General features: G+C 38.2%; 1 protein-coding gene across 1 annotated transcript; it reads right to left on the bottom strand.

Moving 5' to 3' along the window:
• Positions 1–43,954: 43,954 nt before the first annotated feature.
• On the bottom strand, positions 43,955–65,929 carry RH36 (RNA helicase 36). Its single transcript, XM_090007404.1, has 6 exons — positions 65,327–65,929; positions 62,925–63,247; positions 61,729–61,932; positions 61,562–61,643; positions 44,830–44,928; positions 43,955–44,377 (listed from the first exon to the last, which is right to left on the bottom strand). Exons 1-6 carry the CDS (start codon positions 65,927–65,929, stop codon positions 44,228–44,230), a joined length of 1,461 nt encoding a protein of 486 aa, XP_089863530.1. The 3' UTR covers positions 43,955–44,227.
• Positions 65,930–72,089: the final 6,160 nt, after the last annotated feature.

Genomic DNA, 72,089 nt, shown 5'->3' with positions numbered 1-72,089 from the left:
TAGGGTGGTGGTGTTAGGCAAAACAAGAAAGAGGTAAAGGAGGGTGGTGGCGCTCTACCTACGTTCGATCGAGATAAGAAAAAGAAAAGAAAGCAAGGTGGCTTCTAGTGATAACATATTGTTACCTAGTTCAGGCAGGGGGGAAGCAGCACAGTGGTGCAGGGTGGCACCGAAAAAATGACAAAGGGAGAGAGTTGTTTAATGGGGAAGAGAGAAGAACTCAAAGGTGGTGGTTGGGCAGGGTGAAGGTGTGGGAAGCTCTCAGTATATAGTGAGAGGGGAGAGAGAGAGTTTAAGTTACGAAAAAGATGACTGAATGCATGAAACAAAGGGGGGGGGGGGGGCTAGCGCCTTTAATTAGGGAGAAGTTGGTTAGTGGGTTGCCACACATGGCAGCCCACCCCAGCCAATTTCCCTATAGACTAATTACCAACATACTCTTGGCATGTTGGTAATTAACGAAATACTGAAAGTATTCCCATAATGCCTTAACTAATCTAAAAAAAATCCCATGGTACCCCTTAGCCTATTTCACCCTTACTTTCTAATTTTCAATTTCAAGTAATTGTGTGAATATAAGGTCTTTGTTTTTATAGTATTCATTATATGGGTACTTATAGGACAAATTCGTCGAGTCAGACTAAATCCATACGAGGGTTTATTATACTATGTATTTTAGTATCTTGTATGACTAGTTGAAACAGATCCAAAGAAGATGATATAATGATTGGAAAAAAACACTTCAGAGGTTGAAATAGTGAGGATGCGTCTTAAACTTACTATAGAAGTATGATCTATCACCTACGATAATCATTGGTAGCCATGTCTCCTAACTTTGATGACTAGGGGTTTCAAGCTATTGTCACTCAAAAAAGATAGTAATTAACAACAATGTCCATTAGAGCTTATATCACCTACCACCTCGCTAGGTAAGAACCAAAATATGAATGAGTTATTAGGTCTTCTTTATTAAGGGGGTTTAACATATATGCCTCATATCATTAAGTATCATCAACCCATTCTGGTTAGGTTTTCTTTATTTTTTTGTATTGACATAACTTATTCAATATGCTTTAGTGTTTTTAAACTGATTAAGCATCTTGCATGTGAAGGCGATCCAAAAAATTAATTGCATTTTCACACCTCATGAGTTGTCATAAACCCCCAGTTCATTCAAGAGTAATCAAGTATACATTTATGCCTCACATGTATTTCAGTACGAAAATTATAATTCACAAGTCACTTATGCAATTTAATCAATAATGCACCATATTGGTTCCCTTGAACCACATGTTCCATTATGAGCAATTAAGTACGTTTATGCATGTGTGCATTTCATGTCTAATAACACTACACAATATCATGTAATATCATGCCAATATCATGCTTCATATGAATATAAATATATTTTCACATCGTGACAACATATAAGATTCATGCTTCACATCAAGATTACAATTTTCATAACATGATAATAAGTTACAATTCATGTATTCGTAGCATTTTAACATATTATAAAAATATTTTAGAACAAGCATTAGCCCTATGATGTAGCCACATGTAACACCATGTTTCCACATACAAGCATGACAATAATCCTATGGCACAAAAATGCCTTAGCCTAAGTGTATCATTGTAGCATGTCCACTTATAAGATTTTCAAGTGCGCATAGCACATCCACTTACCAAGTATCTGTACATGATTCATATCCAAATATCAAATCAGTACATGTATACAGTCCATAGATTTTGATACTATACAAAAATTTTGGTTTTTCAAAAATTCATACATTTATTTTTGAAAATCCAACATGGACATATCAGAAAATCAATAAGGTCAAATATGAAATTTGATATAAACCGCATCCAAATCTCAACATGATCGAATCAGGACAACCCAGATTTTTCTGAATGCATATCGAAAGAACTTGATATATATGAAATCAAGGATTCACATATTCGAGGTTCTGCAATTCCAGAGTTAAAATATACCAATTGTGTATTTTAGAAATTTCATATGTGACACAAGCCCATTTGCCAAAGACTTGAAATGTCTTGCATCATTCAACATTTCATATCATTTAAAATTTATGCATTCATAATTCAAAACTCAAAAACGTGTATTTAATATCTTAAACATGTAAAGTCATGCACATATTTTAAAACATGTAACATATGTAGTCAACATCTCGAAGTATTTAATATTCAAGTATACATAATTTAAACATGAAACATGTATATATATATATTATTTACTAGGTACACTAACATACATATATAATACGTGAGTTAGTGTATTTTTTCCTACCTCATAAATCATGTAGTTACGAAAAAAGCAAAAAAAAAATCAAAATACCAAGAGAATATTTCCTCAAAAAAATGTAGAGTATATGGCAAAGTGAATACTATTCACCAACGAATCCAAATACGGCAAGGGCTTTCTTGTGCCTCGTACTTCATATCAAAAGTGTGGAGAGAGTGCACAGTCCATCCTGGCCTTCGCCACCAATCAGTCGAAACTCGCAGTCAACGGGCAGCGCACGGGCATGGTCTTGCACCACCGCACAGGTCCGGCAACAACACGTGGAGAAGGGAGGCAGCTAGGGCGATTGTGGTCTTTACCACCAGATAGTGACCGTAAACAGTTGCATCTGGTAGAGGAAGTTGCTGCTCAGCTCACCGGCAACAGTTGGTGGTGGTGGTGGTCGTCACCACCACTACCTCTGTAGTGTCGAGCAGCGAGAAGGGGCGATAGTGGCCTATGGCGGTCTGCACTGCTTGATGGTGCGGCAGCAGGTGGTTGCACTACCAAAAGAAGCAAGGGTTGTGGCGACGTCCAGCAAGGGTGGCCTACACCACCACAGGCATTGCAGCTACAGTAGGGAGGGAAATGGAGCGATAGTGGTCTGCAGTGGGCTACACCGCCAGACGAGTGTAGTAGGCAGAAGGGTACTCGATTGGGCTGAGCCGAGCCCTTTCGTGCAGTAGAGGTGGTTCTGCACCACCTCTTGCAGTAACGCAATGAGAGAGAGTGGAGCTCAGGCCGAGCTCGACTCTTCCTCCTCCTCAGGTGGGGGCGGTTGTTAGGTGGTCTACCTCCCGTTCGGCAGCACCACAGGAAGAGCAGAAAGGAGGCCAAAGAAGATGAGGTTGGAGGCAGCGGCGGTGGTCGTCCTCTGACCATCCGACTGAGCAAACAAAGAGGAAGAAAAAAGAGGAAGGTGGCCCTTCCTGACTGTTCCCGCATAACGAGGGAGTGAGGGCTCGTGGTGGTCCTCCAACCGAATCAGGTGACCATGGTGGTCGCTCGACAGAACCAGGTGACAATGGTAGTCTCCCTGGGTTGCTCGGTTGAACCAGAAAGAAAACGATGGTCTCCTTGGGTTGCTCAGCAGAACCAGGAAGAAAACGGTGTCCTCTCTAGGTTGCTCGATAGAACTAGGAAGAAAACGGTGGTCTCCCTGGGTTGCTCGGCAAAACCAAGAAGACAATGGTGAGATGGTGGTAGCTATCATGCAGGGAAACAAGAGGGAGGAAGAAGGTGAGCAGTGGCTCCGGTGGTGGTGTCGGCTTTTGCTCATGAGCACAGGGACTGTTGAGATAACAAGAAGCAATAGAAAGAGATAGACAGAGTCACACAGCATGTACGTGGTTCAGCCAATGTGGCCTACATCCACAGAGAAACCCCAAATCACTCTTTATTTTGTTATGTTTTCTGGTTACACAGTATATTGGTTAAATAGCCAACGAAGGGCTATGCGATAACCACAATACAGAAGGTAACAACCTCCCAAAATAGAAGGAGCCCAGGATAGAGAAGACTTGCTAAAAATAAGGGGTGTGACCCTTATCCACAACAATGCCAACAAACTCCCCTCAAGTTGGTAGGCAGATATCAATCTGTCTCAACTTGCTTATGATATCCAGATGTCTTCCTTTTCCTAAAGCTTTAGTAAAAACATCGGCCAATTGGTCACGACTTCTGACATAAGGAGTTTTGATAACTTGAGCATGAATTTTTTCACGAACAAAATGACAATCGAGCTCAATGTGTTTTGTTCGCTCGTGAAAAACTGGGTTAGCTCCAATATGGATGGCAGCTTGATTATCGCATCTTAATTCCATAGATTCATTGACATTAATTCCCATGTCTGATAGCAGAGATTTGATCCAGATGATTTTGCATGCTCCGAGGGCTATAGACCGATATTCGGCTTCAGCACTTGATCTAGCTACAACACTATGTTTTTTGCTACGCCACGTTACTAGGTTACCTCCAACAAACACACAATATCCAGATGTAGAACGTCTATCATTTGGGTCACCAGCCCAATCAGCATATGTATAACCAACAACATTCAAATCTGCATTTCTTTTCATCAAAATTCCTTTTCCCATTGTTCCTTTTAGGTATTTGAGAATTCTGTAAGCAGCATCAAGATGTGGTTCTTTAGGGTTATGCATGAATTGACTTATCAAGTTGACAGCAAATGTAATATCTGACCGAGTAACCGTGAGATAAATGAGACGCCCAACCAATCTTTAAATTCACCAATGTCGGCTACTGGTTTTCCATCATCTGTCCCCAACTTGCTGCTGGAATCTACAAGGGTGTCTACATGTTTGGCGCCAAGCATCCCTGTATCCTGAAAAAGGTCAAAAATATACTTTCTTTGGCAGATAAAGATTCCTTTACTTGAGTGAGCAACCTCTAAACCGAGGAAGTACCTGAGAGTTCCTAGGTCTTTTATCTCGAATTTATGATGAAGTCTCCTTTTAACTTGTTCAATCAAGGCTTCATCATTTCCTGTCATGATTAAATCATCAACATATATGAGAATAATGGCAATTTTAGATCCCTGAATAGACACAAACATGGAATAATCAGTTGAACTTCTTTTAAAACTCATCTCACATAGAGCTCTGCTTAACTTAGCGAACCATGCTCGAGGAGATTGCTTCAGCCCATAAAGCGCCTTTTTTAATTTGCACGCTACCTTTTCCTGGTCTTGGACCTGATATCCTGGAGGCAATTCCATATATATTTCCTCCTCAAGATCTCCGTGAAGAAAGGCATTTTTAACATCGGATTGGAACATTCTCCAGTTCTTATTTGCAGCTACTGATAAAAGAATTCTTATAGAATTCATTTTAGCTACGGGAGCAAACGTTTCATTCTAGTCTATTCCTTCTATTTGAGTGTAACCTTTTGCAACCAATCTGGCTTTATACCTTTCAATGGTACCATCACTATTGTACTTGATCTTATAGATCCAACGACATCCGACAAGTTTTTTTCCTTCAGGGCGATTGACGATTTCCCAAGTACCATTTTTTTTCAGAGCCTGAATTTCTTCTTCCATAGCTTTTCTCCACTCTGGGTCGAGATTGGCTTCTTGAAACGTGTTGGGTTCACGGTGAGCATAAACACTTAAGGCATAGGCGATATAAGAGGATGAAAGGCCTTTAAGAGAGAGATAATTTTGGATGGGGTGTGTTGTAGGGTGAGTGGTTGAAGATGAAGCCAAATAGGTATAAAAGTCATTCAATCGCTCAGGAAGTCTGGAAATGTGACTCGATCTTCTAGTGGGAGCCACAGTATCAGTTGAGGTTGATTCATGAGAAATTGGTTCATCAGCAATGCTTAAGTCTGACTCGATTTGGGTGTTGGGAGTCAAATTAGGTAAGGTTTGTAATTCGATAGACTCATAGTTTTGGACATTTGGAAGGGTCAATTCGCATCTCTTTCCCTTCTCATCCTCCCCCTGCGGATGAACCACATTGTCAAGGGTAACCGGCTCATGAAAAAAACATTCATTTTCAAAAAAATGAACATCTTTGGAGATATACATTTTGTTTTGATGCGGATCAAAACATCGGTAACCTTTTTTAACTATAGAGTAACCCAAGAAAACACATTTGACTGACCTGGGTTCCAGTTTGTCTCTGTCTTTAGCTTGAAGGTGAACAAAAACTTTGCATCTGAAAACCCGCAAATGAGAAATAGATGTGGGCTTATTGTAGACTACTTCCAGTGGCACACGTCCTTCAATAGCAGAGCTGGGCAAACGATTTGAAATGTAGCATGTTGTTCCAATAGCCTCAGACCAGTATTCTTTTGGTATATTTTTTTCAAACATAATTGCTCTGGAAATATTCAGTAACTGACGGTTTTTTCGTTCTGTGACTCCATTTTGTTGTGGGGTCCCGGCACAAGAGTTTTGAGGTAAGATCCCATGTTTTAAAAAAAAATCTCTCATGTTAGTATTGACAAACTCACCCCCATTATCAGATCGCACAATCTTGATTTTCTTATCAAATTGGGTGAAAACAAGCTGATAAAAATCTGAGAAAACTCTTGAAACTTCACTTTTATTTTTAAGAAAATAAATCCACGTTGCCTGTGAGTGATCATCAATAAATGTAACAAAATAGTTGTACCTCAGATGTGAAGGCACTGGGGCAGGTCCCCAGACATCAGAATGTATCAAATGAAACATAAAATCAGACCTACTATGAGACTTAGAGAACGGCAGTCGAGTTGCTTTGGCATACTCGCATGCGTCACATGCATTTGAAATAACAGGTAAATGTGGTAATAACTGATTTTGAACTTTGTATGAAGGATGGCCTAATCTAGTGTGCCACAACCTGCTCAACTCTTTGGCGTTGTATGCAACAAGAGCTTGAGCATCACTATCCAAAAAATATAAGCCATCGTGTTGCCGCCCTTTACCAATCACTTTCTGCGTCCTTTGATCCTGAAAACCCACATTATCAGCAGAAAATGCAGCAACACAATCATGACTCCTGAGGATACGACTAACAGATAATAGACTAGCTGGAAATGTTGGAATATAAAGCACTTTTGACTTAGCATAGTTATCAAAAAAATAGGTCGAACTGATTCCTTCTACCGGGACTGTGCTTCCATCGGCAATGCATACGGTTTTCTTAGTAGTGTACCGAATGTCATGAAGTCGTGATCCTTGTCCTATCATGTGGTCGGACGCTCCAGTGTCCACAATCCATTTTCCAGGTAACATGTTTGAGGTAAAGCAGTGAGAGATACCTGACGTGTTTTCACATGTTGATTCTGGCATTTCCACCTGATGTCCCTTGTTTAGTTGTTGCAGAATGTTGGTAAGATCGGCAATGGATACAACGTTGGCAGCATAGGGGCTTCTTGGATTAGTGAGTCCAGGGGCTTTAGGTGGCCTGTCGTGAAGCTCCCAGCACCTGTCTTTAGTATGGTCAGACTTCTTACAATAAGTGCACCAAAACTTGGGCTTTTTTGAACTATCTTTCAGGTTAATACCAGTTGTGGTAGATGATGGCTGAAAAACTTTGAATGCCATTTTTTCAGTTGCGACTTCAATGACTTGTGATGAAGAATTCATTATTTTTCGTCTGTTCTCCTCACATTGAATGATAGAACACACTGTGTTAAAAGTAGGCAATGGTGTTGATATGAGCATTTGACTTCTCAGGGATTCATATTCTGGCTTGAGACCTGCCAACAACTTGAAGATTTGGTCTTCCTCTATATGTTTTTTAATGACCTCTAGATCAGTGGTGATTGGACGATATTGGGCAAGCTCGTCCCATAAGCCTCTGAGAGTCCCTAAATAAGTGTGGAAGGGTTTCTCTTGCTGTGTGAGAAGGGAAATTTCTTGTTGAATTTGAAAAATGTGTGCAAGATTATTTTGTTCACCGTATACATCACGTATATTTTCCCACATTTCTTGGACAGTTTCTACGAAAAGGAATCCTTCAGCAATGCTAGGATCCATAGAATTAAGAAGCCATGACATAACCAAATGATTAGTCGACTCCCATTCGTCATATCCAACGTTATCTTGTGTTGGACGAGGTATTTTTCCTGTTATGTGTCCTAACTTTCCTTTGCCACTAAGAAATAGGCTAGCAGCTTTGGACCAACTAAGATAATTTGTTCCATTTAATGGAACAGTAGTAATTTTGAGGGAGGGGTTCTGATCGTGGATTGTCAGTTTCATATTTCCAAGGCTTTGAGATGATGCATCCATGATGTCACACTCAGAAAGACTAATAAAACAAAAATCAAGGGCTGGGCAGGATGAGAAAGAACAGGGATACCTTGTGAAACATGTGCTGATGGCAGTCCACCGTAAGGCTGAAGCAGTTAGTTGTGCAGGCATACACAGGATCAAAGAAGGGGCTCTGATACAATGTTGAGATAACAAGAAGCAATAGAAAGAGATAGACAGAGTCACACAGCATGTACGTGGTTCAGCCAATGTGGCCTACATCCACAGAGACCAAATCACTCTTTATTTTGTTATGTTTTTTGGTTACACAGTATATTGGTTAAATAGCCAACGAAGGGCTATGCGATAACCACAATACAGAAGGTAACAACCTCCCAAAACAGAAGGAGCCCAGGATAGAGAAGACTTGCTAAAAATAAGGGGCGTGACCCTTATCCACAACGATGCCAACAGGGACTAGCGTGGTCGTCAGCCTCACCTGTGCAGGTGAGGCTATGCAGGAAGGTGGTGTCGTCAGGTGGCAGTGGTGAGGGTTGCAATGTTCTCGTTTGAGTCGAGCTCAGGCGAGGAGAACTATGGCGAAGGTGGTTCTGCACCACCTCCCATAGAAACAAAATGGGGAGAGAGGGTGCCGGTGGCCCTCTCAGCTGAATCGCAGGACAGAGAGATGAAAAATAAAGGTGGTGGCGGTGGTGGTCCTTCGACCACCTATGCTTAACAGAAGAAGAAGAAGGTGATGGTAGTGGTGGTTCACCACATGTGGCAAATGAGAGAAGATAGGGGTGGCTAACACCACCTCTCATGGCAGAGAGGGTGAGTCGAGAATACACACAAGGGAAAAGAGAAGAGGGGATGTGTGAAAAGGGAGGGTTTAGAGGAGCTTTTTATAGGTTGAAGGGGAGATGCATGGAAATGGCCGATGGCTGGGGTTTTGGGGAAGTGTGAAGAAATGAGTGCCCTAATTAGTGGGCCCCAATCTCCTACTCAAATCCCCAAGAGAATCCCATATGTGCATACCGCTCTTGGGGATATTTTTCAAATAGATCCAACCCAAAGTCGACTCTCTTAGGTTCCCACCAACGTCTAAACTCAATTTTATTTTCAATTCAGATTGTGGCCATCCAAATAGATCCAACCCAAACCATGTGGATCGACCCTCTTGGGTCCTCACCAAGGTTCATACTCGAAATTATTTTCAATTTGGATTGGGTCCACTATGTACTTTGGATCTCATTTTGATTTTATTTTCTAAATGGGTGTCATCCTAACCCAAATTCCAATTGGGTTGATCCAAAACCCATTAACTCACACAAATGGGTATTTTATACCCTAAATTAAAAATTTTAAGAATAATTTAATTTAGTGATTATTTTAAATGTCACTAAAATAAAACACCAATAAATCCAAAAAAAAATCATTTTCTTTCTTTAAATTTCTTGAAAAATTTTTAACATTACATCAGGCTAGGCAGATCTATCTAACAGTTGAGAGTCTTGTGAGAAGGAAAAACTCCCTCTGCGCAGTCCCAACTGGGGGGAGGCTCCAATTGGTCGGGTCCTACCTGAGGCTCATCTGGTTGGTGGGATCTGAAGCAGAAAAGGGTTTGCAATAGGTTACGGGGTTTATTGTGGGTTATTGATTTTCTGAGTGGTTGTTGTTAAATAAATGATATATTGTATAGTTTGTGTAAGCAGTTATGATGGCTTCTAAAAGGGTATGGCTATTTTATTATAGCATTGATCAACCTATTTAGAGATCTATATTGGTTTCTAAAAATAACACCTATAATAAATTTATAGCATTGATATCTCGTAAAACCAGATATGTGAAAGAGTCAATAATCTTCTAATATAAGTGTTCTTTAAAATTAGATGGCCAACATATATGGATACATGTCTTGGATGATAATAATGTAGAATCAATATTATATAGAGCTGATGTTTACTTAGTAAAGTTATAGGTGCCAGTAAAAGTAATCTAGAAGCTATTATTTACACATGTGCTGATGGCAGTCCACCGTAAGGCTGAAGCAGTTAGTTGTGCAGGCATACACAGGATCAAAGAAGGGGCTCTGATACAATGTTGAGATAACAAGAAGCAATAGAAAGAGATAGACAGAGTCACACAGCATGTACGTGGTTCAGCCAATGTGGCCTACATCCACAGAGAAACCCCAAATCACTCTTTATTTTGTTATGTTTTTTGGTTACACAGTATATTGGTTAAATAGCCAACGAAGGGCTATGCGATAACCACAATACAGAAGGTAACAACCTCCCAAAACAGAAGGAGCCCAGAATAGAGAAGACTTGCTAAAAATAAGGGGCGTGACCCTTATCCACAACGATGCCAACAGGGACTAGCGTGGTCGTCAGCCTCACCTGTGCAGGTGAGGCTATGCAGGAAGGTGGTGTCGTCAGGTGGCAGTGGTGAGGGTTGCAATGTTCTCGTTTGAGTCGAGCTCAGGCGAGGAGAACTATGGCGAAGGTGGTTCTGCACCACCTCCCATAGAAACAAAATGGGGAGAAAGGGTGTCGGTGGCCCTCTCAGCTGAATCGCAGGACAGGGAGATGAAAAATAAAGGTGGTGGCGGTGGTGGTCCTTCGACCACCTATGCTTAACAGAAGAAGAAGAAGGTGATGGTAGTGGTGGTTCACCACATGTGGCAAATGAGAGAAGATAGGGGTGGCTAACACCACCTCTCATGGCAGAGAGGGTGAGTCGAGAATACACACAAGGGAAAAGAGAAGAGGGGATGTGTGAAAAGGGAGGGTTTAGAGGAGCTTTTTATAGGTTGAAGGGGAGATGCATGGAAATGGCCGATGGCTGGGGTTTTGGGGAAGTGTGAAGAAATGAGTGCCCTAATTAGTGGGCCCCAATCTCCTACTCAAATCCCCAAGAGAATCCCATATGTGCATACCGCTCTTGGGGATATTTTTCAAATAGATCCAACCCAAAGTCGACTCTCTTAGGTTCCCACCAACGTCTAAACTCAATTTTATTTTCAATTCAGATTGTGGCCATCCAAATAGATCCAACCCAAACCATGTGGATCGACCCTCTTGGGTCCTCACCAAGGTTCATACTCGAAATTATTTTCAATTTGGATTGGGTCCACTATGTACTTTGGATCTCATTTTGATTTTATTTTCTAAATGGGTGTCATCCTAACCCAAATTCCAATTGGGTTGATCCAAAACCCATTAACTCACACAAATGGGTATTTTATACCCTAAATTAAAAATTTTAAGAATAATTTAATTTAGTGATTATTTTAAATGTCACTAAAATAAAACACCAATAAATCCAAAAAAAAATCATTTTCTTTCTTTAAATTTCTTGAAAAATTTTTAACATTACATCAGGCTAGGCAGATCTATCTAACAGTTGAGAGTCTTGTGAGAAGGAAAAACTCCCTCTGCGCAGTCCCAACTGGGGGGAGGCTCCAATTGGTCGGGTCCTACCTGAGGCTCATCTGGTTGGTGGGATCTGAAGCAGAAAAGGGTTTGCAATAGGTTACGGGGTTTATTGTGGGTTATTGATTTTCTGAGTGGTTGTTGTTAAATAAATGATATATTGTATAGTTTGTGTAAGCAGTTATGATGGCTTCTAAAAGGGTATGGCTATTTTATTATAGCATTGATCAACCTATTTAGAGATCTATATTGGTTTCTAAAAATAACACCTATAATAAATTTATAGCATTGATATCTCGTAAAACCAGATATGTGAAAGAGTCAATAATCTTCTAATATAAGTGTTCTTTAAAATTAGATGGCCAACATATATGGATACATGTCTTGGATGATAATAATGTAGAATCAATATTATATAGAGCTGATGTTTACTTAGTAAAGTTATAGGTGCCAGTAAAAGTAATCTAGAAGCTATTATTTACACATGTGCTGATGGCAGTCCACCGTAAGGCTGAAGCAGTTAGTTGTGCAGGCATACACAGGATCAAAGAAGGGGCTCTGATACAATGTTGAGATAACAAGAAGCAATAGAAAGAGATAGACAGAGTCACACAGCATGTACGTGGTTCAGCCAATGTGGCCTACATCCACAGAGAAACCCCAAATCACTCTTTATTTTGTTATGTTTTTTGGTTACACAGTATATTGGTTAAATAGCCAACGAAGGGCTATGCGATAACCACAATACAGAAGGTAACAACCTCCCAAAACAGAAGGAGCCCAGAATAGAGAAGACTTGCTAAAAATAAGGGGCGTGACCCTTATCCACAACGATGCCAACAGGGACTAGCGTGGTCGTCAGCCTCACCTGTGCAGGTGAGGCTATGCAGGAAGGTGGTGTCGTCAGGTGGCAGTGGTGAGGGTTGCAATGTTCTCGTTTGAGTCGAGCTCAGGCGAGGAGAACTATGGCGAAGGTGGTTCTGCACCACCTCCCATAGAAACAAAATGGGGAGAAAGGGTGTCGGTGGCCCTCTCAGCTGAATCGCAGGACAGGGAGATGAAAAATAAAGGTGGTGGCGGTGGTGGTCCTTCGACCACCTATGCTTAACAGAAGAAGAAGAAGGTGATGGTAGTGGTGGTTCACCACATGTGGCAAATGAGAGAAGATAGGGGTGGCTAACACCACCTCTCATGGCAGAGAGGGTGAGTCGAGAATACACACAAGGGAAAAGAGAAGAGGGGATGTGTGAAAAGGGAGGGTTTAGAGGAGCTTTTTATAGGTTGAAGGGGAGATGCATGGAAATGGCCGATGGCTGGGGTTTTGGGGAAGTGTGAAGAAATGAGTGCCCTAATTAGTGGGCCCCAATCTCCTACTCAAATCCCCAAGAGAATCCCATATGTGCATACCGCTCTTGGGGATATTTTTCAAATAGATCCAACCCAAAGTCGACTCTCTTAGGTTCCCACCAACGTCTAAACTCAATTTTATTTTCAATTCAGATTGTGGCCATCCAAATAGATCCAACCCAAACCATGTGGATCGACCCTCTTGGGTCCTCACCAAGGTTCATACTCGAAATTATTTTCAATTTGGATTGGGTCCACTATGTACTTTGGATCTCATTTTGATTTTATTTTCTAAATGGGTGTCATCCTAACCCAAATTCCAATTGGGTTGATCCAAAACCCATTAACTCACACAAATGGGTATTTTATACCCTAAATTAAAAATTTTAAGAATAATTTAATTTAGTGATTATTTTAAATGTCACTAAAATAAAACACCAATAAATCCAAAAAAAAATCATTTTCTTTCTTTAAATTTCTTGAAAAATTTTTAACATTACATCAGGCTAGGCAGATCTATCTAACAGTTGAGAGTCTTGTGAGAAGGAAAAACTCCCTCTGCGCAGTCCCAACTGGGGGGAGGCTCCAATTGGTCGGGTCCTACCTGAGGCTCATCTGGTTGGTGGGATCTGAAGCAGAAAAGGGTTTGCAATAGGTTACGGGGTTTATTGTGGGTTATTGATTTTCTGAGTGGTTGTTGTTAAATAAATGATATATTGTATAGTTTGTGTAAGCAGTTATGATGGCTTCTAAAAGGGTATGGCTATTTTATTATAGCATTGATCAACCTATTTAGAGATCTATATTGGTTTCTAAAAATAACACCTATAATAAATTTATAGCATTGATATCTCGTAAAACCAGATATGTGAAAGAGTCAATAATCTTCTAATATAAGTGTTCTTTAAAATTAGATGGCCAACATATATGGATACATGTCTTGGATGATAATAATGTATAATCAATATTATATAGAGCTGATGTTTACTTAGTAAAGTTATAGGTGCCAGTAAAAGTAATCTAGAAGCTATTATTTACACATGTGCTGATGGCAGTCCACCGTAAGGCTGAAGCAGTTAGTTGTGCAGGCATACACAGGATCAAAGAAGGGGCTCTGATACAATGTTGAGATAACAAGAAGCAATAGAAAGAGATAGACAGAGTCACACAGCATGTACGTGGTTCAGCCAATGTGGCCTACATCCACAGAGAAACCCCAAATCACTCTTTATTTTGTTATGTTTTCTAGTTACACAGTATATTGGTTAAATAGCCAACGAAGGGCTATGCGATAACCACAATACAGAAGGTAACAACCTCCCAAAACAGAAGGAGCCCAGGATAGAGAAGACTTGCTAAAAATAAGGGGCGTGACCCTTATCCACAACGATGCCAACAGGGACTAGCGTGGTCGTCAGCCTCACCTGTGCAGGTGAGGCTATGCAGGAAGGTGGTGTCGTCAGGTGGCAGTGGTGAGGGTTGCAATGTTCTCGTTTGAGTCGAGCTCAGGCGAGGAGAACTATGGCGAAGGTGGTTCTGCACCACCTCCCATAGAAACAAAATGGGGAGAGAGGGTGTCGGTGGCCCTCTCAGCTGAATCGCAGGACAGGGAGATGAAAAATAAAGGTGGTGGCGGTGGTGGTCCTTCGACCACCTATGCTTAACAGAAGAAGAAGAAGGTGATGGTAGTGGTGGTTCACCACATGTGGCAAATGAGAGAAGATAGGGGTGGCTAACACCACCTCTCATGGCAGAGAGGGTGAGTCGAGAATACACACAAGGGAAAAGAGAAGAGGGGATGTGTGAAAAGGGAGGGTTTAGAGGAGCTTTTTATAGGTTGAAGGGGAGATGCATGGAAATGGCCGATGGCTAGGGTTTTGGGGAAGTGTGAAGAAATGAGTGCCCTAATTAGTGGGCCCCAATCTCCTACTCAAATCCCCAAGAGAATCCCATATGTGCATACCGCGCTTGGGGATATTTTTCAAATAGATCCAACCCAAAGTCGACTCTCTTAGGTTCCCACCAACGTCTAAACTCAATTTTATTTTCAATTCAGATTGTGGCCATCCAAATAGATCCAACCCAAACCATGTGGATCGACCCTCTTGGGTCCTCACCAAGGTTCATACTCGAAATTATTTTCAATTTGGATTGGGTCCACTATGTACTTTGGATCTCATTTTGATTTTATTTTCTAAATGGGGGTCATCCTAACCCAAATTCCAATTGGGTTGATCCAAAACCCATTAACTCACACAAATGGGTATTTTATACCCTAAATTAAAAATTTTAAGCATAATTTAATTTAGTGATTATTTTAAATGTCACTAAAATAAAACACCAATAAAGCCAAAAAAAATCATTTTCTTTCTTTAAATTTCTTGAAAAATTTTGAACATTACATCAGGCTAGGCAGATCTATCTAACAGTTGAGAGTCTTGTGAGAAGAAAAAACTCCCTCTGCGCAGTCCCAACTGGGGGGAGGCTCCAATTGGTCGGGTCCTACCTGAGGCTCATCTGGTTGGTGGGATCTGAAGCAGAAAAGGGTTTGCAATAGGTTACGGGGTTTATTGTGGGTTATTGATTTTCTGAGTGGTTGTTGTTAAATAAATGATATATTGTATAGTTTCTGTAAGCAGTTATGATGGCTTCTAAAAGGGTATGGCTATTTTATTATAGCACTGATCAACCTATTTAGAGATCTATATTGGTTTCTAAAAATAACACCTATAATAAATTTATAGCATTGATATCTCGTAAAACCAGATATGTGAAAGAGTCAATAATCTTCTAATATAAGTGTTCTTTAAAATTAGATGGCCAACATATATGGATACATGTCTTGGATGATAATAATGTAGAATCAATATTATATAGAGCTGATGTTTACTTAGTAAAGTTATAGGTGCCAGTAAAAGTAATCGAGAAGCTATTATTTACGAAGTTAAACAAGAAGTTATTGGTTGCAAAGTTACACAAAAAACAGTCGAAAGTGATATACAAGAAGCAGTCAAAAGTGATGTACAATAAGCAATTGATGAATAAAATGATGAGAATCTTGTGAATAATGTGCATCTATCTCAGACACATCTATGTATTAAGCTCATCCCTTTGAATAACATCTCTCTCTCAAATAGTTAACGATAAGAGGATTACTCCAGAAGATATGAAACCACGTGGGCAAACCAGTGTTGGTAATCTTGATCGCAGTACATTGGATGACACCTAGCCTTCCAATGCAGATGACAAATCTAGGTAAAGTTTGTTGGACTTTCTAATTTATGCTTGAGTTGAAGGTGTTATGTTTATTGTTAATCATGAAAGTTGAAAATGCATGAATGTTGCATGAATGAAAGCAAAGGGTATGATATATATGACAAATTTTGATTTAATTTGTGCAATCAATTAGTTTATTTAGGGTAGTAGTGATTACGATTGCAATAGAGAATCAAATGATAGTGTTGATAATGATATACCATGTCGACTAAGCAGGAATCAGAAATGATAGGAGAGGACCAAGATAGTAATGATATGGGATAAATAATGGCAGGTGAGAATGATGAATGAATGGCATTTGAGAAGTCAAACCCTTGGTTCTCATTTAATAAAGAGCAATTGAAAATCATTGAAGTGATGCATCTGAGCTGTATGATGAATTGCGCAATGAAAAACTCAACTATTGTAAACAGATTCAGTGGCTAACAACATACTCAAACAATACAGAAATTGCATGTGGTAAAAAGTTTAATGATCTTGAGCATTGTCATAATTTTTTGGGAGATCATGTAATCAGGAATAACTATAAAGCAAAATTCGTGAAGAGTTGCAATAATAGAATCATTGTCGTATTGCGAAAAAGAACTCACAAACTATGGTTAATTGCCCCGAGAAAATCCACTACACAAAGATGCGTGGAGCATCATTCTTTCTAGTGAAGAGGTATGAAAGGGAGCATACATGTTGTGGAGTAGTGAACAATCTCGTAATAAAAAAGTATCTTCCAAGTGGATTTCATGAGTTATTCACGGATGCTTACATGGTAACCCAAAAATGACTCCAAGAAAAATCATGAATGATATAAGTCATGAGTAAGATGTTTAGGTTAGTTACAAATAAGCATGACATGAACAAAAATTAATCAAGGAGGTGATATATGGTTCATTCAATGAGTCATTCAGGATGTTTCTCGCCTATTGTGATCATTTAATAATCGCTAACTAAGGATTGCTAGGCCTCATTAAACCAATCAAAAAACTCAATTTCAGTACTTGTTCTTATCCTTTCGTCCATGCATCGATGGGTTTTTGAAAGAATGCCCTCTAGTTCTTATGGTAGGCGACACACTCTTAAAAAGAAAATACAGGGTATATTGTTGTCGGGCTATGGTATTGATCATATAAGTGAGATGTTTTCTGTAGTATTTGCAGTTGTAGATAAGGAGTCAAACAAATCATGGGCATGGTTTTGTAGGCTTTTGAAGACAAAATTCTCATAATTTGACGACGATAAATACAAAGGTAAAGTAGAGTTTATAGTTGTCTCAAATAAAGACATAGAGCTTTAGTATATTATCACTCACACATAGCCTAGATGTCATGTTGGGTTTTGCATAAAGAACCAGACATAGAACTTTTCTAAAAAAATAGGTTCACCACTCAATGCACTCTGATGAAACGCAACCATGAGACAAGTGCAATTATTTTATAGAAAAGATTTGAGAGCAAGATGAAGCCCCATACATGTATGTGACTGAGTTAGTGACACTAAAACATTGTGCTGACAGTCACTTTCCAGCAAGAAGGTATGGGTGCTTAACCTCTGATATAACGGAGAGCTTTAATTCGCGGATTCTTCTCATACATGTCAAGTACCTAGTGCCCTTTATTGAAACGTTTTGTATCATTGTTATCATCGCAAAATTTTTCCCCTCCCTTGCAAGAGAGAAACGAATTTTGCGAGTCAAACTCGACCAAAGTTTGAAAATGGTTTTGAAAATTACTCGCCTCCGTTTTGAAAATTTGCGGGAAAATTCCATGGAATGGGATCCGCCTGTCGGTACGAGGTTCAACCGTTCCTGGCGCCTTCACCAGGGGTAATTGAACCAAGGACCAATTATGTGCTTTAACTTGACTCAAATATCTAAATTCTGTTCTATTTTTCCTAGAATGCACAAAGAATCAGGCTTGTGCTATGGAATTTTGAAAAATGCAAGTTTGAGAAAATATGATGTTTGCTTTGGAAAATTGAAATGCATTTAGAAAAGGACTGGAAAATGCTTGAAAATGGAATTCCTGGGAAAATCATTGAAGTTCATTGGAAATCAGAAATTTGCATTGGAAAGTGATTTCTCAAGAAAAATTGAACTTTAGAAAATTGATTTTGAAATTTGGAATTGCTTTTCTGAGGAAATGGATTTAAAATTTTGAGAAAATTGGGAAGTTCATTGGAAAAGGATTTTTGAAATGGAAAATGGATTCTCAGGAAAACTGGAAAATATGAGAAAATTGATTTCTGAAAACTTGGGATTTTGAAATTTGAGAATTTGAAAACGTAGGAAAATCTGGATTTGAACCTGGGAAATGCTTTGAAATGTCATTTGAAAACTTAGGATTTTGAGAAAATCAGATCCTGAGAAAGACTTGGAAATTCTTGAGAAAACTGATTTTTTTTTTTTAAATTGAAATTGGAAAATGAATTTGAAAATAATGCAATTTGAATGATATGAATAAATGAATATGAATTTGAAAAGGGAATTTCATTGAGGAATTGAGAAATTCTTTTGAAACTTTGAGAAATGCAGTGCATTTTTTAAGTTAGCCTAAGAGTGTAGGCTGAATGTGGCTGATATAAAGATCATAAATCTTGGTTTTCTTTGTATTCTAACTATGGCCATAAATACGAATCCCACCGAGTTTATAAACTCCATAAAAGCTTGTGCACGTGTCATTCGTGTAAACCATAGTGAATTTGAAATAACTATGCATGAATCATACATCACATATTGAAATTTGCAGAAATTAAACTATATGCAATGCAGTCCTATTCTAAGCAGAAAATGTAACTCTTATTCCAAATATTACATTGCTTTTTACATTGAATTGAATAAGATAAATAAATGAAATAACTAAGTCTTCTTCTTGAATGTTCCTGCAAAACTAGAAAACAAGGTTAGCACAAAAATGTAGGTTTTTCTGAATTTATCCGAAAATATGGGAAATTATCGGATATTATTCAGATATAAACCCAAATTCATACCCCCTTTGATATAAACATGATAAATAATGATAAAATTTCGAAAATAAACTTGAAAATTCGAAATTGGGGTCAAAATGACAAAAATACCCCTGATGACCTTGAAATCAGGGTTTTCTGAAAGAATTATTGTAAATTTTGGAATTTTGAAAATCAAATGAAATAAATCAAACATAATATAATAAAATATGATGATATGCATGAAATTTTGGATAATTAGAAATTGAAATTTTGAAATTTAGGTCAAAATGACCAAAATACCCCCGATAACAAGACTATGGCCTTGAAACCAGGGTTTTCTGAAATAAATTTTGCAAAAATGAAAAATGTGAAATGCCAATGACATTGAAATCAACCCTAATATGATTCTACATGCTTATGTACATGATAAAACCCTAAAATGACAAAAATATCATAAAAAATCAAATTTAACCTGATTTTCGCTTCTGAATTTAAACATAAACTAACACATGGAGCAAATGAACTTGAAATTAAACCAAATTTGGCATGGACCCCTAAAAGAACCCTAGAAACATAATGGATCTCGAAAATCTAATTTTTTTTGTATTTTTAAATATGCAAATTCAAATAAAAACCCTAAATTTTGTGATTTTTGCCTAAAATGTTGATTCTAAAGGGAATTTAGGATATCAAATTTCTATAAAAAATTCCCAAATTTTATAGGGTGATAACGGACAATAAGTCAAGGATTTTTTCCTTTTACGCTTTCTGGTTTTGACCTATGGTCGGAGCTGTGCCACTCCGGCAAGTCGGATCGGAATCCGGCGACTCTAGGATTTAGGGGAAACAGACAGGTTTCGGTAGAAAACATGGGAAAAATAGAATACAGATGGGAAAAAAGCTGAAATTGTGGAAAAATGTCTCTGACAATAAGAGGAAGATTTGAGCTTTCGACACCATTGGGATTTGGGCTATGGTTTGGAAAAGGGCACACTGTTATCAGACACCTAAATCTCTAGAATTTCAAGATATTGAAATCTGTTAGACAGAAAGATAAAATCTGGAAAAAATAATGAAACAGATTCAAAAATTCCTAAATTTTGGGAAATGACAGGAAATTATGTTAGGAACAACTTTCATGTTGAAAGTTTTTGCAGACGGGTTACATATTGGATAAACTCAGTTCATTAGGGTCTGTCTATACCCTGACGAAAGAAAATCGATATTTTCCCAGAGGTCTGAGAAATCTGATTTTTTATAGAGATCAAAACTAATTGGAAAAACCTCAAAATTTCCAGATCACTAGTATATTCAATGATGAATCCACTATGATTTTTTGAGGGAAAATTGAATCATCCATGGAGGCAATCTTGGGTCGACAACCCTGCTAAATCGGAATCTGGAATTTCCAGAGGGTTAAAAACCTGATCTGGACTTTGGATTTATTAGATAGAGTTATTAAACTCAAATCGATCCGAATTTTTGTAGAGAAATGAATGATTAACCCATACATCTATCATAAAATTTTTGAAATTTATAGATGAACAATTAAACATGAAACGAAGGCTGGACTGACGCTTAAAATCAAAACCTATAAACTAATAAGCAAATATTAAAGAAACTAATCAAAATACCTATAAAGCATTAAAATAATCTAAATATGAGGCCTATAATACGAAATTTACATGAATTCAATGATAAAACAAAAATAATCAGGGGGGTATAATCTAAACTCAATTTTGGCTATGGTGATAGGAGATCCGATTCATCCATCGGAGGGATCCCATACTCCATGTAGCCTTAAGCAAGAAAGTAAGGAAAATAAAAAAGTAAAAAGATGAAGCTCTTACCTTGGGTTTGCTGGGATTGGATGAAGGAAAGCGGATGTGGTGGAGATGATCCAAGGTTGAGGAAGTTGGGGCGTCAAAGGCACCAAGGTGAGGATGGCTGGAAGTCAAGAAGGAGGTGCTGGCTGGAACGTGTGATGAAGGTAGTGGCTGCACTTGAAGTTGGTTGTGGCTGGTAGCAAGGGTGTGAAGGAGGCTTGCTGGAGATGGCTATGCTGCTGTGGAGGTGTCCCTGTGGTGCTGCCAAGGATGAAGGTGTGGCTGTGGCTGCAAAGAGCTCCCCTTTGGTGGCTGTTGCCTTTGAGAAGTTTGAAGATGGCTGCAATGAAGGGCTGTTGTTGGAGGCCCAGCTGCTGTTGTGGAAGGTGGCCCAACTGCGGTTGTGGAAGGTGGCTGTGATGGAGGCCCAACTGCTGCTGTGGAAGGTGGCTGTAATGGAGGTGAAGACGTTGATGGTGCTTCAAAGTGGAGGCCGGCTGTTGGCTGGAGAAAGGAGCTCTGGAGGTGGCTTCAATGGCTGGGAGTTGCAGCCAAGGATAGCTTGGGGTCTTGCTGCAGCAAATGGAGAAGGCTGCAGATGCTGTGATCGATGGTTGTAATGGTGCTGTGCGTGGAGGCTTCTAGTTGGTGCTGCTGAGGGCTGCAAGGGTGTTGTTTCAATGGCTGGAAGCTGCAGCCAAGGGGTGAGAAAGAGAGAGTTCAAGGGAGAGAGAGAGAGAGAGAGAGACGTGAATTGAGCTTGGGAGGCCAGCCGTTCTTTTTTTTCCTTTTGTTTTTGATTGGTAACTTAGGAAAGATGATATCTTTCCCTAAGTTACCATTGATTAATGAAGAAGGCTGTGTAATGCCCAAGGCTACAGCCGTATGGCTTTGGAGGAAGAAAGGAGTAAGGAAGGGAAGAAGGAAAAGGAAAGAAGAGGGGAGAAAGAAAAGGAAAGAAAGGGAGGAAAAGGAGAGGGAAAGAGGAAGAGAAGGGGCTGGATAGGGTATACGTGAGTGGCTGGGAGAGGAAAGAAAGGAGGAAAGAAAGAAAGAAAGAAAAAGAAAGAAGAAAGAAAGAAAAGAAAGAAAAGAAAGAAAAAAAAGAAAAAAAGGAAAGTAAAAAAATAAAAATAAAAATAAAAAAGAAAATGGAGGAAGAAAGAAAGGAAATGGGCTGGAGGTTTGGGTGACCCCCTTGTGGGTCCCTCCTTAGGAAGAATAAAATAATAAAAAATAATAATAATAATAAAATAAAACAAACAAAAAAATAAAGAAAAAGATATTTTTTTTCTCATAAATTGAAACAAGAAAATGCAAATGGATGGGCCATCTCAGAGCGGGTCCAAATTCCACTTTTGAAATTCATTTTGACGATTAAAGGGGTAAAATAGTCTTTTCAGAAACTTTCCAGATGAAACGAGCTATTTTTGGCAGTTTTTGAAACGAGCTCGGATTTTGAAGTTCAATACCTCGTTGCGAAGCAAATCCAATGTAGAATTTAAAAATGTAATTTTGAAAGAAATCCAAATTGTTTTTGTTGAGAAAATGCTTCCAAATCTATTTTCAGACAAAATGAGCTATTTTTGGCAGTTTTTGAAACGAGCTCAGATTTTGAAGTTCAATAGCTCATTGCGAAGCAAATCCAGTGTAAAACTTGAAAATTTGATTTTGAAAGAAATCCAGATTATTTTTCTTGAGAAAATATTTCCAAATTTAGACTCCCGGGGTGAAAATGTCAATTTTGGAAACCCGAGGTTTGAAATTGATTTTTGAAAACTTTTAAAACTCAATCTGGATTGAAATTTATAAAGCTGGAGTTCTGGACTTCGAAAATGAAATGAAATGTTATGAAATGCTGAGAAATGATATGAAATGATGAGAAATGACATGAAATGCTATGCGAAATACTAACCCTGAATGAAGAATTTTGGATGTTAGACCCCGATTGACACTTGTACCAGTTCAAAAAGTGTTAAAATTGACAAAATTTGCAAAAATGGTTGTAGAAATGATTTTCAAGCTCTGCCAAGCTAGAGTGACACTGGAAATTAGGGTTTGAACTGGATTAAACTGAAATGAACTTGATTGAGCTGGGTTTTATAGTTTTAGAACTCAAATGAACTGACCAGACACTGACTCAACTGACCTTTCCAACTGAATTTCAAGAAAAGCTGCCATTTTTAGAGAAATGGTATGGAATGGTCATTGGAATGAAGTGAATTACGAACCTGAACTGGGTTTGAGCTAAAACAAAGGTCAGTAATACTGAGATGAACTAAAATCAAGTCTCAAACACTAACTTAACTGACTGAACTCGGCTCAATTTCAGCTGAAAGAGCTTAAATGGACTAAAATGGGCTCCTGAACACTTAGAAATGGTTTTGAACTGAAATTGGAGCACTTGAACTCCTGGTGAGCTCAAGTTAGACTCTGAGGAATATGACTGACTATGAATGACTGACTCAGAGGCAATTTGCTTGGATTTGAGTGAGAAATAAGCTCATTCCCGAAGAAATGATCCCATTTTGGCAAGAATGGTTAGAAATGAAAATGGTCTTCTCACTGTGAGCTCAGATGAGCTTGGAATGATTGATATTCTAAATGTTCTGAACTGACCAGTGAGCTTGGTTGACTCCGACTGACTAGGGTTCGGGATGACCTAAGGGTAAAATGGTAATTTTCCTAATGAAAGTTGGTAAAATGGTGATTTTCTGAAACTGACTCGGGGTTTGACTCCTACACTGACCTAACAGAATTGGCACTGCATGAGGAGGGTTGTTTGAGAATGGATATGGAAAATTTGGGGTGTTTACAGATGCCCCTCTTTGCTACTAAGTCGTCTTGAGGACGAGCTTAGTGGCAAAGAAAAACACACCAAATTTTGGCTATAAAAATGCCCCAGTTTGAAGGATCTGACTGGATATGAAAATATTAAGCCTGATGAAAATGGTAGATATGAAATGGAGAATAGAGAGGAAAAATTTACTTCAAAAGAAGTGAGATTCAGGTTTTTGCCCTTAACCTGAATGGTACGGGAAATACCTCGTGTAAAAACGAAGCTCAGGTTTAACCCTTAACCTGACCAGGAAATGAGATACCTCATCAAAATGAGGCTCAGGTTTGTACCCTTATCCTGATTGGGCGGGAAATGAAATACTTCATCAAAGGAGGCTCAGGTTTGTACCCTTATCCTGATTGGGCGGAAAATGAAATACCTCATCAAAGGAGGCTCAGGTTTGTACCCTTATCCTGATTGGGCAGAAAATGAAATACCTCATCAAAGGAGGCTCAGGTTTATACCCTTATCCTGATTGGGCGGAAAATGAAATACCTCATCAAAGGAGGCTCAGGTTTATACCCTTATCTTGATTGGGCGGAAAATGAAATACCTCATCAAAGGAGGCTCAGGTTTGTACCCTTATCCTGATTGGGCGGAAAATGAAATACCTCATCAAAGGAGGCTCAGGTTTGTACCCTTATCCTGATTGGGCAGAAAATGAAATACCTCATCAAAGGAGGCTCAGGTTTATACCCTTATCCTGATTGGGCAGAAAATGAAATACCTCATCAAAGGAGGCTCAGGTTTGTACCCTTATCCTGATTGAGAAGGAAAATGAAATACCTCATCAAAGGAGGCTCAGGTTTGTACCATTATCCTGATTGGGCGAAAAATGAAATACCTCATCAAAGGAGGCTCAGGTTTGTACCCTTATCCTGATTGGGCAGAAAATGAAATACCTCATCAAAGGAGGCTCAGGTTTATACCCTTATCCTGATTGGGCAGAAAATGAAATACCTTATCAAAGGAGGCTCAGGTTTATACCCTTATCCTGATTGGGCAGAAAATGAATGGAATCCTCGAAGGAAGAAACCATGATGGAACCTTCGGATCTCCGCACAATGAGTCCGATAGGGGTTTTGCAAAAGGATGAAATTGGGGTCCCTAAAGCTTGAAAAGGGGTTTGATTTTGGGTGCCTCATTGCTGAGACTAAATAACTTTTGAAATTGATGACCTTTTGCGAGAAAATTATTGGTGGCTTAACCTCAAGCTGAAATTGGACTGTCTATGGTGGGACAGCGGGGACACAAGGAAGTGTGCGAATCTGAGAGCCCATGCGCTCAGATTATACCAACAGAAGGGAATGAATCTTGAAAACTCCCGTTATCAAGTCCTTAAAAGGGATAACAACTGATGTCAGGGTGCGCCAAAGATGAACCTCAAACTCGCGCTTCACGTCAGGATGGCTAGAAAATATTGTCAGAATGTTTGAAAATTATTGTTGATTCAAAATAATTTAAAATGATGCACATTGTTTTGAAAATAATCCCTCTTTTCTACCTGAAGTATTACCTTCGACTGGGCTTAACTTCGTAGAATCAAGATTCGAATTCAGATTTCTTGCAATTGACTTTCTTTCAAGGAAGCTATCAATTTCCTTGATATGAGCAGAAAAGAGAGTATTCTTGACATTGTGAAAGCAATTGGTGAAAGAATATTGATAATAGAATTTCACAAAATTAAAGAAGATTCTTTGGCAAATTTGGCAGTCTGATATCCTGGGATTCTTTCCTCATGATGATCTTTCTGCCCACTTTTTTTTCTTTTTTGGCAGAATTAGAGCTCTCTTAGGTTTTTGGGGATTTTATTACATCATCCTTCATTTTGGAGATGTCCTGACTTTTCTCTCTTTTTTTTTTGGAAGGGTACGTCACAAACTCCTTCATCTTGGAGATGTTCCGATCCTTCTTTTTCTCTCAGGGATTATATCGACGGTTATTGGCTCATTGGTTGGAAATCTCTTGATGATAGCGGAAATTAAATATCCTTTAGGGTTTGTCGGGAGGCTCATCACAATCGCCTTCATCTTGACGGTGCTCTGAACTTTCCCTGGAAGGATCCGTCACAAACTCCGTCATCTTGGAGATGATTCAAATCTTCTTTGGCCCCGGGGGTCTACTCGCATAATTCGTCTTCATCTTGACGACAGTTGAGAGATCCCTTTTGCAGATATTTAATTGCAGCTTTAGGTGATTGAGGAGATATAGGGATTGAATGGATTTTTCTTTATCACCCAGGATATTTCGACTGCTTTATTTTCCAAGAATGATCTTTAAAAATGTGTCATTGACTGCGATCAATACCGATCACTTATGGCTTTGCAACAACATTGAATTTCCTTTTGCTGGCCATATCGAGGATTTATTCTTCATCCTTTTGGTTGGCCAATAGAAAGAATTTGAATTTTGAATCCTTTTTCACGAAAGCTTTGACCTTTCGGAAATAATACTGAAGGTATTCTGAGGTATTGTTTTTGTGTAATAAAAAATTTGAAATCAACAAATATGTAATGACAAATTTGCAAGATTTTCTTGAAATCCTTTGTGGAAGCGAGTATTTGAAGCACAACGCAACGCATCCATGACAGAAATTTTCTTCTCCTTTCCCCAAAGGAGAAGATTCAGAAATGGGAAATAGAAATTACTCCTCTCTTCCCTGAAGAGGAGGTGTTTGCAAAATGAACTTTCGAAGAGAAATTAAGCTTTCGTCAAAACTTCCTAAGATTAGGCTTCTCTTATGGAAAGGGGGTCGGTAATGGTGAGGTCAGTGAATCGGTCATGAAGGAACGAGTCCATCACACTCTCCCTGAAAAGAGGGTCCTTCACGATGAAATGGCCTAGTACGAAATTATGGTCACAAGGAAAGCGAACTTCCGTCGAAGCTCTCCCTGAACTAAGGGTTCCTTGTATGAAATTGGAATTTTGTTTTGCAAACGGTTCACAAAGACACGAGTCCCTTCAAACTTTCCCTGAAAAGGGGTAAGTGAACGAATTGGATAGCATGCGAAAAGAACGAGCTCCCTCGAACTCTCCCTGTAAAAAGGGTCTCTCGCAAGAGAAATTTATTGGAATTGGTATTGGATGACCAAAAGGGTCAAATTTTGGAAATTGGAAATTGGAATTTTGAAATTTGATATTTGAAATTGGAAATTGGAAATTGGAAATTGATAATTGGAAATTGGAAATTGGAAATTGGAAATTGGAAATTGGAAATTGGAAATTGGAAATTGATTGGCTAAAAAGGTCAAAATTGTGAATTGGTTTACTGAGAATGACATGGGTTCTATAGGGATTCCTCCTAAGAACGACATTGGTTCTATTGAGAACGGCATTGGTTTCGCAGGGGTTCGACCTGGGTTCAATAGGGATTCAGCCTAAGAACGACATTGGTTCAATTGAGAACGACATTGGTTCACTAGGAACGACATGGGTTCGATAGGGATTCAGCCTACGAACAACATTGGTTCAATTGAGAACGGCATTGGTTCACTAGGAACAACATGGGTTCGATAGGTATTCAGCCTACGAACAACATTGGTTCAATTGAGAATTACATTGGTTCACTAGGAACGACATGGGTTCGATAGGTATTCAGCCTACGAACGACATTGGTTCAATTGAGAACGACATTGGTTCACTAGGAACAACATGGGTTTGATAGGTATTCAGCCTACGAACAACATTTGTTCAATTGAGAACGACATTGGTTCACTAGGAACAACATGGGTTCGATAGGTATTCAGCCTACGAACGACATTGGTTCAATTAAGAACGACATTGGTTCACTAGGAACGACATGGGTTCGATAGGTATTCAGCCTACGAACGACATTGGTTCATTTGGAACACTATCAGTTCAATGAAGAACGACTATCAGTTCACTTGGAACACTATCCGTTTAATGAAGAACGACTATCAGTTTGCTTGGAATATTATCAGTTCAATGAAGAACGACTATCAGTTCGCTTGGAACACTATCAGTTCGATGAAGAACGACTATCAGTTCGCTTGGAACACTATCAGTTCGATGAAGAACGACTATCAGTTCACTCGGAACACTATCAGTTCAATGAAGAACGAGGACTATTATATAGACTTGGATTGCTTCTATGAACGGTTTCAGGATTATCCCCTTATCCTGAACGGGGATAGAAATTGGATGACTTGAAGGTCGAAATTGACATAATTAATATTGAACTTGAATTCTGATGAAAGGTCAGCGTGAAGACTGCACCTAAGAGATTGAATAACGCGACCAATGGGCAAGACACCAACACGAGTGTTAGATTTTTAAAGGGTACCAGTACGAGCACTGGATTTTGAAAACGTACCAGTACAAGCATTATGTTTTGAAAGATTACCAGTACGAATACTGGGTTTTGGAAGATTACCAGTACGAGCGCTGGATTTTGGGAGATTACCAATACAAGCACTGGATTTAGAAGAATTTACCAGCACGAACCTTGGATTTTGAAAATCTTACCAGCACGAACACTGGATTTTTGAAAATTTACCAGCACGAACACTGGATTTAGAAAATTTTTACCAGCACGAACCTTGGATTTTGAAAATCTTACCAACATGAACACTGGATTTTTGAAATTTTACCAGCACGAACACTGGATTTAGAAAAGTTTTACCAGCACGAACCCTGGATTTTGAAAATCTTTCCAGCACGAACACTGGATTTTTGAGAATTTACTAATTGATTTTGATAGAAGATTTTCAGTCTTCACCCTCACGACGACTTGGACAACTGTCGGGGTCTCAGAATTTATCCCTTAACCTGAAGGGGAAGTTCAGGTTTATCCCTTAACCTGAAGGGGAAATGAATTTGATGCAAATGAATGTAAATGGATGCAAATGAATGCATGTAAATGTAAATGAATGCAAATGTATGCAAAATGATGTAAATGAATGCACATGTATGCAAAATGAGAGATTTGTTTGATCCTGCCTGCATACATAATGTTTTAAAGACAAATTTTAAAATAATGCCCCAGTGTAACTGGGAAAGAAGGATTTGACCATTATTGAGGAAAATATATTGAGGAATTACAAAGGATGGAATAGAGGATTTAAGTATAGGAAATTTTCAAATGTTAATCATTGATGGGGTCTAATAATTTCACACCATCGGCATTGATGAGCAGATATGAATTGCAGAGTAATGCTTTCTCAACAACATAGGGACCTTCCCAATTCGGCGACCATTTGCCACCCAGACGGTGCTTGAGATAGGCCGTTGATCTGAGCACTAGATCATTGACTCAAGATTTTCTTTGAATGCCAAATTTTGCATATTGTTTGTCTATCCTCTGACGATATGATTGAGTGTGCTCTACTGCTCTGAGTCTTCTTTCATTGAGCAAATCAAGTTGTATCAGCCGCTGTTGTTGATATTGATCAAGCAATAACTCCAGCAGTGATGCGAACTTCAAGGCAAGTTTCTGAACATGTAGAGGCAGTACTACTTCAGCTCCGTAGACAAGTTCTGACGGAGTAGCATTAGTTGGAGTACAAATGGTGGTTCTGTATGCCCATAATGCATCATGGATCTTCTCATGCCAATTATGGCCTATTTCCAAGGTTCGCTCCAGGATTCGAATCAGAATCTTATTGGTGGCCTCTGCCTGACCATTCCTTTGAGGATAATAAGAAGCGGAGAAACGATGCTGAATTCTGAACTTTAAGTCAAATGTCTTCATTCTCTTATTCTTGAAATGACTCTCATTGTCTGACACGATATCGTGCGGTATGCCGAAACAACAATATTCTTGTGGATGAATAAGACCATGTGCCGACCTTCTATTATACGCAAAGTGATAGCTTCGACCCATTTAGTGAAATATTTTGTTGCGGCAAGAAAATATTTGTAGCTGTTTGAAGCAGGAGGAGTAATGGGGCCTACAACATCAAAAGCCCACATAGAAAATGGCCATGGCGAAACGACAGATTGTAAATATGTTGCTGGCGCATGAATGGAAGGTGCATGCATCTGACATTGAACGCACTTCTTCACAAAACGATAGCAATCTTGTTGCATAGTTCTCCAGTAATATCCTGCTCGGATGATTTGTTTGACAAGAGTTTGGTAGCCAACGTGACCACCACAAATGCCTTCATGTGCTTCTTGCACAACTTCTTTGGCTTCTTCTTCGTCTAGGCATTTGGAATATTCAGAACTGAATCCACGATGATAGAGGACATCGGCGAGAATAAAATATCGGGCAGACATGCACTGAATCGCTCGTTGCTCTTACCAGTGATATTCTGAGAGAAGGAGACATATGTCTTCTCCTTGATGGGAGCCTTTCTGAGACTGTCTTCAGCCTGCTCAGACATCATCCTAATCATCATTTTCTTGAACATCTGATATGTAGTAGGATCAATGCCATCCCTATCATTCAAACTCTGTCTTCTAGCAGATCTTGGAGAATCCATTTCTTCTTGCCTGCTTCTAAAATCACTGATGCCCTGATACAGTGGTGTCTTCTTGCTTGATCTGATCTGAACCACTTGAGAATACTGATGCTCTTTGTAGAATGGATGATTAAATTTCGATGATGAAGATTCAAGATAGAAATGAATATAGTAAAAATATTTGATGAGAATTTGATAGATAATTGAAAGAACATCCCATTACTAGGGATTGGGTCGCCGCTGGAGTCACGACAATTATGTTGTCATTCTTTGCAAGGAGAACGAACAACTGCAAATATGCCTTGTCACCTAGGCGAGGTTATCAAACCATGATAGAATGAAAATTGAAGGATTTTTTTTTCTTTATTGAAGGAAAAATATGATTGCATCAATAGTGGACTTGAGAAAGAAGGGGCGGACAAACAATTTGCCACCACTCCTTATAACTGGTAGAGACACGAGGACCGAGAAAAACTAGAAGAGTAACAAAAGAGTCTCAGCCATATCTGGCAGAATGGTATGCTCAAGACCACTGTGCTGATGTAAGGTCGAACTCTGGCACGACTCCTGATAGCAGCCGCATCTCTATGTGCTTTTGTCTCTGAGAAACTGTCTGACACATCACTCTGGATAGTAGTAGGTACAAGAAAATGGGCCGAGTAGCTTGAATATCTTACCATATGCATAGGTGTATCTAGGAGGTGATAACTCTCGATCAAAATAGTCCCACACCACTTCTTCTTCCTGCAAATAATCGATCATGAATCGGTACCGCGCAACTGGAAGAAGTTCCTTGCCATTGTATCTGAACGAACTAGCTATGGCCGGTACATGCTGAAAGAACCAAGACTGAAGAGCATAAGTACATCCCTCGACTAAGATGGACTCTCCAAGTGTGAAGCGGGTCAGTCCTCTGTATAGAAAAGCAAGCGCGGCCATGGCTATCGAAAGACGGCTGGTCTGTCGACTTCCCCATCTCCTCAGAAGCTGAACTATTCTGGCATCCATATAGTTTTGTCCGTTTGGAAAGAAAACAACTCCCACAGTGCACAAAACCATCGCATGCTGAATTCTCTTTCGAGTTGTTCTGGACGGCGAGCTGGCTTTTGCGAATTCTTCATACTGTCGGTAGATCTCGATCAGACTCACGTACTCATTCCCATTTTCTTCAATCAGTGACCAAGACTTACGCTCTGTCATGCGAGCCATGACATCTTTAGGGTCCAGGCCCTTGACATTAATTAGAAATTGTTGCTCTAACGGATCTCCAGGCTGAACGGCTGGCTCAGGCAGTCCCCTGATCTCTGAAAATTCATCCATCAGTAGTGTCATCTCACCCCATGGGAACCAGAATGTGCAAGTGCACGGATTCCACCGCTCTGCCAGTGCATGAATCAGATTGCCGTTGACTGTCAACTTTCCCACTGCAGATGCCAATTTCAACCCGCAATCGCTCAAGTGGTCCGGAAACATACGAGAGAAGTTTTTGAACCAGACATAGTACCACCGGGGGAAGAAGGGTCCAGTGCTAAGAGATCGATGCTCAGGAAGACTTTGTCGCACTTCATAGGAGATGTGACCCTCAGGAAAAACAGAATCGAGCTGACTGGATGCCATTGGACTGAAAGACAAGAAGACTGGAATTAGACTTTGGAAAAATACAAGAAATTTGAAAATTGCAGGCAGGATAAAATGAAAGCTGGAAATTCGAAGTCCAGAGGAACGAAAGAATGGAAAATCTCCTGGAGTTTTGAAGAAAAGGTGGATAATTTGGAAAAATTGTCCAGGGTTTTTAAGAAAAAGGAGATATTTCATAAAAGATGAAAAATGAGGTATTTTGGAAAATTGTTCAGTATTTTGGAAAAACTGAAAAAATAAGGCGAAAATGAATATCATACATTCAATTACAAACAATTATGCACATACAACAATCCCTAAGAAGCCAACTCTAAATGCATTGATTTTGAAAGAGCTTTAGGACCCTAATCCTGACTCTAGGCTCAGATCAACTGTGTCCAATCATGCTATGCCGATATACTCGAGCCGAGGCTCGATGTACGTGGCATAAAACTCATCTCCGGGTCTAGGCTTGTGTTTTCCCAACATCCTTGAGCGCCTGCCGATATACGTTGGACTATGGCCCTTGGTACGTGGCAGGGGGCGTTAGCCCAAATAAGTGGCCCAGTTGTGAGGCTTTGTCCCGAACTATGGTTCTGGAAGAGAGCCCAGCAACGTGAAGACCGGGTAGACATAGGTGGGGTGGTTTTTGAAATATGATCACATGCAGGCAAACAGAGGGCTCTAAGTCCTAAAGAGATAGAATTTTGAAATTTTTTGAAGAAGCAAACATTGTTTTCATACAAGTCCTAGATTGAGGAGTGTTGTATTTCAGACCTAAGTCTATGTGAGCGTGCATAATTCTCCTCAATATGGTCCTACCAAACCATGCCTAGTCTACATGCAATCCACGTCAGTTGGGTTCAAGTCTAAGCTCCTAGGTTCACATGATATCAGAAAATAAAGCTGACATTTTTGTAGAGCATGATTTTGATAATTGAACTAAGTCAAAGCACAAAATTGATCAGACAAAGACAGGTCCCATCACGGTCGCCAAACCTGTTATCATCGCAAAATTTTTCCCCTCCCTTGCGAGAGAGAAACGAATTTCGCGAGTCAAACTCGACCAAAGTTTGAAAATGGTTTTGAAAATTACTCGCCTCCGTTTTGAAAATTTGCAGGAAAATTCCATGGAATGGGATCCGCCTGTCGGTACGAGGTTCAACCGTTCCTGGCGCCTTCACCAGGGGTAATTGAACCAAGGGCCAATTATGTGCTTTAACTTGACTCAAATATCTAAAATCTGCTCTATTTTTCCTAGAATGCACAAAGAATCAGGCTTGTGCTATGGAATTTTGAAAAATGCAAGTTTGAGAAAATATGATGTTTGCTTTGGAAAATTGAAATGCATTTAGAAAAGGACTGGAAAATGCTTGAAAATGGAATTCCTGGGAAAATCATTGAAGTTCATTGGAAATCAGAAATTTGCATTGGAAAGTGATTTCTCAAGAAAATTTGAACTTTAGAAAATTGATTTTGAAATTTGGAATTGCTTTTCTGAGGAAATGGATTTGAAAATTCTGAGAAAATTGGGAAGTTCATTGGAAAAGGATTTTTGAAATGGAAAATGGATTCTCAGGAAAACTGGAAAATATGAGAAAATTGATTTATGAAAACTTGGGATTTTGAAATTTGAGAATTTGAAAACGTAGGAAAATCTGGATTTGAACCTGGGAAATGCTTTGAAATGTCATTTGAAAACTTAGGATTTTGAGAAAATCAGATCCTGAGAAAGACTTGGAAATTCTTGAGAAAACTGATTTTTTTTTTAAATTGAAATTGGAAAATGAATTTGAAAATAATGCAATTTGAATGATATGAATAAATGAATATGAATTTGAAAAGGGAATTTCATTGAGGAATTGAGAAATTCTTTTGAAACTTTGAGAAATGCAGTGCATTTTTTAAGTTAGCCTAAGAGTGTAGGCTGAATGTGGTTGATATAAAGATCATAAATCTTGGTTTTCTTCGTATTCTAACTATGGCCATAAATACGAATCCCACCGAGTTTATAAACTCCATAAAAGCTTGTGCACGTGTCATTCGTGTAAACCATAGTGAATTTGAAATAACTATGCATGAATCATACATCACATATTGAAATTTGCAGAAATTAAACTATATGCAATGCAGTCCTATTCTAAGCAGAAAATGTAACTCTTATTCCAAATATTACATTGCTTTTTACATTGAATTGAATAAGATAAATAAATGAAATAACTAAGTCTTCTTCTTGAATGTTCCTGCAAAACTAGAAAACAAGGTTAGCACAAAAATGTAGGTTTTTCTGAATTTATCCGAAAATATGAGAAATTATCGGATATTATTCAGATATAAACCCAAATTCATACCCCCTTTGATATAAACATGATAAATAATGATAAAATTTTGAAAATAAACTTGAAAATTCGAAATTGGGGTCAAAATGACCAAAATACCCCTGATGACCTTGAAATCAGGGTTTTCTGAAAGAATTATTGTAAATTTTGGAATTTTGAAAATCAAATGAAATAAATCAAACATAATATAATAAAATATGATGATATGCATGAAATTTTGGATAATTAGAAATTGAAATTTCGAAATTTAGGTCAAAATGACCAAAATACCCCCGATAACAAGACTATGGCCTTGAAACCAGGGTTTTCTGAAATAAATTTTGCAAAAATGAAAAATGTGAAATGCCAATGACATTGAAATCAACCCTAATATGATTCTACATGCTTATGTACATGATAAAACCCTAAAATGACAAAAATATCATAAAAAATCAAATTTAACCTGATTTTCGCTTCTGAATTTAAACATAAACTAACACATGGAGCAAATGAACTTGAAATTAAACCAAATTTGGCATGGACACCTAAAAGAACCCTAGAAACATAATGGATCTCGAAAATCTAATTTTTTTTGTATTTTTAAATATGCAAATTCAAATAAAAACCCTAAATTTTGTGATTTTTGCCTAAAATGTTGATTCTAAAGGAAATTTAGGATATCAAATTTCTATAAAAAATTCCCAAATTTTATAGGGTGATAAAGGACAATAAGTCAAGGATTTTTTCCTTTTACACTTTCTGGTTTTGACCTATGGTCGGAGCTGTGCCACTCCGGCAAGTCGGATCGGAATCCGGCGACTCTAGGATTTAGGGGAAACAGACAGGTTTCGGTAGAAAACATGGGAAAAATAGAATACAGATGGGAAAAAAGTTGAAATTGTGGAAAAATGTCTCTGACAAATAGAGGAAGATTTTATCTTTTGACACCATTGGGATTTGGGCTATGGTTTGGAAAAGGGCACACTGTTATCAGACACCTAAATCTCTAGAATTTCAAGATATTGAAATCTGTTAGACAGAAAGATAAAATCTGGAAAAAATAATGAAACAGATTCAAAAATTCCTAAATTTTGGGAAATGACAGGAAATTATGTTAGGAACAACTTTCATGTTGAAAGTTTTTGCAGACGGGTTACATATTGGATAAACTCAGTTCATTAGGGTCTGTCTATACCCTGACGAAAGAAAATCGATATTTTCCCAGAGGTCTGAGAAATCTGATTTTTTATAGAGATCAAAACTAATTGGAAAAACCTCAAAATTTCCAGATCACTAGTATATTCAATGATGAATCCACTATGATTTTTTGAGGGAAAATTGAATCATCCATGGAGGCAATCTTGGGTCGACAACCCTGCTAAATCGGAATCTGGAATTTCCAGAGGGTTAAAAACCTGATCTGGACTTTGGATTTATTAGATAGAGTTATTAAACTCAAATCGATCCGAATTTTTGTAGAGAAATGAATGATTAACCCATACATCTATCATAAAATTTTTGAAATTTATAGATGAACAATTAAACATGAAACGAAGGCTGGACTGACGCTTAAAATCAAAACCTATAAACTAATAAGCAAATATTAAAGAAACTAATCAAAATACCTATAAAGCATTAAAATAATCTAAATATGAGGCCTATAATACGAAATTTACATGAATTCAATGATAAAACAAAAATAATCAGGGGGGTATAATCTAAACTCAATTTTGGCTATGGTGATAGGAGATCCGATTCATCCATCGGAGGGATCCCATACTCCATGTAGCCTTAAGCAAGAAAGTAAGGAAAATAAAAAAGTAAAAAGATGAAGCTCTTACCTTGGGTTTGCTGGGATTGGATGAAGGAAAGCGGATGTGGTGGAGATGATCCAAGGTTGAGGAAGTTGGGGCGTCAAAGGCACCAAGGTGAGGATGGCTGGAAGTCAAGAAGGAGGTGCTGGCTGGAACGTGTGATGAAGGTAGTGGCTGCACTTGAAGTTGGTTGTGGCTGGTAGCAAGGGTGTGAAGGAGGCTTGCTGGAGATGGCTATGCTGCTGTGGAGGTGTCCCTGTGGTGCTGCCAAGGATGAAGGTGTGGCTGTGGCTGCAAAGAGCTCCCCTTTGGTGGCTGTTGCCTTTGAGAAGTTTGAAGATGGCTGCAATGAAGGGCTGTTGTTGGAGGCCCAGCTGCTGTTGTGGAAGGTGGCCCAACTGCGGTTGTGGAAGGTGGCTGTGATGGAGGCCCAACTGCTGCTGTGGAAGGTGGCTGTAATGGAGGTGAAGACGTTGATGGTGCTTCAAAGTGGAGGCCGGCTGTTGGCTGGAGAAAGGAGCTCTGGAGGTGGCTTCAATGGCTGGGAGTTGCAGCCAAGGATAGCTTGGGGTCTTGCTGCAGCAAATGGAGAAGGCTGCAGATGCTGTGATCGATGGTTGTAATGGTGCTGTGCGTGGAGGCTTCTAGTTGGTGCTGCTGAGGGCTGCAAGGGTGTTGTTTCAATGGCTGGAAGCTGCAGCCAAGGGGTGAGAAAGAGAGAGTTCAAGGGAGAGAGAGAGAGAGAGAGAGACGTGAATTGAGCTTGGGAGGCCAGCCGTTCTTTTTTTTCCTTTTGTTTTTGATTGGTAACTTAGGAAAGATGATATCTTTCCCTAAGTTACCATTGATTAATGAAGAAGGCTGTGTAATGCCCAAGGCTACAGCCGTATGGCTTTGGAGGAAGAAAAGAGTAAGGAAGGGAAGAAGGAAAAGGAAAGAAGAGGGGAGAAAGAAAAGGAAAGAAAGGGAGGAAAAGGAGAGGGAAAGAGGAAGAGAAGGGGCTGGATAGGGTATACGTGAGTGGCTGGGAGAGGAAAGAAAGGAGGAAAGAAAGAAAGAAAGAAAAAGAAAGAAGAAAGAAAGAAAAGAAAGAAAAGAAAGAAAAAAAAGAAAAAAAGGAAAGTAAAAAAATAAAAATAAAAATAAAAAAGAAAATGGAGGAAGAAAGAAAGGAAATGGGCTGGAGGTTTGGGTGACCCCCTTGTGGGTCCCTCCTTAGGAAGAATAAAATAATAAAAAATAATAATAATAATAAAATAAAACAAACAAAAAAATAAAGAAAAAGATATTTTTTTTCTCATAAATTGAAACAAGAAAATGCAAATGGATGGGCCATCTCAGAGCGGGTCCAAATTCCACTTTTGAAATTCATTTTGACGATTAAAGGGGTAAAATAGTCTTTTCAGAAACTTTCCAGATGAAACGAGCTATTTTTGGCAGTTTTTGAAACGAGCTCGGATTTTGAAGTTCAATACCTCGTTGCGAAGCAAATCCAATGTAGAATTTAAAAATATAATTTTGAAAGAAATCCAAATTGTTTTTGTTGAGAAAATGCTTCCAAATCTATTTTCAGACAAAATGAGCTATTTTTGGCAGTTTTTGAAACGAGCTCAGATTTTGAAGTTCAATAGCTCATTGCGAAGCAAATCCAGTGTAAAACTTGAAAATTTGATTTTGAAAGAAATCCAGATTATTTTTCTCGAGAAAATATTTCCAAATTGACTCCCGGGGTGAAAATGTCAATTTTGGAAACCCGAGGTTTGAAATTGATTTTTGAAAACTTTTAAAACTCAATCTGGATTGAAATTTATAAAGCTGGAGTTCTGGACTTCGAAAATGAAATGAAATGTGATGAAATGTTATGAAATGCTGAGAAATGATATGAAATGATGAGAAATGACATGAAATGCTATGCGAAATGCTAACCCTGAATGAAGAATTTTGGATGTTAGACCCCGATTGACACTTGTACCAGTTCAAAAAGTGTTAAAATTGACAAAATTTGCAAAAATGGTTGTAGAAATGATTTTCAAGCTCTGCCAAGCTAGAGTGACACTGGAAATTAGGGTTTGAACTGGATTAAACTGAAATGAACTTGATTGAGCTGGGTTTTAGAGTTTTAGAACTCAAATGAACTGACCAGACACTGACTCAACTGACCTTTCCAACTGAATTTCAAGAAAAGCTGCCATTTTTAGAGAAATGGTATGGAATGGTCATTGGAATGAAGTGAATTACGAACCTGAACTGGGTTTGAGCTAAAACAAAGGTCAGTAATACTGAGATGAACTAAAATCAAGTCTCAAACACTAACTTAACTGACTGAACTCGGCTCAATTTCAGCTGAAAGAGCTGAAATGGACTAAAATGGGCTCCTGAACACTTAGAAATGGTTTTGAACTGAAATTGGAGCACTTGAACTCCTGGTGAGCTCAAGTTAGACTCTGAGGAATATGACTGACTATGAATGACTGACTCAGAGGCAATTTGCTTGGATTTGAGTGAGAAATAAGCTCATTCCCGAAGAAATGATCCCATTTTGGCAAGAATGGTTAGAAATGAAAATGGTCTTCTCACTGTGAGCTCAGATGAGCTTGGAATGATTGATATTCTAAATGTTCTGAACTGACCAGTGAGCTTGGTTGACTCCGACTGACTAGGGTTCGGGATGACCTAAGGGTAAAATGGTAATTTTCCTAATGAAAGTTGGTAAAATGGTGATTTTCTGAAACTGACTCGGGGTTTGACTCCTACACTGACCTAACAGAATTGGCACTGCATGAGGAGGGTTGTTTGAGAATGGATATGGAAAATTTGGGGTGTTTACAATCATGCTAATAAAACTTTATGATAAAACAAATATTAGACGGCAGAAAATATCAGGCATTGTTGTATCTGAGGTAAAACAAAAGCTAGATTAACTTAAAAGAAAGGCACAACTACTGCGTGTTCAAGAAGTGCACTACCTTTGATGTACAAAGCCCACGATCGATCTCACAGCTATAGTATTGATCTTGAGAAGCATACATGCTCTTGTCAAGAGTGACAGGTTAGTGGGATTTTATCGTCACATGTGATCTCATGCATTTTATACGAGGGCAAGCTATTCGAAGATTACTGCGACAAATTCTTCACAGTTGAATGATATCGAGATGCATATAGTACATATCCATTCTTTTCAATGGTGGATATATGTGTTGCTCCTTAAACCTTTATTTCTATGTATCTACTAAAAGTAGGACGTGAACCAGGGCAACCTAAGGTTAGGAAATGAAGAATAGAACACAAGGATGTGTTGTCATACAAATGCAGTATATGTTGTGAGGTTGGTCACGATAAATATAAACACTCATAAAAGTATGTATGATAACGTTAGAGAGTATGTGGTGAGGTTGGCACAACAGATGGAAACACTCGTAAAAGTATGAGTATTCTATGCTTTGAGAATCTTTATAATTTGTATAGTATTTCTCAATGAAATGCTTCAATATCTTATGTCTGATGTGTATATCTTAGGTATCTCTCAAAATCTATTATATATAAACATGGTAAAGAAAGGTTTGTAATCTCAGGACACTAGCCCCAACACCACCCCATCCCCACCCCCAAATAAGGACATAATTGAGGTAGTTGAGGTATGATTATTAACGTCTCAAGTTATGTGTGTATATAACCAATGATACTTACATGCAAGTGTTGATATTCTGTTTTCAATTGACAATGAAAACAAAATGATGAGAATGAATAAGGTATGCAACAACCAAAATATAATGAAGTGTATGTTCGGAGAAGAAACATTGTTGGTTAGTAAAGTGAGTATATCATATGTAGTTTGGTTGTTTATTTGTTATGCTTGTATGTGAACGCATTTAAATCAAACATAAATGTATCACTTGTTTTGATGATATAACACCTAGAAAGATTCATAGAGAGACTCTAAAAGTATCACATGGAGCAAATAAAAGCAGGATGCAGAATGCCAAAGACCATTTACTATACCCTACATATTCTATTTTGATAATAAAAAATGTATATATAATTTTGACTGAATGGACAAAAACTTGGATGCCATTTGGATGTAAAGTTCATTTATTTTTTTTATTTTAAAAAAAATATTGTAATTTTGCATGTAAGGTTGATAGAATTTATAGTTGTACTATTATATTTGTGGATGAATTTTAGTTATAAATTTCAAAAGTTTTGTTTGTATGTATTGTTAAAGTGTTAAATGGGTGGATTTCTTTTGTGATAATAAAATTTAAAGCAAAAATATTACATAATTGATGAAATTTTGTACATAAATAGGAAATTCACATATTTTAAAAGAAATTTGCATATATGTGTGCGAAATTATATAGAAAATTTGAATATTTAGTTAAAAATTTGCATAGTTAGTGAGAAATTGGTATGTTTTATATACGTGTGATATGCTTTGTATACGTGTGAATTTCTCATCTTTTTGCAAAATTTTGCACATAAGAAGTTATTTTAAAAGAAACTCGCATGTATATGTGCACAATTTTCATCTTTTTGTGAACATGAAGTTGCTCATACAATGCATTGATTCCATTCTTTCATACAATAAAGTTGCTCATACATTGCATTCATTTTATTTTTTCATAAAATGAAGTCACTTGTACATTGCATTCATGTTATTCTTTTACAAAACCAATGAATAGTAATACATTGCATTCATTTCATTCTTTCACAAAATGAAGACACTCATAAATTACATTCATGCTATTCTTTCACAAGAATTTTATCTCACTGCCTCTTTGATGAATTGAAAACAAAGTATGTCTAGAGGTACCTCTATCTCTTGGGTCTCAAGAATATCGTATACTACCGTATCTTTGATGAGGAGAAAATACAATATATCATCATTGATTTTACACTTTTTGTTCTCATGATTTTTTCTATACCACCTATACCATATGATCAAATGCTTACTGTGAGATATGCCAACTTTGTATTGATACTGAGAAAATATAGTATACCATCGATTTTACATCATCTTGACCAACACATTTATTTGGCTATCACAGCTCATTAAAGCTACAGAACCCCCCACCCCCCATATCGATTATACATCATTATTATTCACGTTCTCTATGATGAGAGTGGGTTTTCAAATGATAAACTACAACGCACACGAACAACTTGCAAACTTTTCATTTTCTATCTCACTCGTACCAAAAGATGTGTTTTACCGAAAAAACTCATTATCAGTGATTTTTCACCGATGAAGTTTTGTTGATGCTTGGCCGTAGAAAAATGACAATAATTTATCACTGGTTAAAAACCATAAAATCCTAGTTTATGTGAAACCCTAGCTTTGCTTTTACACTATGCTTATATGAAAACGTTGTTTTTTACTGTTTGCAAAATTCTCATGCTAAAAAAGAATTTTAATAGTTTCACAAACATTTCAAAAATTTTGCAACCACCAACTTAAAACTCTTGATCAAATTTGCACTCTAAATGCCTATATATATACAGGTAAATTTGCATGCTAAAATATAATCTTGTATAACTTAAAGTTGACAGCATGCGAAAGTTCATGAATTCTACAAACTTTTCATGAATTTCTCATCGAAAGTGGACTTTTGCAACCACAATTTTGAAACTCTTGACGAAATTTGCACTATAATCGCCTATATATACAAGTAAATTTTCATGCTAAAATAAAATTTCGCATGTGAAAGTCCACAAATTCTGCAACAAAAGGCATACTTTTGCAACCACCAATGTGAAACTCTTAACAAAATTTGTACTGTATATTGGAATGTAAAGTAGCCATTTTTGCATCACATATTATGCAAAATTCATGTTTTTTGCAAAAATATTGTGTGAAATTCATTTTTAGTAAGATTTAGAAAGATCGAGAGAGTGTTGTGATGTAATGCACAAAAATTGGTAGATCTATTAATGCTAGGGGTAAAAAGGTCCTGAAAATTTCAGGAACCTACAAAATTGGACATAGAATGGATTTTAGTCGACTGTGGGCTTTTTTAAAAAATGTGTCATTTTTTGTTGTACAGTATGGTCATTTTTGGTTATTTAAAAGGTCAATGCATGGCTGCACTGTTGTAAGTTTAGACCTTTCCAAGCTTTTATTCCCAGCACGCTTTACACAAGGAAAAAAACAAAAGAGACTGCCATTTTCCAAGAATATTAGGTTTGTGAGTTCATATACTCTCATCAGGAGCCAGAACTTTTAAAATCCTTTTTGGTGGTCTTCCCAAACAGCCCCAGTTGGAGCATAATACTTGTGATGTCTCTTTTTTTTTTCCTTTTTTTTTTGAGATATTGGGTACAGCATTACACATGTTTACCTCGTGTTCAGCCATGGTTCTATCGCATGAATGCACCAAGAAGAAGCTATCTAATTTTGCAAGCGTTCGGTTTTTCCTTGATCAAGAGGCCGGTTCAGTAGGCAGACTAGAGTCTCGAGTGCACAATAGATTGCAAATAAAGAGTGTCTTGTTCGTCTGCAAATCAATATAGATCTGAGCATGATACCTTGGTGGACCCAACTAAAATCAAATCTATGGGGACTTGGACAAAATCCAACTTAATCCAGCTCATTCTATTTTCAAGATAACTTCACATTTAGGTCTGTAATTTGGAAAGAAATCAAAATTAAATCAAGTGTTCCTCAATGGAAGAACTCAATTAATTTGTTATTTTTTGTTCATTAACATAATTAGATAATTATCAAAACAAAATGTCATTATGAAGGCATAAGAAAAAGGAAAATGTTGTAAAATGGAGAGAGAAAGTGAAAGTTGTTTGCAATTTTTTCAATAATGAAATAAACAACGGGTAACTTTAATTAAACACTAAAAATCTAGCTTGCTTCAGTAAAAACTTGTTTCTTTAAATAGTAATGTGCACATGCGTACACGACAAACATTTGGTAATTGGATAATTAGGAAATAAGGGAATGTTGGAGTGTTTGGATATCCAGAAGCCTAGAAGCCTATGTACACTTCTTTTGATTAATTGAGTCAGTCATTTCTACTATGATTTATGTAGTTCATAGCTTATACTATCTTGCAGGTGCTATGTGTGTGTGGGGGGGGGTGCGCTTTATTTCTTATGCTTCTTTTTTTTTCATGATGAACAAGGAAACCACTTTTTCATGATGAACAAGGAAACCACCCCTCGTAGAGACCTAGTCGTGCTGGCTATGCCTGCCGTACTTATGGTCCCTTTCCCAACGGTGTAAACCCATGGTGTACCCCTTGTCTCTAGGGAGTCACCTTGCTTTGGCACGAGCACGGGCATAATGGATGCCCTTGCACTTGCCCTTTCTTATTAGAGATGGCAGTGGACAGGGGGAAAATAGGGCCCAGCCCGCCTCGCCTTGTTTGGACTGGGGATGAAAGACATGAAACGGAGATGGAGGCGGGGACAGAGGTTAAAATTAAAACCTGTATGGGGATGAACTTACGTTTTTCCCCACCCCGCTCTGTCCCTGTCTTCAATCCCCGCCTTGCCCCGCCCCATCCTGTACCATCTCATCCCCGATCCTTTTTTAGGAATGGCAGTGGACCGAGGGAAAAATGAGACCCCACCCTGCCTCGCCCTGTTTTGGATCAGGAATGGAGGGAGACAGATAAAAGTTAAAATCAAAACCGGTGCGGAGATGGAGGGCAGGATTTTGAGACGGGACTGGTGAACACGTTGTCCCCAGCCCCCCGTCCATTGCCATCCCTATTTCTTATATGCAAGGGGATGGAACCCTGACCACCCATCTAGTAGTCAAGACCCCTTCCCACTATGACAAACACCTTGGGCTTCCGTGTCATATTTTACTAGGCTGATAGTTTATTTTGGAGTTGGCGTTCGCTTTGAATTTCTACTATTTTTTTTATCGTGTAAGAATTTTCCATTTTCATAGTTCCTATATTTTTCAGGATTTCACCATTTTTATTTTTATATACTATAGTTTTCTATCCTCAGAATGTTTTCTGAAAAACTTATTTATCTTTTTTCAAACCATAAATTTTTATATTTTCAATTCAAAACCGTAAATAGATGAATCATTTCCATTACAATCAAATCATTTGGAAAAACGATTACACCACCAAGTTGGTCACAGAGAGTAACAACTCTATAAAAGAAAATTTAAAATAAGTGAAATACAATAAGTGTTACATTACATTGCGAAAAGTGAATGGAGGCACAGATATCCTAAAGAACTAGTTTGTAGCTAAATACAAATGAAATTCACTAGCATGGTTTCATTGAAACCACTGAACTTGAAACGAACCTGAACGAAACCTAAAATCTTTAGCTAATCCACCATAACATTGCAACAATTTCCTCATCTCTACAAAAATGTAGGCCAGGCCAAGCAGGGTTTTTGGGTCTGACTCATGTTGTCTTCAATTCTTTCCGTTTCCTCTTCTTTAATAAACCTTTAGAAGATAAAGTCCTAAGCTTCTGGGCTTTCCTTTCTCTCACTTTCTCTTCAGAACCATCATCACTCATCCTCATTGTTGCCACCCTTTTTGCCTTGCAGACCTATAAGTTCAGCAGAATAATGTCAACAACAACGCCAAAGCATGAATATTACATAAATTCCGCTAGCAGTAACTCTCGGACTGTACCATTGAGACAGTTAGTAGCATAGTCACAAATCTCATTCTCAGGAAAATATTCGAAGAAAAAATCTCATGATATTTTGAAAATCTAGTTTTTCCCGTGAAAATCTTGGGAACAGTGTTCTATAAAAAAAATTATAAGAACGTAACAACATAAACAAAAATGAATCATGTCAAAAGATTATGTGAAAAGTGTTTTTATTGTGTTAATATCAAGTTACATCTGAGATATTTTCAAAACAACGGATATTTTGAAAGCATAGCTTCTTTCGGTATAATAATCAGCAATATTTGTTTATACGGTTACTAGAGGAGAAGAAACTAAAGAAAAATACAAAGCTACAGAATTCTTGTCAATGAAGAAACACTAACCTTTGTAATGTCACTAAGCACTTCGTTCACTTTGCATTCGAACTCTTCCAACTGCTTACCAACTACAGCTTCTATCCGATGGACAAGATCTACATCATTCTATAATAAACAAAAAACAAGTCAAGATAGACAGTTTTAGCAATTTAAATGGGGAGAAAGAACGCATAATGCAAAAAATTATTAATTAAAATAGGTACAAGAGTTCAAGCTGCCCACAGTTAGAAACTATAACTAGCTTGACTAGTATACATAGGCTTTGACATCACAACGTCAGGACTGAAACATATAATTGACATCTACAATATTTCTCATCATTCCTACCCAAGGCATAAGAACTACCCTGTGAACTAGGCATTTCCAACTTTTTTTTTTTTGCAAATCCAACTGTGCAGATGTGCTTAGCATGGTGAATTTATTCGGAATTGACTGTTGGATTATGTATTTTTGGCAAAAAAAATATGATTTTTAGATGCTTCAATGTTTATGAAAATTCTGCCATTGATTTTCAACCCTTAAAAAGTCCTGCCTATGCAGCATAATTGAATGATTCAAGAGCTGCTTATAAAACCAAGCAAGTAAATCACATCCATACAGTCAGATTTAAGTGAAAAGAATTAAGAAAAAGAAACCATGAAAGTCTCCGTTCAGATGGTAGTTCTCATATGTATATATAGCTTAATGTTTGCTACTCTAGTGGGTAAGGAACCCCCTAGTGAAAACATGTAATATTTTTAATTTTTGTACATTTGACCCTCTAGATGCGATCTATATATTAAGTTTAGTAGAAACTGACCTTCGGGTCATGTTTACTTGACGGATTTTATGAGGGTTGAAAAATCAATGGCCAACAATGTACCAAATTTTCAAACCTCATAAAAACATATTTTTAGGTCAAAAAACTATGAACCAATGGTTGATTCATACTATTTTGAATAGGGCTCAGTTAAGCTCGTCCATGCTTGGTTCGTTTGGATGACTAGCCAAGCATGAGCTCGCTCATTATATATAGCTGAGTCGAGCATAAATAGGGGTGTTCATCTCAGCTTGGCTTGTATAGGCTCGTTTAGATGGATTATATAAAATTTTATGTACCATCTGTTCAAAAAACATGTTAGCTCATCAGGGCTGTGGGTACGCTTGTTTCCAACAAGTCAGGGGTCTCATTCTCACTATGAACCCCTTGATAAAAAAATAATTTTCCAGCTCAGGCCAGTGACAGCCCGTGTATAACCGTTTAGTTATACACTGCCGGTCCCAAGCCCGGATAAAGGAGGAGGGTTGCGGTAGGCCAGTGACAGCCAGCATAAAAACTTAGTCACACCCTATGAATATGAACCAATATGAGTATATGATAGCAAAGAAAGAAGCTAAAAAAGTAATTCAAAATGAGAGGGATAAGATATATAAGGAGGTTTATGGCAAGTTGGATACCAAAGAGGGCGAGAAGGATATTTATAGGCTTGCAAAGATGAGAGACAGGAAATCGAGGGATCTGGGTATGGTTAGATGTATCAAAGATAAAACGCAAAGGGTTTTAATCAAATATGAAGAGATTAAGGAGAGATGAAAAGATTATTTTGATAAGCTATTTAATAGAAGTCATGCACAGGATCTTGGAGACTTCTCCATTCCTTTTCATGAGATGAATCGTGACTTCATGCCCAAGATTCAAAAGAAAGAAATTGCATAGGCTTTGAAGAAAATGAAATCAAGAAGGGCAGTTGGCCCAAATGGTATACCTATCGAGGCTTGAAAATGCTTGGGTGAGAAAGGTTTAAAATGGTTGACAAATCTTTTTAACAAGATTTGGCAGACAAATAAGATGCCTAATGAGTGGAGGAAGAGTACTTTGGTGCCTCTATATAAGAATAAGGGTGATCTACAAGATTGCACAAACTATCGTGGTATAAAACTCATGAGTCATACTATGAAACTTTGGAAGAGGGTGATTGAGTATAGGTTGAGGAAGGTTGTCATGATATCGGAGAATCAATTTGGTTTTATGCCTGGAAGATCAACTATGGAAGTTATACATCTTCTTAGACAACTTATTAAGAGATATAGAGAGAGGAACAAAGATTTGCATATGGTTTTTATTGATTTGGAGAAGGCATACGATAGAGTACCTAGGGATGTTCTTTGGTGGACAATGATGAAGAAAGGTGTTTCTCTCAAGTACATTAGTATAATTAAAGATATGTACGGAGTAGTAACCAATGTACGCACTTGTGGAGGGGTGGCAACCAATTTTTCTATAACGGTTGGGTTACATCAAGGATCTGCATTAAGCCCTTTCCTATTTGCTATAGTGATGGATGAGCTTACGAGATCAATTCAAGAAAATGTGTCGTGGTGTATGTTGTTTGCTGATGATATTGTTTTGATTGATGAGTCTAGAGTTAGGGTTAATGCTAAGTTAGAATTATGGAGACAGACATTGGAAGCAAGAGGTTTTAAATTGAGTAAGAGTAAGACAGAGTATATGGAATGTCGGTTTAGTAAGCAACGAAGTAGTGATGGGAGTGTAGTGAAGCTTGGTGAGCAAGAAATACCGGTGGATGACTGTTTCAAATATTTGGGATCTATCATTCAAAAGTATGGAGAAATTGATGGAGATGTAAATCATAGGATAAAGGTTAGGTGGATGAAATGGAAAAGTGCAACTGGAGTGTTGTGCGATCGTAGAATGCCATTGCGGTTGAAGGGAAAGTTTTATAGGACGACAATTAGGCCCGCTTTACTATGTGGTATGGAATGTTGGGCTGCCAAGAGACATCATATTCAAAAAATGAGTGTAGCTGAGATGTGTATGCTTAGATGGATGTATGGAAATACAATAAAAGATAAGATTCGAAACGAGGAGATACGTAAGAAGGTAGGCATTGCATCCATTGAAAATAAGATGAGAGAATCGTTTACGATGGTTTGGACATATTCGGCGAAGGCCTAATGATGCTCCAGTTAGAAGGATGGAGAAATGGGAAAATATATTAGTTAAAAGTAGAGTTACCGGAAGCGCCTAGGTAAAAGGGGAAGCGCGCTTCCCCGAAGCGCGCTTTGGAAGCGCGAAACGTCGCGCTTCCAAAGCGTGAGGGGAAGCATAGGGAAGCGTGTTTCCCTTTTATGGGAAACGCGCTTCCCATTTATGGGAAGCTCGCTTCCCCCTCGCTTCCCCCTAGCTTCCCCATTTTTTCCGCTTCCCCTCGCTTCCGGTTCGCTTCCTAGGTTGCTTCTGGTTCGCTTCCTAGGTCGCTTTTGAGACGGTTCGGAATTTTCTTCTAAGTGGTCCCACGCTTACCCACTTCCTAAATTTTTGAAAGTGCCTCGCTTCCCGCTCCCGCTTCCTCGACTGGTAACTCTGGTTAAAAGAGGTCGGGGTAGGCCTAAGAAGACTTGGATGGAGATGATAGGAAAGGATATGAATGCTTTGAACCTCACCGAGGACATGGCATTGGATAGAAATGATTGGAGGAGAAGGATTCATGTGGAAGACCCAGAATGATTTTCTTTTTTGGTTCATATCGCCGACCCCAATTATTTTAGGATGAAGGCGTAGTTGTTGTTGTTGTTTGTTGTAGGCTTGGCTCATTTGGCCCGTCCCATATGAGCAGAGCTCACCTTGGCTCACACAAGCCATACAAGCCAAGCTCAAATACTATATGGAATCTCATGATCCAAGTTGTTTTGACTCGATCTAACCACGTGGGCATGTTCAGCATGGTTTTAGTGGGAATCAAACCTTGGATTTTCCAATGGAAAGGCATTTTTTTTTAGTTGGGAAAAATAGGTGAGTTTACAACCATTGATTTTTGTGCTAGAAACACATGTACACGGGTTGGATTCCGGCAATTCAAAAGCCAGTTTCTACTAAAAAGAGGATGTAGCAAACTTTGACCCATGTATATAGGAAAAGTGGTAGCTGCCTACCACTTTTTTGGCCTACCATGAGCAAGGGTATTTTTGGGTTGTTTTTTGCAAATCTGACCTTGCAGATGTGTTCAGCATGGTCGATTTGCTAGGAAACGACACTTGGATCATGGATTTTCGATAAAAAACATGAATTTTTAAGCCATGAATATTTATGAAAATCTTACACCGTCAATTTTTAAACCTTGTAAAAACATACTTGTGTATTGGAATCGAACAAGCCAATAGTCGATTCATATAAAATCAAGCATGTTGAATACATTTGTACAGTCAAATTTAAGAAAAACATGGAAAAACTCTCAAAAGCCCGGTAGATTGATGACAGGCTAGAAAAGTGGCTGGTAGCTACCACCTACTATATATATATATATATATATATATATATATATATTCACTAGAATATGAGAACTAATGTGTGAACTATGATTTTCATAGATTTTTTGTTCTTTTCTCTTGAATCTAACCGTACGGATGTAATCCACATGCTTGGTTTTATAAGAACCCACTTTTAAATCATCCGATTTTGATACATAAACGAAATTTTTTAAGGCTTTAAAAGCAATGGCTCATAATCTTCATAAATATTCAAGCATTTAAAAATCTCATTTTTTGATTTGCAAAAAAAAGTGTTGGAAATGCCCATATTTCTAGTTCTCATATTCTAGTGATTCTCTCTCTCTCTCTCTCTCTCTCTCTCTCTCTCTCTCTCTATATATATATATATATATATATATATATATATATATATATATATATATATTGGAAAACTGGAATATGTTTACCAACCAAATATGTTTGCTGGTATGAATCGAGACTTTCATAGGTTTTTTTGCAAATCTAACCCTGCATATGCATTTGGCGTGGTCCATTTGCTAGGAATCAACTATTGGATCATCGTAATTGGATCAAGAAATTTGATTTTTTATGCTTGAATATTTATGAAAATTCTAAGCCATTGATTTTCAACCCTTAAAAGATCCTTCTTATACATTGTAATTGGATGATCCAAGAGTCTATTTTTATAAAACCTTCTAGATCACATCCGTACGGTGAAATTTTCGAAAAAAATTAAAAAGCCTATAAAAATCTTAGTTCATATCATTAAACATATTTAGTTGGTAAAGATATTTCAATTACCCTATATATATAGATATATAGATATATATATATGTGTGTGTGTGTGTGTTTGTTAATATTTGATGCTATTGAAAGAACAGAACTATTGAGTTCAAAATCATAGGTTCAAGCCTTATCGACTCAATCTGACCACATAGATGTGTTCAACATAGTTTGTTTGCTTTGCTGCTATGGTACCCGAACACTTCATTTTCCACTTTGTACCCGTGTTGACACGCGTCGACACCTGGACACGCTATTTTATCCTTCATACACAAGTTTGTATTTGATTTATAATTTATAGTTATATTTTCAGTATATAATATATATTTTAGATATATCATATATATTTAGATTATATTTAGTTTATTTTGTATTTATGTGATATTTATATATAGTTGTTTCCTCGTACCCACATTTTTGGGAATTGTCGTGTCATACCCTCTGTACCCGTACCTACACCTATACCCAGGTGGTACAGGTTTGCTAAGGATCAAATCCTGGATCGTGTTATTTCGATCTAAACATATGATTTTTTGAGTTATAGTTTTTTTTTTTTGAGTCGTGAAATTTTAGTGTATTGTGGGTCGTTGATTTTTGGAGCCCTTAAAAAGTCCGTTTACTCGTCACAACAATCACATGATTTTTTTTTTATATTTACACAGAGAAACCGCCCCCAGGATCAGTGACCACACTGGCTCTGCCTGTCGTACTTATGATCATTGTCCTGACACCGTAAAACTCGGCGGGCTTACCCCTTGCCCCTAGAGAGTCGCCTTGCTTCGGCTTACGTAAGGGGTGACGCCCATGGGATTTGAACCTAGATGGCCTGCCTAGCAGTCTAGGCCCCATCCCATTGTGCCAAACCCCTTTGGAGCTCATTTTCTACTAAACAAACCTTGTAGATCACATCCACAAGGTCTGATTTACAAAAAATATCTAAAAAATATGAAAAAAGGTGATTTATACTCAATAGTTTTGTGCCTTTAATAACATCAAATATTAACGCTATATATATGGAGAGAGAGTAATGAAAGCATATTAAATGGATTTTTCAAGCTTTTTGTGTTTTATTTTTGAATTTTAACAGTACAAATGTGATCTACACGCTTAATTTTATAAGGATCAGCTCTTGGAGCGTTTGATTACGACACATGGGTAGGTTTTTATTAGGTTAGAAAAATCGACGACCCAAAATCTTCATAAATTTTCAAGGCTCTAAATATCAATTTTTTTATTATCAAAAGAACATGAACCGGGTGTTGATTCCTAGTAAATCAATCATGTTAAGACATCTTGCAAAAAAGAGCATTGCAAAACCCGAAAAACTCATTTAGCATGTTCTCTCTTTCTAGAGAGAGAGAGAAAGAGTCACTACAATATGAGAACTACCATGTGAATTGGGCATTTCCAACACTTTTTGCAAATACAACCATATAGATGTGTTCGGTATGGTGAATTTGCTAGGAATCAGCTGTTGGATCATGTATTTTTTATAAAGAAATACAATTTTTGGAAGCTTGAATATTTATGAAGATTATGAGCCGTTTATTTTAAAGCCTTAAAAAATCTTTTTTATGCATCATAATTGAATGATTCAAAAGATGGTCCTTATAAAACCAAGCATGTAAATCACATTCATAAAGTTAGATTTAAGAGAAAAGAACAAAAAATCTATGGAAATCACAGTTCACAAGGTAGTTCTCATATTTCTAATTCTCATATTCTAATGATTATATATATATATATAAAGTTTTTCTAACATTAAACTAGTTTTGTTTGACAATAGTTGCATTCATCCAATTGAAATGACCAAAATACCAATAAAAGCAATGGCATTTTTTCACATGAACAGTCACCTTTTTGGGTAAAATGAGACTTAATTTGGAGGAAAACAAGATGTCAAACACTTTCCAAAAGCAAAAATTGTACTTTATAGATTTAAATTTGAAATGTAAGAATAACTAAATAATGATGTTTTATACCACCCTTATTTTCATGAATTATGAGCTGTTGAATTTTACCATCTCAAAAATAGGATCTTATGATGTATTAGACAAGATAAAACCATCTGACAAGGTAAATAAACCATGTTAAACACATTTTACGGTTAGATCTACCATTTGGTGGCTAGATCCATACAAACAAGAGTGTATACTACCATATGATATATTACAGAACTTGTATTTTTTACCTATGTAACACAAACTCTTCTAACAGGGCAATGCACCCGCGTCGCACCCTCACCCATGCAGGTGCGACACTTGGACACGGTTTCTTTTGTGTCAGGTGAAGTCAACCACACTGAGGTCCATTTCTGTCCAAAAGTAGATTCAGTTAACCCTAACAAAGTCTAGTTGTATCTATATTATATATATATATATATATGTTAGAGATCACGCATGTACCTGTTAACTTCCTGGCTGGCTTCGTTGATGCTGCTGAAAGGGGAGGAGAGAGGAGGCTGCAGCAGTTGCACACCCAAAATCTTCAACACGCGTGCCCTATTCCTTGACTTAAGTTTATAACATCCAGATCGGGTCGGGTCTGTGACTCTTCAGTCCAAACCCGATACAATCCAGACCCAATTTAATAGAGATATGGGTCCAGATCTGGACCCATATATAACAGTACAGTACAGTCTCAATAGTCGCCCTCAAGTTGTGCATGGTTTTGTAACATGGACAACTTGTTCTTCAAAAACCAAAAATGGATGCTAGTAAGGCCTTTAGTAAACAAATCTGCCACTTGATCAGTCGTGAGAACATAGGCTGGTTCAACTTCTCTATCTTCGATCTTTTGCCGAACGAAGTGTCGATCAATCTCTATATGTTTGGTACGGCTGTGATGAATGAGGTTGAAGGCAATTTGTATGACACTCTGATTATCACAAAAGAGATTGGTGGGCATAATAGACTCTCCAATCTCAGTCAAAAGATGTCTCAGCCATGTAGCTTCTGCTATAGCAGCCGCCATAAATCGATACTCAGCTTCTGTGCTGGATCGTGCAACGGCATGTTGTTTCCTGTTACTCCATGCTATCAAGTTCCCGTCAAAAAAAGCACAATATCTAGAAACTGATCGCCTGTCATCAGGATCTCCAGCCCAATCTGCATCTGTGTAAACATCCACTTGATGCCTCTCTCCTTTAATCTTGCACCGATTATAAACTAGACCATCTCCAAGAGTTCCTTTTAAATATCGAAGAATTCCCTTAACAGCATTCATATGCTCTGTTCGTGGGTCATGCATGAATTGAGACACTTCATTCACTGCATACACAATGTCTGGTCTAGTGAAGGTAAGGTATTGAAGCATACCAACAAGACTACGATATTGTCTGGAGTCTTTATATGGTTCCCCATCTTGAGAACTGAGCTTGTGATTCAATACACTAGGAGTGGATAGTGGTTTACAATTTGTCATGCCTGCCTTTTCCAATAGATCCAAGGTATATTTGTGTTGAGTTAATGAAAGAGATCCATTCTGTCTATTCACTTTAACTCTTAAGAAATAACGCAAGACTCCCAAATCTTTCATCTTAAAATGCCGACTCAGTAAGTCCTTGGTGGCTTTTATGTGTTCATCAGAATTTCCAGTAATAATAATGTCATCCACCTGACGATCACAAAAGATAAACAAAGAATGGTCGAAATGGGAACGTATGAAACCATATCGCTGAACTTCAAGAGAAAAACTGTCAAACCAAGAACGAGAAGCTTGCTTTAACCCATAGATGGCTCTTCGTAGTTTGCAAACATGTGTACTGGGGCTGTATTCTGCATAACCAGATGGTTGTTCCATATGCACCTCTTCTTTCAAGCTACCATGCAAGAATGCATTTTTGACATCAAGCTGACTAAGAGTCCATCCATACTAGACCGACAAAGACAAGATTAATCGAATAGTTCCCATCTTGACCACAGGACTAAAGGTCTCTTCATAATCCGGTCCATATTCTTGCATTCTTGCGTGAAACCTTTTGCCACCAATCTTGCCTTGTAGCACTCAATGGATCCATCAGGTTTATACTTTATTTTATACACCCATTTAGACCCTACAACATTTTTGTTTGATGGTCTAGGAACAATCTCCCAAGTTCCACACTCATGTAAGGCTTTCATTTCCTCGTTCATGGCTTCAACCCATTTAAATGACATGGATGCTTGAGCAAAGCTGATAGGTTCATCTTGTTTTTCAATCTGGGAGATGAACAGCTGTAAGTCCGTAGAGAAATTGTTATAACTGACCCATCTTTCAATAGGGTGACGAATCCTCTCAGGTCTTCTAGGTTGCGCATCAGTTTGCTGAGCATTATCTTTAATCCGCCGTACATAGACAGCTCCTTGAAACTTGGTAACATCTGAGACGGTAGGCATAGTGTCTTGGGTATTTGGTGATTCTTCCCTTTGTAAACACACATCGGTTTTATTATGTTCAGCCTGTATGGAATGACATGAGGAAGCATCGTGTGTGACCATTTGATCGAATATCTCAGCAGCAAGCCACGGCTGATAACCTTCATCATCCACGTGTTCTTCTACCCTTCCTGAGCTCTCTGTATGAGTTTCATCAAACACCACATTTTGTGAGACTCTGATTCGATGAGCAGTAAGATCATAGCAACGATAACCTCTAGACTGATCAGCGTAACCAACGAACTTACACTTGCTTGCCTTGTTCTGGAACTTGTCACGTTGGGAACTGTCAATATGAACATAACATACACAACCAAACACTCGCAATTCATTATAATCCGAGTGAGTCCCAAAGAGTGTAAAATAAGGTGATTGATTTGCAAGCAATTTCATGGGCAATCGATTTATGACGTACACAGCAAAATGAAAAGCTTTTGTCCACAAGCTTAAAAGAACATGAGTACCATGTTTCATGCTCAAGGCACTTTCTACGATATATCGGTGTTTTCTTTCTGCCACACCATTTTGTTATGGCGTGTGTGTACAAGATATTCGGCGACTTATTCCATTATCCTGAAGGAATTCAGTAAATTCCTTTGATAGATACTCTCCCTCACCATCACATTAGAAATGTTGGATTTGAGATGCAAATTGATTACTAATTAAGGCACAAAATGCACGAAAGAACTTGAACACTTCAGATTTGTGTTTCATAAAATAGATCCAAGTATACCTGGAATAACTATCAATAAAGTGACATAATAGCGGTTGCCCGACAAAGAAGATTGTGGGGCAGGTCCCCAAACATCATAATAGACAATTTCAAAAGGCACAAAAGCTCTTTGATTTATTGAGTGAAATGGGAGAACATGACTCTTACATAAATGACAACTGGGACAAAGAGAAATATCAGACTCACTATTCAAGCTAGACTGTGGAACAAGCCCACTAGACACAAGTCTTTCAATGAATGAACGATTACAATGACCCAAACGACGATGCCAAATGTTTGGCTGATTACACTGAGACAGACTAAGACAATCCTTGAATGACACTGGTTGAACTAACTATGACTTTATTGGAGCAGCACGAACAATAAGAGATTCCTTGAAGACATACATATTTCCATGTCGTTCTCCTTCAACGAGCGTCTTCTTCGTGAGACGATCCTTGACACACACAGAAGAAGGAGTACATTCGACAGAAGAGTTAGTATCATCAATAAGTTTAGAAACAGAAACAATATTTTTAACAATATTGGGTGAGTGATAAACATTGGATAAAAGAAGTGAAGAGTTTGAGAGTGGAAGAGAAACGTTTCCAACATGAGAGATAGGATGAAGGCCACCATCTTCACTTTTAATGCTGAATTTGCCACGATAAGAAATGAGTTGAGAAATCTTACCAGCATCACCAAGTTCCCTGCTCAGTATGCTTAAAACTTAACTCGGAAAGAGCAAAAATCAAAAGATTTTTCGCATTCTCCTTTTCATCTCTCACGTGTCCTCTAGTGGAAGCCCCAGTACCATTAAATCTACCTTTGTTTTGCGGATTATGCCAGCAATTTGCCTTAATGTGCCCCCTTTTATTACACGAAAAACACGTTGGTATATGTCTAGAAGATTGGTTCCCTGGGAGTGGGTTAGGTGGCACGTTAGGCGTGGGAAGAAGCCCACGACCTCTTTGATTACCTCTTCCCTGTCCACGTCCACCCCGAAAGCCTCCACGTCCTCGCCCTGCCACCATGCCTGTGACCAGAACCTCATGATTGTTATTTTGAATCAGCTTCTCACCTCTAATGGTAACTTCATACTGCAGTAGTTTCGCCCGCATATCATCAAAGTTAGGCAATGAAGGAAGGCATAGAAGAGAAGTGACCAACATGTGATAGTCGGATCCAAGGCCATTCAGCGTTTGTTGAACTTTCTCTTTGTCAGGAATGACACAACCCACCATCGCTAATTGATCTGTGATGCTCTTGACTTTGTTCATGTATTCTGTAACTGATAAGTTGTCTTTCTTCAAGAGCTGAAATTCTCTCTTTAAATGAAGAATCATAGCCTCTGAAATCTGTGAATAGGTCAGTGCAAGTATTTGCCATAGTTCTTTGGCTGAACATTCATTTGGAATAGCCACTAATACTTCTTGTGAAAGAGTAGAGGTAATATAAGCCACGACAGCCTGAGCTTTTCTTTTCCATGTTGAAAACTCTGGATTCCGAACTAGTTTGTTAGAGACTTCTTTATCATCTCGCTCTTCCTGCAGGATAAACTCAAGTGGTGCATGAATCGTTCCATCGAGGTGACCAAAGAGGTCCAAACTACGAATAAAAGATAGAATTTGCCTTTTCCAGGTCAAGTAATTGGAATTATTCAATTTCTCAAAGATGAGTTGGCCAAAAAAACTGGACGGAAGAGATGGGGAATCCATAAATAAAAAAAATGAGGCAAGTTGGCTAGGAAGAAGAATAAGAAAACACGAGTTGAATAAGATGAAGGTATGAAAAATTGCTCGGCAATACAATGATCCAGCAACCCAGACTTGTCCGGCCTTTTTTTTTTTTGCAGACAGCCTTCAGAAATGCTTTGCAGAAATCGTGATCTGGAACAATTACAAATATGATTCAAAAGAGGAAAAATATCAACTCGTGCTTTGAGATATATGTTGTGAGTTAAAAAAAATCGTCAATCAACGATCTATGCAGGGAAGGAACAGCCTTTGATTTAAGAAAATTCAAATGTGAAATGAGAGCAGAAGAGAAAAAAAAACAGCCTTTGATATGTTCAGATCAGTTTTGACGTTGGAAGGGAAATAGAATTTGGCCCATTCAGGATCTGGTCTGAAAGATCAGATTTGACATTCAATCAAAGAAGCGAAAGGAGATCAGGTTAACGAGATAAAAAAAAATGAGAAATCTGAACGAGAGGAGAGAATAGGAGTAGGATAAAGGGAGGAGGGGAATCAGAGACGATCGTTAAAAAAAACTAAATGAGAGGAGAGGATAGAGGAAGGAGGACAAGGGGAGAAGAAGGGAAACTCGACCTAGTCGTTAGGCCTCGACCTGCTTTGATACCATGTTAGAGATCACGCACATACCTGTTAACTTCCTGGCCGGCTTCGTTGATGCTGCTGAAAGGGAAGGAGAGAGGAGGTTGCAGCAATTGCACACCCAAAATCTTCAACAACACGCATGCCCTATTCCTTGACTTAAGTTTATAACATCCAGATTGGGTCGGGTCTGTGACTCTTCAGTCCAGACCCGATACAATCCAGACTCAATATTAATAGAGATATGGGTCCAAATCTGGACCCGTATATACATGTAGAATCCAATCTCAATAATAAATACATAAATACACACACATACGCATAGTGTTAACTTAAAAGTTAAAATTGTTAAAAATTATATATATATATATAGTCACAAATATCGGTCTCAGCTATATCTCAGCAAGGCAATTTCTCGTGATAATATAGGTTTAGTTGATAAATCTCGAGAAAAACTCAGTGCTTAGAAAAAAATAAAAATATAAAATTAGTGCTTAGATAATAAAATACACATAATAAAAGAAATAAGTAAAAAAATATAAAAGAAAGAAGAAAATCATAGTTAAGATATAAAAAAGAAGTAAAAAAGTAAAAGGTAACTTGTAATATCGTGACATATATAAATTTCTGTTATTTTCAAAATATCTTGATATTTTGCCTTTAATATTGTTTTATGAATTTACAACTACATTGTCACTATATTTTCGAAATATCACCTACATCCATGACTATGATATATATAGAGAGAGAGAGAGAGAGAGTTTTATGAATTTACAAGTACATTATCATTATGTTTTCAAAATATTGCCTATATATATATAAGGAAAGGGGAGTGTCCAGCACATGGTCGGTCCAAGAATGGGTGTGTCAGGGGGGCTGATGCACCCGTGTCATGGCAGGTGCGGGTGCTGGTACTGCCTGCACACCAAGTGTGAGGTGGGCAGGTCACGTCCCAAGTCTCAACCCAACCCAAAACCTTTTTTTAAAGTTTCTTATGGGGTTTTTTTCTTTTTTTTTGTTATTTCATTTATTTCATTTTGACTCTTTCATATTTGCATTCCTAATGATTTTTACTATTTGTATACAGTGGATTTACTTCTATATTTTATTTGATTTTTTAGCTTTTAGTTCCTCGTACCCACATTTTCCAAATTTGTCGTGTCGTACCTCCAAATCCACACCCGCACCTTGTACCCATGTGACGTAGCATCCATCTGTTTCAATCGGATGATGTTGTAAGTATCGTATTGTATCATACGATACAATATGATACTATAGGCAATAACAATATGATACAGACTCATATCGTGATACGAGTGTGTATCATATCTGTATCGTACGCTACAACCTTGTATCGTGTTGTATTGTACGATACACCTTCGGAACAATTTAAAAAAGGCTGAAACTCATTTTTTTATTTTTTGGTTTTAAAGACCTCTTGAGGGTTGACTTTCTCATTTATGTAGAGGCCATTAGAGGGGTATTCACGCACTCTAGGAGTTATGAAAATGATTTGAGGGTCAATTCGTGCGCAAGGGAGAGGGATTTTGTGGTTTGCTCAAGTAAGAGTGCATTTCTACCATTTTTCCACTCAAGAAAGTGGGTTAAGGTAAAAAATCTCTATTATGAATAAAATTACAAAACTACCCTAAAAAAATCTGCCTTGAGGGCTCACGCCCTGAACCCCCAGAAGGACGTTGTCCCCCTGCAACCTCCAGCCAACTTACCGCGAAATTAGAGATTTATATCAAAGTAGAAATCAGGCTCCACACTCCTCCAATAAAGATGGCATCAGATAATTGCATAGCAATGGAGCACTGAAGCAATGAGTGAAAACCGAATAAAAATCGAGTGCAACTATTGCCATAATATTTTTGTTTACGTAATATGAAACTATGAATCTTGTGGCAGGTTCTTAATTGCAAGATATTTAATATTTTTCATTGTTCTGGTGAGATAGTTGATGCTTGATGATGTCTTATGGAGTTCATTAAGACATAAATGTTTCATATGTGATTTTATAGTTGTATTTTATGCAATTCATAATTTTTTCGTGTTATAATTTTTTAAAAAAATTAAAAAAATTTATTAAAAATTTATAATTGTTTACGATACGATACCTATCTTATTTTGGGCAAGAAATATATGAGTAACGATGTTATACATACAACCTTGATCCAAATGATGGTCTCTCTCTCTCTCTCTCTCTCTCTCTCTCTCTCTCTCTCTCTCTCTCTCTCTCTCTCTCTCTCTCTCTCTCTCTAATTGGCGCTTCGACCACCACCACCCATTCCATTTTCCTAGCCTCCCCCCAAACACCACCACTTTCCACTGCCAATCGCTGGTAGGTGGACGCTGGTGAGCTGACCAGTGGTGGTGAGATAGAGAGAGCCCCATCAGCAATCGGGTCAATCACCACCAATCCTCCCTCATTTCCACTGCCTCTCCCCCACCCCTCCCTCGCCTTTTCCTCCACTAACCGCTAGCAAGTAGATGCCAACATTTCAATCACCCAGCAACCAGAAACGAGCCAATCGATGGTGCGGGGGCAAGAGTCCAACAACCGTATATGAGACAAGGGAGAGAGAGAGAGAGAGGGCAAGGGTTCGTCAGAAAAGGTGGTTCGAGCAGGTGGTGGTGGTCTGCTACTGACAACAAGCTGGCGGTCAACCAACAACCACCAAACGGCCATCCGGCACCCTCCAGCAGCAATAGAGAGAGAGAGAGAGAGACGATTGAAACAACCAAATGGTCCAAATGAAATTGGATATTGTTGGACCATCCATGGTTCACCTTCCCTATATATACCCCAAATATTTTATGAGTGATTGATAGGTGGGTACCAGTTAAGGTGTGCATTCATGTGCACTTACATTTGACCAGGTCAGCAACCTCTCTCTCCCTCAATCTGACACCGTAGATGTTTTCAACATAGTTTGTTTGCTAGGAATCACACCTTCCTATCATGTTTTTTTAAGTAAAATCAAGAATTTTTGAGTCATAAAATTTTCCTATATTTTAGACCATTGATTTTTTAATCCCTTGAGAATCCTTCTTACATGTTTCCTTCACAGTCCAAAACATATTTTTACCAAACAAACCATGTAGATCACATCTGAAGGGCATTTTTGACCATGGACAGCCCATTCATAGATGCACATCAAATCCTGGTCCACATCTACCATAGCTTAATGGTAAATTAACTCAGCATATCATAAGATGATACAAGCACCAGCTAACCTAATATGTTAGGTATGGTTAAAAAGAGAGGAAAAGAAGAAGAAGAAGATGATGATGATGGAAGAACCAGTTAATATGTTCAATATGGTAAAAAGAGATAGAGAGAGAGAGAGAGAAAGGAGTAAAAGAAGATATCTGTGATTTGTTCAAGATTTGTTTCTGCTGATTCTCCCTAATTTTCAACCATTGTTGAGTAAGGATACTAAGGAATTACAATCCCAATGTGAATTCCAAAATTCTAGGAACTTATGATAGCTATAAATATCATTACTAATTAATAAATTCTGTGGCCACCTGAAAGCAACACAAACTGTATTCCCAAGTCCCTATCCATAGGAGCTAGTAGCAACCATGATGTAAACTAATTAACAAGTGATGAATTAGCAGAAATCCAGATCACTTCCATCTATGAACGCACCACACCCTACAACCTTAGCATCCGATTCAAGTCTCATCAATAAAGTACATAAAATTGTTCAGAACTCAGAAACATAACATATGATTTACCTAGGTAAAGTTTCACCTGAAATACAAGTTAAATAAGCACTATAATTTTTGCAGAAAAGAATTTTTACATGAGCAAATCAATCAACTATAAAATACTACACTAGATCCAAGAATTATAACATTCAGGCAATGAACGATTTCATCCAAAAAGTACTTGAATCATATTAAGATGATTAATTTTCTAAGAAAAACATAAGTACAATTGCTTAACCTTGATGTTAAATTAGAGTAGGCAGATCAATTCACAATAATTGACATGCAAAACAAAAATTCTTATAAAGCAAACCAGAGGCACTGCATTGGTCATGTCTAAATGTCCTGACTTCAGCAGCTATTCAAATTCAATATATTTAGGGAATTTAACCACTCATTAGTTCCAAAGTGATGTTATAGTAGCAGTTCTTACTTAGCATAGGAAAACTGTGACAACTTGACAAAAGATTAATTGTCTCAACACTCTTGTTACAGAAACTCACCTGAGTAACCAAGCTCAAGGCATGCCCTCCTCTTCCAGCTCTTGCAGTACGCCCAACACGATGAACATAGTCGCGTGGATCTCTGAAATAAAATTACCAACATCAGAATGTGTAAACTGCATACAGATTGCTCACAATACGAAACCACAAAGAGAAAGAAATATAACCTTGGAATATCATAATTGATGACAAGATCAACGGTTGGAATATCCAGACCACGACTTGCAACATCAGTTGCCAATAAGACAGAGACTTGCCCAGATTTAAATTTATTCAGAGCAGCGAGCCTCAATGACTGGGACTTGTGAGAATGCAAAGCCACAGCATCCAGATCAAGTTCTTCCAGTAACAAGCTCAAAAGATGACAAGCCCTGATCACACATGACATAAGTATTGACGTGAGTAATGAACCACAAAAAGTAATCAGTTATGAACATATTGCCTATTAACTAAATTAGAATCATAAAATTAGCAGTGTAACAATAGAATACAAGAGCTATTGTGGTAGTCCAGTAATAATCACATATGGAAATCCAAACAAGTCTTATGCCACCCCATTATACAAAATCCAACAATGTTTGTGTATTGTTCCTTAAACCTTTGATGTGCCAGTTCACTTCTCATCCTACTTTCTACCATATTCAGTGGAATTGTTTTCACATCGTACCAAAGCAATTACATATTTTTAATTACCCATGCTTCCAAAGAAATGTCAGACTTTTTAGCATAAACATTTGCTAGATATAGTTGATCCACATGATATAGTGCATTACCAAAATGATTTGAGATTTAAAACATGGAAAAATCAACCCATATAGACATAACCCCAAATTTTATTTTTTATTTTTTATTTTTTATTTTTTATTTTTTATTTTTTATTTTTTATTCTTTATAGAAGAGACAAAAATAGACATGTGGAACTTCTCCCAAAAGGCAACTGTCATAATTTCTGAAAATAAAAATAAAGTGAAGTAACTGCTTTGCATTTTTTGTGTGCATATTCTCATGATTGAATCACACAAACACATTTTTCAAATTTAGCTTGCACATCAGAAAATGTGTTTCCCATTGAACTCAAGCATCCATCTGAAAATGAAAAACTACAGCTACAATAGGACCATAATGCTGAAAGCTGAGCACTAATTGCAAATAAGAAACTTGGGATAAGAAATAATGATTTAAGATCAAAGTTCATTTGCTTGAGAAGAGCAGATATATAAATGGACTTCTATAAAGTGGTTTCATTCATGTTGTGGTGACATGAATGCTTACAGAAAAAACATCAATCAAACCCACAATGTAATATTTGAATTGCACTAGTAACAATCAAGATAAGATATCAATTCTAAAAGAAAGGAAATACCTGCATGTGGAAATAAATATAATGGCAGACCGAATACTGTTATCCTCCTTTTTTGATAAAATATGTGCAAGATAGATATCCTTCATATCTTTTGGAATGAAAATATATTGCTGTTTTAATGATTCAACTGTCTTGAACCCCTCATAAGCTTGATAAAAGTAGGCCTTGTCAGCAGAGAGTTCATGCAAAGCACGCAATTCATTTGTCATAGTTGCAGAAAACAGAAGAGTTTGTCGCTCTTTTGGCAAATTTTGGAAGATCACTGTCAGCTCATCCTCAAAGCCCACATCTAGCACCCTGTCTGCCTCATCCAAAACAAGGAACTGCCAGAAAATATCATGACTAAGTTCACGAAAACATACTCAAAATATTTCTATTTTAGCTATTTGTTATAAAAAATAGAGAGTTTCCTCAAAGACCATTGCAAACTATATAAGTAACAAAAGAAACATGCATACAATTTCTAAAATATTTCCACATTTTAAAATAACGAAAACAATTGGTTAAATGAATGTACACTTCACTGAAAACCATGGTTATTGCAGGTTGTTGTTTTCTAGATAACTAGAGGCCAAGTTTTTGTGCATGTGAAGATGAAGAAATGTGTATGTATAGGTGAATTTATGTATATGTTTATATGAGGAAGAAATATTATGGTGAGTAGATCAGCATCTTATCAGGATTCCTCTTGACATGTATGTTCAAGTTTATTGACAAATTTACACATTTGTTTGTCAGCTAAAGGCACAGCGAGCACATGGACACCCACTCACTCACGTGAGCACAGCAGAGACTTTTTGAGTAATAGAGAATCAATTATTAGCAAAACAAAATAAAAGAAAGTGTAAAAAACTAAACAGCAGAACCGCTACAAAAGGTCATTGCAGATCAGAAACAAAATAGAGAACATAGCCAATCAAGATCCAGTAATAAGATGTTGACCTCTGCCCTAAACCAGGAAACCATGTGAATTGAAATCTCCATAACTCGGCTCTGCCTAAGAAAATAAAATGCTACCAAAAAAAGGAGAATAGAAAACCCTGTTGAAAAAAGTTTCAAAATATACCTTATTTTGCAAAGTTTTGGTGCTTTATTGCTTCCAACAAAAGTGCTTTGAAAATGTTTAGTCCCATATTTAAGAGGGAGAGATTTTTCAGGAAGTTTAAATAGAGTCTTTGTTCTTTATTCTATACTTTGGTAAACCTTGTGTGTTAGGGTGGCTTCCAAACGTTGTTGTGCCTCTTGCCGGAATGGACGGGCCGTTCGCGAGGGCGCTTGAGGTGCAATGTGGCATTTTGATGGCACACTTCCCACGTTCGCAGCGGTGTGAAGCGCGTGTAAGACGCCGAGGTCCACTTTGACCTTAACCTTTGACCAAGCCATCTTCGACTTTTTGTTTTCTCGAATGGTTTGGCCTTTTGAAAGACTTTAAAAATGCATTTATATAGTATTTATGGGGCGTTGTGATTGTTGGACGATTCTAGAGGTCCTTGATCATTGGTCAAAGGCAGATGATGGTTCAGGGTTATTTTCATCCAATTTTCAAACCGTTGGATTTATGGCCTTTAATTTCATTTATCATAAAAAAAAGTGTTGACCTTTCAAAAGTCCATAAAACTCTTTTTTTTCGGTTTTTGGTTCATCAAATTTTTCTGATGCTCAAGCTTTCTCTTTCTATTCTTTTGCTCTCGATTAGGTTTGCCAAGTTCATGTGTGGAAGAGGTCACATAATCTTGCGAAGCAGTGACGCTCTTGACGTCCAAGCCTAGTTGTATCCTTCGCGTACAAGCCCTTTTCGCATCTTCGAAAATCCCGAATTGGGGTGATTGAAGTTTTAAAGATAGCAATCTTAGGAGCATGACTCTTGGGATCTCGGTTTTCCAAAATCCTGTTTTGGGCCACAACAAACCCTCCTTAATATAATACCAGATAAAGCCACCAATGCTACAAGAAGAGACACTCTATACCAGAAAAGTTCAATGCAGAGAACAAACAGAAAAGAATAACAAACTCGGGTGAGACTATCTTCCATCTATCGTATACAAATACATATATCAACATAAGCATACATGTAAACGTTGATTGCAACTCAAGAAATTACTACTCTACTATATGCAGTACATCTTCTTTCTCACAATGGAAAATAGGAAATAAAACAGCAAAAGGGAACTCAAGGCCTCAACTTTACATAGGAATCAAGGGACTTGCAAAAACCCCACTAGGTGAAACAACACTTGGTGATGATGATGCTGAAGATGGTAGCAACAAATATGATAACTCATACAATTAGCAAACTGCACTCACACAGACAATCAAGCGACACAAGAAACATCAGAATCCGCATTCAAACAAACACAAAACTCATCGAATTCGCAAAGAGATCACATGATGCAAGCACTCACCCTGGTCTTAGAGAGCACGCTGCGGAGGTCGGGGTTGTCCTCGAGAAGGAACCGTATCCGCCCGGGTGTGGCGATCACGACGTGCGGGCGCAGCGCCAGTGCCTTAACCTGCTCGGCGGCGTTCATTCCGCCCACGACGACAGAGCACCGTAGGTGCAGGCTGGAGCCGAGGGCCCTGAACTGCTCGGCGAGCTGGTAAGCCAATTCCCTCGTCGGGGTGACCACGAGGGCAAAGACGCCGAAGGGGTTCTCGCCCAGACGGTGGAGGATGGGAAGGGCAAAGGCGGCCGTCTTGCCGCTGCCCGTCTGGGCAAGGCCCATGACGTCCTTGCCGGCGAGGATCTGGGGGATGCAGTGCTGCTGCACAGGTGTCGGCTTCTTCAATTTGAGCTCTCTGCAGCTCTGCAACAGCCACTCAGCCAGCCCCAACTGCTCGAAACTGCTGGGTTCGGCCTGGGAGTCGCCGATTTGGGCGGTTTTGGATGGTGGGTGAGGGGCGCAGAGGCGTTTGGGGATGGTGGGTGTTGTATTTGAAGTCCTTCTGGAAAAGATTTGGAAGCTTGGCGCTGTTGCGACGTTGGTGGTGCCGTCCGCCTCCTCCATGTCTGCAGAGAGAAGCATCAACGGAGACTTTCATAGGTCACAGATTTCTTTATTATATTAAAATATCCTGGAAACTGGCTCGGCCGAGATATAAACCAAAACCAATGTCGCAAAAAGCTCCTCTTGGGCAAACCTCAGCGAGGGAAACATGCGCGATCTTATAAAAAGGGTTTAACAAAACACTCTTAAAAGCAAATTTTTAAAAAATATACATCTTTTTTTATGAATAAAATGAATTCTTTTGTTTTGTAGAAAAAACAATATATATGTACAAATTTCATTTTATTAATTTGAATTTTTAAAATGAAAGTGCTTTTTGACCCTTAAAAGTAATTATTGAGGTAGATGCTGGTATGAAAGAACTAAGATTAGATAATAAACTCATTAAAAAACTGGTTTTTTTAAAAAAAGAATCTAAAGAAAATATTAGCATCTATAAACATACGAAATATTTACAAAATAAACACAAAAACATATAAAAAACAAAAATTATAAGAAATACTGCAAAAATTTATTTTTATTACAGCCATAATCAAAATTAAATGCATTAGGGTATTTTGTGAATAGCATGTTTTTTTCAATGTTATAATAACTTTTGTGAATATCATTGATAAAATTACAATATCTTGAAATCTATATCTATGCTATATATAAACGGCCCACCATTCCCAAAATTAGCAAGGATGATAGCAAAAGTTATGTTTAGCCACTTCTTTAGCTATTGGTTGTGACTTTTTTTTTTAACTCGAAGAAACCATACCTTGTACGAAGACCTGATCACGAAGGCTCAGCCTGTCATACCTATGGTCGTCATGCGGCCAACATAAAACTCTGAAGCTATAACTTCGGCTTGTGAAGCTTATGCCAGGCAGAAGAGGGATGTTCATGATAATCAAACCTTGATCACCCGTCCAGCAACAAGGCCCTACACCAGGGGCGTAGCCAGGATTCATGTGAGGGGGGGGGGGGGGGGGGGGGGGGCACAAACAGGGGTGTAGAAAAAAAATTTTATTTGTGCGATAGTTGGGGGTTGGGGAAAAATTTTTTTTTGAGATAAAATAAAAAATGGCTACAATTATTGATAAAAATCTATTTCATATGGACAAATCAAACTATTTGCTGCAGTCAGGGCTGGGCTGGGCTACAAAAATGGATAAAAATCTATTTCACATGGAATCAGGGCTGGGCTAGGAGACTGGGCTTTTAAAAAAAAAATTAACTGTTTCAGGAGGCAGGACCCAGTCCTGCCCCCCCCCCCTAGCTACGCCTTTGCCCTACACCATTATGCCAAACCTTTTAGTGAATCTAAACTAAGGTGGGTACAAATGAACAATGAAAAGAAAAAGTAATTACTAATTAACCATACTAACATGTTTCCCAAAAAAACTCAAATAGTCATTCCAAACCCTAAAGACCTAATAAAAACCAAATTTAGATGAAAAATACAATTAAATAAATAAATAACCTCAATCCTAACAAACATCATTCCTATATAAGCTTAATTAAAAAAACAAAAAACAAAACCCTTAACATTCTAACTAAAATCAACCATGTAGAATTTAATTAAATATTTATCTCATTTAAAAAACTAAAATCAAAACCTAAATACTAATTAAAAAAAACACAAAAACTCTAAAACCTAATTAAATATTCATGCTATTTAAAAAAATTAAATAAAAAACCTCAATCCTAACAAACATCATTCATATATAGGTTAATTAAAAATAATAAAAAAATCATAAAATTCTAACCAAAATCAAGCATGTGGAACCTAATTAAATATTCATCTCATTTAAAAAACAAAATAAAAAACTTAAATGCTAATTGAAGAAAACTATAAGAAACCATAAAACCTAATTAAATATTCATGCTATTTATAAATAAATAAATAACCTCAATCCTAATAATCATCATTCATATATAGGCTAATTAAAAAGAAAAAAAAACACCCTTAAAATTCTAACTAAAATCAAGCATATATAATTTAATTAAATATTCATCTCATTAAAAAACCAAAATTAAAAACCTAAGTGCTAATTGAAGAAAAACTCAAAAACCCTAAAACTTAAATAAAATTGTTATTAAAAAAACGTAAATCAAGAACCTAAATCATAAGTCTTAACAAACATCATTATATATATATATATATATATATATATATATATATATATATATATATATTAATTGAGGAAAAAACTAAAATTTTAAGTTTAAAACTTTGTCGTGGTCCTTGGGTGGTTGCTGGGAGGGCCTTTGCTCTGTGCCAGTATGGGTTCAAATCTAGGCCTGCCTCCGGCCATTTGGTGTAACAATGTGTTCTATTTGATCACTGAGGCCTTGGATGCAAAGTTATTGGCTTCGTTCAAGAGAACATCTTCACAAGTTAGGTTTTACTTTGCACGTATTTTGATCGAGGCACTGGTCAATTCTGACATGCCTGAATCTATTCCTATCAAGTTAGGAGATTCGTTTAGTGGAGATTTGAAGTTTGAATTTGAATCTTCCTTCCATGTCTGCAGGATCTGTGGAGGTACATCTCATTCAGCTAACCACTATCCAAGGGTCAGGCCTAAGACTAAGGTGAAGCATGAATCGGTTAAAAGAGGTGGGTGGCAAGAGGTGCGGAAAAAGAAAATCTCGCGAGTCTGAGTTCCTAAAGCCGTGTTTTGCTCTTCTTGAGCAGATTGATGTCCAAGAGGAGGAGGTTTTGGATCGTGAATCTTTGCAGCCTAGTGTTGATAATGGACAAAACATGATGGAGTCTGGTAATAGTAATAAGTAACGAGCAATGCCCTCTGCGAGTTCAGGGCAGCAGGACCGCCGAGAGGTTGTATGAGGTGATCAGACTCTTTCGAAGGCCATTCAGGCCTTGGTAGATGTCGAGGATAATGACCCCCCTGCTCATTTTGATTATGGTCGTTGGCATGTTGAGAGTATGAATGCAACCCCTTTAGAGGAGTCGATACCCGTGGCTACGAAGTCGTCAGTTGACGTTGATATTGCTATCACATATGGGGAGGGATATTATTAAAATCCAAGGAAAACAGGATCTGGCCCATACCAAGCAGGATTTGGTAAGGAACCATGATCTGGTCCATATCAAGCAGAATTTGGTAAGGACCAGACTGATTTGGTGAGAGCTGAAAAGGTAATGAATCACCGTACAGGTAAACATGTTTTGGAAGGTGACAAGGATCCAAAATAAGAGGATTTGAGGAGAACTGAAACGGTAAGGAATCACCGTACGGATGAAATATGGATAATATCCAACTTGATGTGACCCAAATAACCACTGTGATAACCTCGTACTACAGCCTTCCATCAAAAGTCTATAAAAACTCAGTGTGATGAGTACTATCGCAGCAACACTACGACTGATATTGTTTAAGGGTCTTGCTTTCCTTTAGACATCAAGAGAGGGTGATGTATGTTTCCCCTGATGATTCACTGAATCCCACACCCTTTTTTGTTATTTTTCTCATAAAGTGATGGTTTGAAAAAATGACAAAAATGCCTTTCATTGAAAAAAGCAAAAACAAACAGTTCAAAAAAATGATAAACATGTCCTCCATCCAGAAAGTCGATGAAGATGTTGACTCTTCAAAGTCTTTTCCTTCTTTCTCCATTCAAAAAAAGGACAAACATGTCTTCCATCCAGAAAGTCGAGGATGATGTTGACTCTTCAAAGTCTTCTTCTTCTTTCTCCGTAAAACACTGTAAAACCTTCTCTCTCTCTCTCTAGAGAAGAAATCAAGGGAGGCAAAGAGTTCTCCCTAGAGAGGGCCATGAACATCAACCCTCTCACTCTCTCTCCCTTCTCTCTCTACTTCTGTGCACATCCAACAGACGATCCTACATTGCTCCATCAAACACCGACTGACATGCACACTCACTGTAGCATCGTTCAACTTGAAGAGTTGTGGAGTCTGATTTAGAGTTTTTGCCCTTACAAGAGAAGGGTTTGGGGGCTCCTTCCAGTGTGGGTAGCATCGTTCAACTTGATTCGTTGTGGAGCCTGATTTAGAGTTTTTGCTCTTACAGAAGGGGGGTCCGGGGGTCCGGGGGTCCAGGGGGCGCCCCTGGTGGGGGCTCGGGGGGCAGCGCCCTCCGGACCAAATTTTTTTGGGGCCTTCCAACAATGATTTGTAGTATTATCGGGCTTTCCTACAGCGATTTATAGTATTTTCGGGTCTCCAACAAGCCCCACAACGATTTATAGTGTTATCCGGCTTTTCAACAGCGATTTGTAGTGTCTTCCGCAAATCGCTATAGCGATTTATAGTGTTTTTGGATCTCACTATAGAGATTTGTAGTGTCTTTCGCAAATTGCTATAACAATTTATAGTGTTTTTTAATCTCACTATAGCGATTTGTAGTGTCTTCTGCAAATCGCTATAGCGATTTATAGTGTTTTTGAATCTCATCATAGCGATTTGTAGTGTCTTCCGCAAATCGCTATAACGATTTATAGTGTTTTTGAATCTCACTATAGCGATTTGTAGTGTCTTCCGCAAATCGCTATAGCGATTTATAGTGTTTTTGAATTCTCACTATAACGATTTGTATAGTCTTTCGCAAATCGCTATAGCGATTTATAGTGTTTTTGAATCTCACTATAGTGATTTGTAGTGTCTTCCGCAAATCGCTATAGCGATTTATAGTGTTATTCAGTAAGCAAATCACTGTAAATCAGACTCTTATTATTTTATGTTATTTGAGTTGCACAACACTATTCTCGCTTGACATCCACATCTTGATTCTCACATGCTCTCTGTTGGATTTTTCATTGATTTCTTCCAACCTTGCTTGGAACAAACATATGTCTTTCTCACCATGACACCCTGTGCATTTTTTGACCACGACACCCGGGACCTATGTCGAGGGAGCCCCCGGACCCCCTTCCTCTAAGGGCAAAAACTCTAAATCAGGCTCCACAACGAATCAAGTTGAACGATGCTACCCACGCTGGGAGGAGCCCCCAAACCCTTCTCCTGTAAGGGCAAAAACTCTGAATCAGGCTCCACAACGAATCAAGTTGAACGATGTTATCCACATTGGGAGGAGCCCCCAAACCCTCCTCCTATAAGGGTAAAAACTCTGAATCAGACTCCACAACTCATCAGTTGAATGATGCTACCCACGCTGGGAGGAGCCCTCAGACCCTCCTTCTGTAAGGGTAAAAACTCTGAATCAGACTCCACAACTCTTCAAGTTGAATGATGCTACCCACGCTGGGAGGAGCCCTCAGACCCTCCTTTTCTGTAAGGGTAAAAACTCTGAATCAGGATCTACAACTCATTTAGTTGAATGATGCTACCCACGATGGGATGAGCCCCCAAACCCTCCTCCTGTAAGGGTAAAAACTCTGAATCAGGCTCCACAACAGTCAATGTGCAGGTCAGCCGGTGCTTGATGGAGCAATGTAAGATCTTCTGTTGGATGTGCATAGAAGCAGAAATAGAAGGGAGAGAGAGAGAGTGAGAGGGTTGATGTTCATGGCCTCCTCCAGGGGAGATTTATTTCTCAGATAATCCTGCAGTGCACAGACTGGGTCTTAAATAATCATCTTCGGGGCACTTAAGTCTTTACAATCATTTTTTTTTAAGAATCGTCATTTTTTTTGGCACCAATGAAGGAGAGGGTACTTAAGTCTTTGCAATCGCATCAAACTCCAATGCTAATTAATGCTGACAAACATGGGGATACGAAACACACATGCTTACATACGTGGTGCTCTTTGGGACCCCCGAACATGAGATGTAGTTAACTGCCCTGTTCGGGGGGGGGGACATATAACCTGCTTCTAAGGTTGAGGATCATCGAGGGCATCCATGGGTTGAGGAGAATGTCGAGAACCTGGGTCAACGCTCTGTTCATGGTAGCTACCAAAATGTATTTTTGCTTCTTAGTTATGTTTGAAGAACGCCAACACTGAATTATGGGTTCATCCCTGGCATTCCGCTGTGCATGTATGTGCGCCGGAGTTCTTGCAGCACTCCCCGAAATCCCGCTTTTCACCATATTTCCTTTTAGAGCCTCCAACTTTTGTTTTCCTGCAGAGCCCGCCGCCCCCCCCCCCCCCCCCCCCCCCCCCCCCCCCGCTTGCTCATGGCCACAACCAACTTGTTGTTGGCAAATGACTGTCGGCGACAGTTGGCTT

The sequence above is a fragment of the Nuphar pumila genome, chromosome 5 (genome assembly GCF_984573655.1).
Source record: "Nuphar pumila chromosome 5, dmNupPumi1.hap1.1, whole genome shotgun sequence".
NCBI classification, from domain to species: domain Eukaryota; kingdom Viridiplantae; phylum Streptophyta; class Magnoliopsida; order Nymphaeales; family Nymphaeaceae; genus Nuphar; species Nuphar pumila.
Note: the sequence above shows the minus strand (reverse complement) of the source record. Positions and strands in the feature narration are given on the sequence as shown.

Coding starts and splice junctions, on each gene's coding strand:
- RH36 (XM_090007404.1), bottom strand. CDS start 65,929: ATGGAGGAGGCGGACGGCACCACCAACGTCGCAACAGCGCCAAGCTTC. Junction 61,933..62,924: donor ATATTTATTTCCACATGCAG/GTATTTCCTTTC, acceptor ATGTGTGATCAG/GGCTTGTCATCTTTTGAGCT. Junction 44,929..61,561: donor CCTTGAGCTTGGTTACTCAG/GTGAGTTTCTGT, acceptor TGTTTATTATAG/AATGATGTAGATCTTGTCCA.